At 44.5% G+C, this 72,089-nt stretch overlaps 1 protein-coding gene across 1 annotated transcript; it reads left to right on the plus strand.

Moving 5' to 3' along the window:
* The first annotated feature begins 3,066 nt into the window (after positions 1-3,066).
* Positions 3,067-37,284, plus strand: MFSD4B (major facilitator superfamily domain containing 4B). Its single transcript, XM_073627090.1, has 4 exons — positions 3,067-3,597; positions 19,598-19,766; positions 32,523-32,639; positions 33,531-37,284. The coding sequence occupies exons 1-4, from the start codon at positions 3,352-3,354 to the stop codon at positions 34,718-34,720; spliced, it is 1,722 nt and encodes a 573-aa protein (XP_073483191.1). The 5' UTR covers positions 3,067-3,351; the 3' UTR covers positions 34,721-37,284.
* The last annotated feature ends 34,805 nt before the right edge of the window (positions 37,285-72,089 follow it).

Genomic DNA, 72,089 nt, shown 5'->3' on the forward strand with positions numbered 1-72,089 from the left:
TCGGAAGCAATATGTAGGAAGGACAACGAGAGAGCTGCATGTCAGGGTCAGAGAACACATTAAAAACATCAAGAAAGGTTTTAACAAACACAGCGTGTCCAGGCATTTTAGAGATTACCACAATAGAGACCCGGCGCAGATGACCTTTTACGCAATAGATAAAATCAAGGGTCACTGGAGAGGCGAAAATAAAAAAATTAAGGTCTCACAAAACGAAACCAAGTGGATATTCTTATTAGATACCCTGCAGCCTATGGGCATGAACATTGACCTTGACCTCAACTGCTTCCTAACAAATTATTAATATTCATATCAAAATGGGAGACATAGAGCACCTATACTCTTGACACATAAACACTCTGACATCTAACTACCCCCTTTTTCCTTCTTCCCTATAAATGAGCAGAAAGTACCGCAATAGGATATAAACATGAAAAATAACCAATAGACCCAGTACACCCTCTAGTATATATATATATACACGCACGAATAGTATAATACAGATTTCGAAATTAACCCTTCTCCTCCCGTTTTATTCTTCCTGTCTTTCTTAAGCCATTTTATACCAGTATATATATATTTTTATACTGTCTTTTATAATATTTTTTATAATTTTTTACATATATCTTCTTCATATAGTCCATGTATGGGACATAGTATCCAGAAAGAAATGCTAAATATAAAAAAAAAAAAAAAAAAAAATCTAAGATTCCTTTCTCACGTACGCACTATAGAAGTAATTACTCTTAAAAATGAGGATATATAATGTATAAATGTGGACACCCTAAAAGATTAATATATACAACAAGCCCCCTTAAAAATAAAAATATGTTCCCCCTCTCTTCAGATACACAAAAAAATGCCATATAATATATGAGGTTAAGCTTTATTTATTTAATTAATTTTTTTCCAATTTTTTCCAATTTATTTTATTTATTTTAATTTAAGAACGATATGTATTTAGTAAGCTCTCATTTAAGTATTCCTCATGATCCTCTATGTGCTCCTCATGATTTTAATTTTAATTTTTATTTGTATTGATTTTTATGTATTCTTTATGTTTCTTCATGTATTTCTTATGGGTTTTAAATCATTTTGAATTTAGTATAATTTTTTGATTTTTAGCGTCATATAAAGCAAGCCGATTAATGTACAATAAACCTTTTATAGTGTGTGATAGATTTAACACCATATATCTGCAGCTGACACCAATAGGGAGATCTATTTACGGTCTCCATTGTCCACAAAAACACAGGCAAAATGGCCGCCGGACTATGCAATACAAACAATGGGGAGAATTGTTTACGGTCTCCATTGTCCACAAAAACATAGGCAAAATGGCCGCCGGTCTCCATTGTCCACAAAAACACAGGCAAAATGGCCGCCGGACTATGCAATACAAATATACAGAGACAGGTAACTTGAACTACTGTCTACAAATAGCTCAGGCAAAATGGCCACCAGTAGTCCCACTGCTATTAACACAGGAAGTCGGACTTCTGTCTGCAAAATATAAACAAAATGGCCGCGGACGAACTTCCGGTCCGCGGGAAAATGGATGCCAATTGAAAATTTAACAAGGGGACACCACACACACTATATAAGGATGGGAAGACACAACACAGGTCACGCTCCCGTAGACGTCCTAACGACGAAACGCGTAGGGCGTGGCCTAATCTGTGCTTCCCAAACATCACCTCCTGTACCAGCGCTGAAGGATATTTATGACGGTTTTGACGTTTTTACCATTTCGCTTGATTTTTACTGTAAAAGTGTGAGTACCCTTTCATTTTGTGTAATAAAACTTTTTTAAAGCAATTTTACGCTATGGGCACTCCCTCTCTCTTTATATATGATATACCACGATCCTGAGCCCGCCAGCGATCGCTGTACAGTGGCGATAAAACTGTAACTGCCTACTACCCCCGCAGGGGTGAAGTGATCTGGTGAGTGGCTGCACTTTCAGAGCAAAGAGATATTATAAGTGAAGGATTATCACCACAGCACAAGAATATGGCACAAGAGACTCACTAAAGAATTTTGAAGCACGTTTGCACTTTATCTTGTCACTGTTGCCTTTTGGATTGCACCAGCACATTTGCACTTTATCTTGTTATTGTAATTTTCCTTAGGAACAGACTTCCTACACCCCCTCCCCACCTCCCTATCTCACTCCCTTCTCCCTTCCCCCTTCCCCCCCCTTTTCCTTCCCCCCCCCTCCTTTCTTCCCTCCCTAGCAATATTACATATGTAAGCATTTAAGTTATGTCTATGTATCACCTATGATTGCACAATATTGTAGCAGAATATTTAATTGACACATGCACGGTATACTTGGGAATCCATATTGTTAATTTGTATTTAATATTTGATATATGCACGGTGCACCTAAGAATTTATTTTAATCTAGTAACCTATATGGAGGTAGGAAACTAAATAGGAACAGCGCCAAACCCTTCTATCATTTCTAATATACGAATTATCAGTCGGCTATGTCGTTTAGGCCTCATGTACACTGCTGCTGGTAAATGGATGTTTATGATGCTCCTGAACCCTCCTCAATGCTATCTTATCAGTACATGTACACAGGGTCGTTTATAGTCGTTTCTAGGCAGTTGTGTTTACAGGCTTTTTTTGGAACCCCCAAAAAAATGCGTTCAGAAGCCATGTTTAGAGGCATTCCAAACGTGGTAACTCGCGTTTAGCTGCATTTCGTTTACAGGCATTTTTGGCTATTTAAAAAAAAAAAAAAATTTCAAACACTTCTAGATGCAAACGTGGCACGTAAACGCGGCTAAACAGCCGTTTTTAGACGCTGGTTTCTAGCCGTCAAGTTCAATCTTTCAGGAGAGGTTGAACAACTTCCCCTGTACATGAAGCCTAAGCGCTAAAATGCAGAACAAGCCAAATAAATCCCCTAAATTTCAATGGCCCCTGTTCTCATATGAGCGTTCTGTCACCTGAGGCAAACTACCTGTCGCTCAGAAAAGTGCATGAGCTCTTTTTGTCAGATAACAAGCGGTTTTGGCCCCATAGACTCGATTTTGCCATGTCAGTCAGAAGTGGCAGCAACTCTGTGAGAGAAGGGTCAGTGACTTGCTATAAGGTGTGTGTCAGGAACCGCCAGGTGTACACTAGAGGCTACACTACATTAGAGGCCGCCAGCCGAGGACACACGAAAAACCGGGAAGAAGAAGACGATAGGGCCGCCTCTCCCCGCTCCTCCTCCTCCCAGGTGCACCCGGCCTGTCACTGCTCGGCTGCTACATCCGGGTTGTTCCCGGAGAAAGAAGGCCGGAGCCTGGGCTAGACATGAGGAGGAACTGATCTGCACCGCTTACTAGAGGGGACATGACGGGGAACTGCAAGAAGAAGAAACAGGTGCGCTTTGCACGGGCGGGAGACGACGAGGCCGGGGAGGAGGAAGAAGACACGCTGTTTGAGAAGCGCCCGGCCAGGCTGAGAGACGAGGGGCTGGAGGACGAGGGGGCAAGGAGCAGAGCCGAGGATGAAGTGCACCTGGTGTCCGGAGGGCAGCAATGCCGGGGGATACGCTGCTGTATCACCACCGTCATGTGCGCTGCCTTCCTGGGGCTGGTAAGAGGAAGTTTCTTCTTCATGTCTTCTATAGAGAACATTCCAGGGGCAGGATTTCTATAGTATACCTGTGGATTCTTCCCTCCACCTCATTCATGCCATGTCTCAGGCACCCCTCACAAGCTGCCAAGGAGCAGAATTGTGCCTGTTTGGCCCCGCACACTTCACACCTGAGCGATATAGAAACGTCACGCTTGTGATGTGTTATTTCTTAAAACGCGGGTAGCAGTCACGCAACAAACTTGCCAGGCATGGTCAGCTCAGTGTCGAAAAATGGAACTTGAGCTTCCTTGGCGTGCAACAGACAAGCCCATTCACGTCTATGGGCTGTCATGTGAAAAAAAAGTGACGGAAAACGCATTGTAGCATTCATTGTGATTGTTACCTTAAACTCAAAACGGGAAGCGCCGCTTGTTTTCTCCCCCCTCCGAAAGGTGCCAAATGTGGCAAAGGGGGGAAGAAAACAAGCGGGTAAGATTGCCGCACAATTGTGGCAATCTATGCAATTTCCTTACACCCCCTTCTGCCTTCTGGGAGACACAGAGGTCCCCGAAGACTGTGGGACCTTTCAGAAAAGTGCATGCGCAGTAGGAAACAGGCTGTGAAGCCGCAAGGCTTCACTGCCTGTTTCCCTAAGGGCCCGTTCACACTGGGGCGGTTTGCAGGCACTATTGCGCTAATAATAGCACCTGCAAACCGACCCGAAAGTGCCGCTGCTTTGTTTCCAGTGTGAAAGCCCCGAGGGTTTTCACACTGCAGCGGTGCGCTATCAGGACGGTAAAAAATAGTCCTGCTAGCAGCATCTTCGGAGCAGTGAAGGAGCGGAGTGTATACCGCTTCTTCACAGCTCCTGCCCATTGAAATCAATAGGACAGCGCGGCTATACCGCCGGCAAAGCGCCTCTGCCTCTGCAGAGGCGCTTTGCGGTGGTTTTTAACCCTTTCTCGGCCGCTAGTGGGGGGTAAAACTGCCCCGCTAGCGGCCGAATACCGACGGTAAAGCGCCGCTTACAATACCGCCGCCCCCGCCCCAGTGTGAAAGGGCCCTAAGCCCCCTTTCACACCGAGCTGTCCATAGCGTCGGCGGTAAAAAGCTGCTATTTTTAGTGGTGTTTTACCATCGGATTTGCGGCGCATTTTGGCCGCTAGCGGGGGGTAAAAGCACCCCGCTAGCGGCCGAAATGCGCCGCAAATCCGATAGTAAAACACCACTAAAAATAGCAGCGTTTTACCGCCGACGCTATGGACAGCTCGGTGTGAAAGGGGGCTTAGGGCCCTTTCACACTGGGGAGGCGGTATTGTAAGCGGCACTTTCACACCGAGCTGTCCATAGCGTCGGCAGTAAAACGCTGCTATTTTTAGTGGTGTTTTACCATCAGATTTGCGGCGCATTTCGGCCGCTAGCGGGGTGCTTTTACCCCCCCCGCTAGCGGCCGAGAAAGGGTTAAAACCGCCTGTAATGCGCCGCAATAGCGGTGTTTTTCCGGCAGTATCCCAGCGCTGCCCCATTGATTTCAATGGGGAGGAGCGGTAAACACACTGCTCCAAAGAAGCTGCTGGCAAGACTTTTCCTGACCTCCTGCCAGCGCACCGCTCCAGTCTGCAAAACGCCCTCGGTGTGAAAGGGGTCTTGGTGAAGATGCCAGCGCCTGCACCCACAGCCAATAGACAAATCGGTTAGGGGTGCCGACATCGTGGGATGCCTGGATAGGTAAGTGTCCAGATATTTAAAAGTCAGCAGCTACAGTATTTGTAGCTGTTGCCTTTTAATTTCAATTTCTTTTCCGGCTGGAACTTGGCTTTAACCACCTCAATACTGGGCACTTACTCCCTCTTCCTGCCCAGGCCATTTTTCAGCTTTCAGCGCTGTCACACTTTGAATAACAATTGCGTGGTCATGCTACACTGTAATCATGTGAAATTTTTATAATTTTCTTCAAACAAATAGAGCTTTCTTTTGGTGGTATTTAATCACTCCTGGGTTTTTCATTTTTTTCCCAAAAAAAAAGACCAAAAATTAAAAAAAAAAAAAAAAAAGTTTTACTTTGTCAGTAAATTTTGTAAATAAGTAATGTTTCTCCTTCACTGGTGGGCATTGATGGGCAGCACTGACTGCTGGCACTTGTGGGCACTGGTTGGCACTGATTGCTGGCAGTGGTGGGCAATTATTGCTGGCACTGGTGGGCACCTAATTGTAATCAGGCCACTGATTATCTGTGCCCTGATTACATACCTAGCTGTCTCCTGTGAGGAGATGCCGCTGATCGGCTCTCCTCTCCTCACACTCTGTCAGTGTGAGATGAGGAGCGCCGATTACCGGCATCTCGGTGTTTACATGTGACCGGCTGTGAATGGACACAGCCGATCGCATGGTACACAGATCGGGGTTGCGCCATGTCCTAGCAACACGGTGCGGCCACCGGGGGCACGCGAGAGCGATCGTTCTAGGAAGCCATCGTATGACGTCCACCCAAGTGGTTAAAGAGAAGGTCCAGCCCCCCCCAAAAAAAAAAATTAAGTCGGCAGCTACAAATCACGGTAAGGGAACCCGGCAGTGAACCCGGTTCCCTACTGCTCGTGCACAAAGTGTGCTTTCTAATTGATCCCGTGGCAGAAGAGGGGGCCGAACTCCCGAGAAACCGGGCCGCGGCCCCATCTCCCAGAAGTGGGGACCAGTACCTGTCAAAAACAGGTACCCCTCCCCCCTGAAAGGTGCCAAATGTGGCATCGGAGGGGGGAGGAGACGGATAAGCGGAAGTTCCACTTTTGAGTGGCACTCAGCTTTAAAGAATGTTTGGCTGGCAAACATTCAAGGGTATACCCTATACCGCAAGGATAGAGAGGGTAAAAAAGGGGGAGGGGTATGCCTATATATCAAGAATAATGTACAAGCGAATGTGAGAGATTACATCACTGAGGGAGCTAGAGAGGAGGTGGAATCCTTATGGGTAGAGCTCCAAAGGGATGAAGCTAAGGGGAAAATAATACTGGGAGTATGCTATAGGCCCCCTAACCTGAGGGAGGAAGTGGAGACGGATCTCCTATCACAAATTGGATTAGCAGCAAGGATGGGAAGTGTTATCATAATGGGGGGTTTTAATTATCCAGACATAGACTGGGCGGAGGGAACCACGCATTCATTTAAGGCTCGCCAGTTCCTTAATGTCTTGCAGGACAATTTTATGGGTCAGATGGTAGACGCACCAACTAGAAATAAAACATTACTGGATCTACTGATTACCAACAATACAGACCTGATCACGGATGTGGAAATACGGGGCAATTTAGGTAACAGCGATCACAGGTCAATTAGTATAAATCACACAAATAGGGAACACAAAGACACTGAATTTCAAAAGAGCCAACTTCCCTAAACTACAAACCTTGCTAAAAGGCATAAATTGGGATAAAATATTAGGAACAAAGAATACGGAGGAGAGATGGGTTTGCTTTATGAGCATATTAAATAAGGGCATTAGCCAATGTATCCCATTGGGTAATAAATTTAAAAGAGCGAACAAAAATCCTGGATGGCTTAACTCCAATGTAAAAATGCATATAAAAGCAAAGGAGAAGGTCTTCAAAAAATACAAGGTTGAGGGATCATCCTCAGCATTCAGACTTTATAAAGAATGCAACAAGAAATGTAAGGGTGCAATTAGGACGGCTAAGATAGAACATGAAAGACGCATAGCAGAGGAGAGCAAAAAAAAATCCCAAGAAATTCTTTAAGTATGTAAACAGTAAAAAAGTAAACAGTAAAAAAGGGAGGACAGACCATATTGGCCCCATAAAGAATGAGGAAGGACATCTGGTTACAAAGGATGGGGAGATGGCAAAGGTATTGAATTTATTCTTCTCCTCAGTCTTCACGAGTGAATCGGGGGGCTTCAGTAACCAAAACTGCAGTGTTTATCCTCATGACACAACACAGGAAGCACCTCCATGGTTAACAGAGGACAGAATTAAAATTAGACTTGAGAAACTTAACATTAATAAATCACCGGGACCAGATGGCTTGCATCCGAGGGTACTTAGGGAACTCAGTCAAGTGATTGCCAGACCGTTCCTAATTTTTACAGACAGTCTACTGACTGGAATGGTACCAGCAGAGAAAAGCCAATGTAGCACCAATATTTAAAAAGGGCCCAAAATACATCCCTGGGAATTACAGACCAGTTAGCCTAACATCAATAGTATGTAAACTCTTGGAGGGGATGATAAGGGATTATATACAAGATTTTAGTAATAAGAACAATATCATTAGCAGTAATCAGCATGGATTCATGAAGAATCGTTCTTGCCAAACCAATCTATTAACCTTCTATGAGGAGGTGAGTTGCCATCTAGATAAAGGAAGGCCCGTAGACGTGGTGTATCTGGATTTTGCAAAAGCATTTGACACAGTTCCCCATAAACCTTTACTGTACAAAATAAGGTCCCTTGGCATGGACCATAGGGTGAGTACATGGATTGAAAACTGGCTACAAGGGTGAGTTCAGAGGGTGGTGATAAATGGGGAGTACTCAGAATGGTCAAGGGTGAGTAGTGGGGTTCCCCAAGGTTCTGTGCTGGGACCAATCCTATTTAATTTGTTTATAAACGACCTGGAGGATGGGATAAACAGTTCAATCTCTGTATTTGCATACGATACTAAGCTAAGCAGGGCAATAACTTCTCCGCAGGATGTGGAAACCTTGCAAAAAGACCTGAACAAATTAATGGGGTGGGCGACTACATGGCAAATGAGGTTCAATGTAGAAAAATGTAAAATAATGCATTTGGGTGGCAAAAATATGAATGCAATCTATACACTGGGGGGAGAACCTCTGGGGGAATCTAGGATGGAAAAGGACCTGGAGGTCCTAGTAGATGATAGGCTCAGCAATGGCATGCAATGCCAAGCTGCTGCTAATAAAGCAAACAGAATATTGACATGCATTAAAAGGGGGATCAACGCAAGAGGTAAAACGATAATTCTCCCACTCTACAAGGCTTTGGTCCGGCCGCACCTGGAGTATGCTGTCCAGTTCTGGGCACCAGTCCTGAGGAAGGATGTACTGGAAATGGAGCGAGTACAACGAAGGGCAACAAAGCTAATAAAGGGTCTGGAGGATCTTATTTATGAGGAAAGGTTGCAAGCACTGAACGTATTCTCTCTGGAGAAGAGACGCTTGAGAGGGGATATGATTTCAATTTACAAATACTGTACTGGTGACCCCACAATAGGGATAAAACTTTAAGTTTAATAAGAGTTTAATAAGACTCGTGGCCACTCATTACAATTAGAAGAAAAGAGGTTTAACCTTAAACTATGTAGAGGGTTCTTTACTGTAAGAGCGGCAAGGATGTGGAATTCCCTTCCACAGGCGGTGGTCTCAGCGGGGAGCATTGATAGCTTCAAGAAACTATTAGATAATCACCTGAATGACCGCAACATACAGGGATATACAATGTAATACTGACACATAATCACACACATAGGTTGGACTTGTGTCTTTATTCAACCTCACCTACTATGTAACTATGTAAAGTATGGGCAAAAGAGTTTTTTTCATTTTGGATCTATTCCCGCCAGAGAAGTCTGTTAAAATGAATACAAAAGTGTTACTGTTACGATGGACAAATCGGAAACCTAACTGACACTTTTTAAAAAAAAAATTATATTGTTTATTTTTGCAAAACAAGGTAACATGTCCTATTAGGCATTGCCACAGGAATAAAAATTGAAGATCCAAAGGACATGTATAATATGTGCAAGCACACAAAACGCAACAACATACTATTAATGCACACTCCGTTAGGCGGTTGCAGCAACCTTAAGGGCATATACATAGACCTAAAGCATAAAATAACTTAAGAGGTAGGTTCCAGAGCCACTCCTGGACTGTCAAAGACAGAGTGGAAAAGTTGACAACAATGTGGCCTTTCTGGCCCCAAAGTTGAGGGAGGGGGGCCAAAATAGCCTCCATCAGACCTCCCCCAATAGGCCACCACCACAAGGGCCACACACAGAAATATTTAAGTGCTGAGAATGAGGATTTAGGATCATTTTTGAAAGGTGACCTCCCCTACCATAGTGAAACATTAGGTCAGTATGTCAATCCTATGTATAGGCTAAGAACCATACATTTAAAAGGAAGAAAAACATTGTAAAAATCCAAATAAGAACAAAAAGGAAAAGAAAATCAGGTACGTACCTACAATTTTCGCTGTTGACCCAATCGTTCACACCAATGTCCGCCGATGTGCTGTAAGGAAGGTGGTAAAGGGAAGCAGAGGAAAGCCTCTCCCATGCTGAGAAAAGACTCTAGCTCACTGCTGCCGAGAACGCATTTACTGGAGGGGAGGGTTCCGCCAGTTTCAGAAGTGCCAAATCCAGACTAGAGGAAACCAACCTTGGGTCGTAAACATGATCTAGCCATGTTGCTCATATGCTGGTGAAGCGGTCGCGTTTACCCTTGCAAGTTGCTGTCAAGTCTCATCTGCATCCCTGATATCATTCACCTCATGTATCCACTCCTCCCGGCTGGGAACTTATGTGTGCTTCCATTAAATTGGCAGGAAACGCTTAGCTGCATTCAGAAGATGAGGTAATACCCTTTTTTTTTTATACTGACTAATCGGCAAAGGAGGGATATGAAAGAAAAAAATTTACCGGCTCAGGGGAATGTCTAAGACAAGGATATCTTGTATTTGGGCTTTAATGTCCTTTTCAAAAGGGTTCTATCACAGGGAATTCCCACCATCTATATGGCCGCAGCCTCGCCAGCATAGGTCAGAGGTAGAGGGGTATATTCGTGACCTGGTTGGCGGGCACTCTGTAACAGCATGATAGGATCTTGTAGTTTGTCTCTTTTATTTTAAAATCTTGTGAACTAGAATGAGTAAACTGATACAGGTGGGTCAGCTGAGCCTCAGAGAACACGAGCCCCAAGTTGCATTCCTATGCCCGGAGATACACAAGTTTGGCGTTAGGAGTGGCGGAACCTAACAGTTGATCTAGTTCAAAAGCCATATGGGGTATAGGTTCTTCAGCTATAAAAATACATTCAAAGGGCGTGATAGAGGATTTGTCTCTAATGGCACAGCCACGCTCCGCAAAAAAATAGTTGTTTAATGCCAGAAGTCCATAAGGAAACCACCACGCCAGGCTTTTAAAACCTCAAAGGTCAGCCGTTTACCATTCTCCATGAATTTGCCACAGCTGGCATTGCCATCGTCCGCTCATGGTCCAAAGAAAGCGATTTGTTCGCCAGGGGGAAACCACAGAAACCCCCCAAACGGAGCCAACGGGGACACAGGTGGGCCAGGTCCAACAACTTGTTAATCCAATCCCAAACTCTAATGCCCCGTACACACGGTCGGACTTTGTTCGGACATTCCGACAACAAAATCCTAGGTTTTTTTCCGACGGATGTTGGCTCAAACTTGTCTTGCATACACACGGTCACAAAGTTGTCGGAAAATCCGATCGTTCTAAACGCGGTGACGTAAAACACGTACGTCGGGACTATAAACGGGGCAGTGGCCAATAGCTTTCATCTCTTTATTTATTCTGAGCATGCGTGGCACTTTGTCCTTCGGATTTGTGTACACACGATCATAATTTCCGACAACGGATTTTGTTGTCGGAAAATTTTATCTCCTGCTCTCCAACTTTTGTGTGTCGGAAAATCCGATGGAAAATGTCCGATGGAGCCCACACACGGTCGGAATTTCTGACAACACGCTCCGATCGGACATTTTCCATTGGAAAATCCGACCGTGTGTACGGGGCATAAGAGCATGGGTCGTAAAGGGGGAGTGCTATCCGACAACCCCCTGTGTTACCGGGCCAACCACGCTAACTGACTCCTTTGGGGACCAGTGACACTAATACAGTGATCGGTGCTAAAAAACAAAATGCACTGTTACTGTACTAATGACATTGTCAGGGAAGGGTTTGGCATCAGGGGTGATCAAAGGGTAAAATGTGTTCCCTATGAGTGCTTTCTAACTGTGGGGGATGTGCTTTTACTAAAAGAAAACGGAAGATCTGTGTTTCTGTAAGCAAAAACACAAGATCTCCTCCATTTCCCCTCACTTTCCTTGTTTACATAGAAAGACCACTGTTCTGCCTCTCCTCACAAACGACCCGAATGATCGCGGGTGGCCGGCGTACATCGCATCCGCCGGACTTGCTGATTGGCTTCCGCTGTGTCCAATCACAGCGGGGCTCTGGTGGCGTGCCCTGAAGCCAAATAGGAAATCATGTACAGGTACGTGATTTTGCACTTAATGGCCACCCTGCAGCAGTATATGTACATGGGGCAGTCCTTAAGCGGCTAAGCTTGGTACACACTAGCGGTTTATTTTCGTTCAGCATGTTGAAGATCTCAGCAGGAGCTGCTGTACTAACTATGCAATGTTAGTACAGCAATCTCCCCTGCTGAGCTGTTGTGTTGTGACAGGGGGACCGCCCCCCTGCCAGGACACACAACGCTCAGTGCTCTCAGCCTTGCTTTGGAGCAGGCATCCCTAAATGGTGGCCCACGGTCCAAACAACCAATTACCAGCTTGCTGTTTCCATCCTCCATTCAGATCTGCTGTGCCTCCCGTCGTCCTCTCTGTCTAAGGTAGGGAAGATGCAATGTGGAAAGGGGGAGAGGCGCTGAGTACTGAAATGAAGAGATTGAGTACTCTAATGTGCTTGGGGGCTCAGTACTGTAATGTGTGGGGGGAGTTAAGGCTGAGTCCTGTAATGTCAGGAGGGGTGAGTACTGTAATGTGGGGGGCTTGAGGACTGTAATGTGGTGGAACTGAATACTGTATTGGTGGATGGAGGACAACAATGTGGGGGATATGAGTACTGTAATGAGGGGCTGAGGATAGTAATGTAGGTAAGCGGAGCACTGTAATGGGGGGGGGGGGTCGAGGACAGTAATGTGGGGGAGCTGAATACTGTATTGGGGGATGAAGGGCAATAATGTGGGGGATATGAGTACTGTAATGGGGGGGCTGGGGACAGTAGTGGGGGGGGGCTGAGGACAGTAACATGGGGGGGCTAAGTACAGTACTGTTGGAGGGTGTTTATGTCAAGGGGGTTTGAGAACACTACTGTGAAAGGGGGGATCTTGATGTGAAGGGACGGGAACTGTGATTTGCAGTGGACACTGTGGAACTGATGTAAGGATGGGATTGTGATATGGGGATCAGTTCAGATCTATGCATGCGCATTTGCTTGTGCATGTCACAGGTAGGTCAGGCCATTCATCTTAATGGGCTGCACTACCCATGAGAAATGCGGGGAAACAAGTCCCTGGCCCTTTTTTTTTTTTTTTTTTTTTTTTCTTTAAATTGTGCAGCACCAAGCTGCATGGTGTGCTAAAGTGTGGTGTGTTCCTCTGTGGGTCAGGAACATGTGCAATTTCGGCTTGCACAGGAGTCCTATGTGTCTTTGGCTCAGTTTCAGGGCCAAATTCAGGCAAAAATTTGACAAGGACAGACTTGTCCCTGAAACAAAGTACTGAAACGCACCGGACCCCCGCTGCGAGCCGCATCTGTCGTAGGTGTGAACCCAGCCTTAAGGTTAGTAGCGCCTCCAAAATGTGATATGAAATTAGATGTGTAATTTATGCCCCTAGAACACCTGAAGGTGCTCCTTGGATTTTGGGCCCCTCTATGCATCTAGACTGTGAAACAGTCACATACAGTGCCTTGCAAATGTATTATCCCCCTCGGCATTTCTCTTGTTTTGTTACATTACAGCCTTTAGTTCAATGTTTTTTTTTTAATCTGAATTATATGTGATGGATCAGAACACAATAGTCTAAGTTGGTGAAGTAAAATTAGAAAAATATATACATAAAACAATTTTTCAGAAATAAAAAACTGATCATTGGCATGTGTGTATGTATTCACCCCCTTTGTTATGAAGCCCATAAAAAGCTCTGGTGCAACCAATTACCTTCAGAAGTCACATAATTAGTGAAATGATGTCCACCTGTGTGCAATCTAAGTGTCACGTGATCTGTCATTACATATACACACCTTTTTGAAAGGCCCCAGAGGCTGCAACACCTAAAGCAAGAGGTTCCACTAACCAAACACTGCCATGAAGACGAAGGAACTCTCCAAGCAAGTAAGGGACAATGTTGTTGAGAAGTCAGGGTTAGGTTGAAAAAAAAAAAAAAAAAAACACAATCTTTGATGATCCCTAGGAGCACCATCAAATCTATTATAACCAAATGGAAAGAACATGGCACAACAGCAAACCTGCCAAGAGATGACCGCACACCAAAACTCATGGACCGGGCAAGGAGGGCATTAATCAGAGAGGTAGCACCTACCTAAGGTAATCCTGGAGAAGCTGCAGAGTTCCACAGCAGAGACTGGAGTATTTGTACAAAGGACGACATTAAGCCGAACGCTCCATAGAGTTGGGCTTTATGGCGGAGTGGGCAGAAGAAAGCCATTACTTTCAGCAAAAAACAAAATAGCATGTTTTGAGTTTGCAAAAAGGCATGTGGGAGACACCCAAAATGTATGGATATTGACTTTTTCTGTTATTTTGTCCTATTTGTTGTTTGCTTCACAAAAAAAAAAACATCTTCAAAGTTGTGGCCATGTTCTGTAAATTACATGATGCAAATCCTCAAACAATCCATGTTAATTCCAGGTTGTGAGGCAACAAAACACAAAAAATGCCAAGGGGGGTGAATACGTTTGCAAGGCACTGTATGTGGTATCTGCATACTTAAGAGGTGTAGAAAATGTGTTTTTGGAGTGTCATTTTAACCACTTCCATACCAGGCACTTTTCCCCTTACTGCCCAGGACAATTTTTAGCTTTCAGCGCTGTCGCACTTTGAACGACAATTGCGCGGTTATGCAGCACTGTACCCAAACTAATTTTTTTTGTCATTTTCTTCCCACAAATAGAGCTTTCTTTTGGTGGTATTTGATCACCTCTGCGTTTTTTAATTTGTGCGCTATAAATGAAAAAATCGTCAATTAAAAAAAAAAAACTGATGGGCACTGATAGGTGGCATTGGATAGGCAGCACTGATGAGCTACTGACGGGCATCACTGGCACTTTGGGGCACTGAGAGGCATTACTGATCGGCACTGTTGTGGGCACTGACAGGCATTTATTATGGGGACAGGCTGGCAGGTGTTGGGCACTGATTGGCACCTTTTGATGGGGGCTGTGCTGATTATCAGCACAGATGGTGCTGATAATCAGAGGCTGTCAGAGGCTTCACACCATGATCGGAGTTGCGGTGTGTCAGACTGACACACAGCACCTCTGATCGCCGTGCTACGCGCCCCCGCGGGCACGTGCCAGCTGTGATATCCTGATCACGTCATATGACGTCCGGTCAGGATATCACAACCACTTTGCCGCCGTCATTCTGCTATATGGCGGGCGGCGTGTGGTTAAGTATGCCTTTTGCTGTGTTAAAATGACAACTTTGTGGGAAAAAAATTTCTTAATTTTCAAAAAAATTGTGACAAACTACCTCTTATTAAATACCTTGGACTGTCGACTTTCTGGGGAAAAAAAAGGCAAATTTTTTGGGTGGTATTTGTACTATTCTGGCATTTAGGCAGTCAGTACATCAAGACTGATCAATTTTCAAATTATATATATATGCAGGAATTGATTTCATTCCCACTGTCAGTGTGAACCTGGGCTTAGTGTGACTGCTCTGAAATCTGAAAAATGACCTGGGCAGGACAGGTGGGAAAGTAGCCACTACATGGTTAAAGCTGGTAAAAGCTACAGACGCAACACGCCTTGGTCTTTTTCCAAATCTATGGAAACGCAACACAAGATCTATTGCTCTAGGGTTTAAACCTGAGCACCAAATAGAAATTTTAGTACTGAAAATGCAGGATGCGCTTGGCTGAAAACTGAAAATGACAGACAGTTTTTTTTAAATATATATATTATAATTTTTATATATAATTGTATTACATTTTTTAAATTTAATATCATAAATTTAAATGAATATGAATTTATTGTCGACCGTTATCGCCTTTAGTGCAAGAAAAATGTATCCCTTTAAATTCTATCTATGTCTTCACACTGGTCTGTTGCTCTTCCGCTGTAAAGTTAAAAATCTTGCTGCATTTGTGGTCAGTCGAAAAAAAAAAAAAACGCACTAAAAATGCACCTCCTTGTTGAAATGCATTGAAAAAGCAGCAATAATGCACCATGTTATGTTTTTGATGTGGTTTTTGATTCACATGACCTATGGAAAACACAATAAGCACAGTAAAAGCGTTTTGGGCACCATTATCGAACCCTTTTTTTTTTTTTTTTTTTTTTTTTTCTTTATCGGGAAAATGCCGAAAACACCATTTTTGGCTGATATGTTTTGGCTGCCGAAATTTCAGTGCATCTCTATTTTTGGAGACGAAGACGCGTGACTGCCGAGTGGATTTTTCTTCTGTAAAGGTGAACTTACCCCTTAACCACTTCTTCAGCCCCGGAAGATTTGGCTGTTCAATGACCAGCCCATTTTTTACGATACGACACTGCGTCGCTTTAACTGACAATTGCGTGGTCATGCGACGTTGTACCCAAACAAAATTGATGTCTTTTTTTTTCCCCCCTCAATTAGAGCTTTCTTTTGGTATTTGATCACTTCTGCGGTTTTTATTTATTGCGCTATAAACAAAAGAGTGACAATTTTGAAAAAAACACTATCTTTTGCTTTTTGTGAAAAAGAGGGGATAGGTATGGCGCTGCTCTTATTAAGAGGTGACCTACAACCTCTAAATACTTGAGGCGTGTGTGTCACGGGTGCGTTTAGTGCAAAAAGTGACACATCGCAGACAAGGAGGTACTTGGAGAACACAGGACAGGAAGTTTCCTCCCACTCCACAGGCTGCACAGTGGCTCATACTGTTAAGGTGAAATACCTCCTTGTGGGGTGAATAATAGCAGTGAGTGCGTTTCTTATGGGGCACTGTTTTCCAAGAAGCACAGAACAATTTGAAGGATCACATTGTCACTTTATTGGACTTTTTTTTTTTTTGTATACACCAGGGTTTAAGGACGGTATATGCATATTTCTGAACCCAGTTTCACAGCAACAATACACACGAGTCATATATGTTGGATTTTTTTGCACAGAAATGTCACTTTGAATTGCAGGTTTTGCACAGGATTGTGTTTATTTTATTTTCGTTTGAACATACCAGTATGTATTATTTATAAGCGGTTAGGAAGTTTACATAGGATTTTTTTTTGTGGATTTTTGTGAATATACAAATATTTATTTTCTGCACTTTTATTGTCACTTTTTGCACTAAATGCACCCGTGACACACACCCCTCAAGTATTTAGAGGTTGTAGGTCACCTCTTAATAAGAGCAGCGCCATACCTGACCCCTCTTTTTCACATTTCTTCTAGGTTCACCTTAGGATGAATTTATTGATAGAGGCTGCAGCTCCTCATTTTTCATTTTCACCATAAGCGCGGGGGTCTAATCATTTTTTAATCTTTTGCTATAATAAATATCCCCAATTAAAATTTTCCTCGGTTTAGGCCCATATGTATTCTACATATTTTTGGTAAAACACACACATACATTCATGCATACATATTTTTTTTTACTAGTAATGGCAGTGATCTGCGATATTGTGGCGGCCAAATTGGACACATTTTTGAGACCATTGACCATTTTATACAGCGATCAGTGCTATAAAAATGCACTGATTACTGTAAAAATGTCATTGGCATGGAAGGGGTTAACACTAGGGGGGAGATCAAGAGTTTAACTGTGTTCCCTAGGTGTGTTATAACTGTAGGGGGGATGGGACTGACTAGCGGAGGAGAGAGATCGGTATTCATACTTAGTATGAACACACGATCTCTCTCCTCTCCCCTGAGAGAACCGGTTTTCGCTCTGTAACGAGCGATTGCGGGTGCCTGGTGTTCAGCGCGCGCGCCGGGCACTCGCTTCGGCTCCGGGCACACGCTGCGGGCACGCATGCCCCTCCTACAGCATCTTAAAGGGCCGACGTACAGTTACCGCTGTTCGCCCAGGGGAGCCAACCTGCCGCAGTATAACTGTGGCGGCCGGTTGGGAACTGGTTAAAGTAACAAATTGCCTCTTATTTTTGAATACAGATATCCACCTGCTTATACATCTCAACTTAAATCCTGTGTAAAATAATGGCTCGGTCTCCCTTATCTTCATTTTGTAAGACTGGTGGCTGCTATGCCTGCTCCTTTCGTGAGCTACTGGTCATATAACCTTCCCTACGATGTTCGGTGACGTAATTCTGTTGCCACTCCCTATTATAGGAGGTTCTAGGCATCTCAGATTCCCGATGTGCCTTGCCCACTAACCTAGTGTAGTTTGATTGATAGGCTGAGCAGCGTGCAGTGATGTGGGTGTATTCAAAAGGCTTTGACTGGCAAAGTAAGGATCATGGGAAGTACTCGGCATGCAGTGAGGGCAACAAATAGTTCTGGGGGTCTCACACCTACCAGTCTAATGCCCTGTACACACGGTTGGACATTCCGACAACAAAATCTATGGATTTTTTCCGACAGATGTTGGCTCAAACTTGTCTTGCATACACAAGGTCACACAAAGTTGTCGGAAAATCCAATCGTTCTGAACGCGATGATGTAAAACACGTACAGCGGGACTATAAACAGGGCAGTAGCCAATAGCTTTCGTCTCTTTATTCTGAGCATGTGTGGCACTTTGTGCGTCGGATTTGTGTACACACGATCGGAATTTCCAACAACGGATTTTGTTGTCGGAAAATTTTATAGCAAGCTCTCAAACTTTGTGTATCGGAAATTCCGATGGAAAATGTGTGATGAAGCCCACACACGATCGGGATTTCCGACAACAAGGTTCTATCACACATTTTCCGTCGGAAAATCCGACCGTGTGTACAGGGCATTAGGCCCCTTTCACAGGAAAAACAGACAGGCGGATCAGAGTGGGCCACCCATTGACTTCTATGGGCAGACGGATATCAGCAGAGATGTGTCCTCTGACACCCGCCTGCCATCTGATCCGACAAGATCCGCTAAAAACAGGCGGATGGTGATATGTTCGCCATCCATCCAGCGTATCGGATGAAAACGGACAGGCTGTCCATTTTCATCCGATCTTGCCATAGAGAACAGTGGAGCTCTGACAGGTCCATCCCTGTACAGTGAGCAGAGACGGACCTGTCATCTGCCTGCTCAGCGGGGATCAATCTCCCGCTGAGCTGGCGGAGTATATCCAGCGGATCCGCTCCATGTGAAAAGAGCCTTAATTGCAATGAGAACTTTTAACGCTCTAAAAATGGAGCAACATTTCCACTGTTTGTAGCAGGTCATATATGATTGTGGCAATATAGTAACAAGTCAGTCCAAATAGACTTCTGTAATGTGCTTGGCAGAGAGTAATGCTGGTAGTCAAATTATTTAAAATCCACCATAAAGCTAAACTCTGGGATAAGTAAATATCATCTTAATACCAGGGTTATTTGTTTTCTTCCAGAATCTTAGTGTACTTTGTGTATTTCTTCCAGATCTATGCAGCAATCCAGTGTGATACATTGCCTCAGTGCAGAAGAATCCTGTAATAAAGACCAGTTACTACAGTTCTCTCTCCTTGTGCAGGGTGATTGGTCTTGTTTCTGCCCTCTCCTGTAGTTTTCTGTAGGCAGCCTGTACTGATTGGGGCATTCTGGGTCCCTCCCAAAGCTTTGCCCTCTGCATAGGTTAGGTACAGCACGGTGATAATGGCATTGCTACTTTTACACAGTAATATCATCTGGGTTTGCAAAGGCATTTGGTGCATACAATGTGGATTTATATTCTTTTGTGGCTATGGAAGAATGTAATTAAATTCATTTTTGTGCCCAGACTTCAGCTTTAGGGATATTTCAGTGTTAACCTGACTGTATATAGTTATAAAAAGAATAAGGATGAATGATAATGTTTGCACAGATTTCAGACAATTGACTTTTAATAAATTTATCTCTCCTTTTAGGGAATGGCAATTTCTGTCTTGGGGCCAACGTTCCCTGATCTGGCTGCTAATGTAGACAGCACTGTAGGAAACATTTCTTACATTTTTGTGGGACGCTCCATGGGGTATCTTGGAGGCTCCGTCTTGGGAGGTGTCCTCTTTGACCGTATGAATCAACACTTGCTGTTGGGTATGTATAAAATGTGTAACTCCGATTATGTATTTTATTGCTTTTTTTTTTTTTTTTTTTTTTTTTTTTTTTTAAAAGGAAGAAATTACTAAGTATATACAGTAAATGCTTACTCTGAATACAGTTGACTTTTTTTCATAGTATATTGCTGAGCTTACTTGGGCTCCGTTCACATTTCCTCTTTACGAATTGCGGGTGGAATCGCTGCGCTTCTGCCCACGATTCGCAATAGCGGCAAATTGCAGGATGCCCGTGAGTTCCCGTTGCGTTGCCCGTTGATTTTAATAGCACCCCAAGCGCGGCGCGACTTTGCCATGATTCGTCGGGCGACAGTCGTGGTAAAAACGTGCGAACAGAATGGCGGGACGCCCCTCGCCCAAAAGAAATACAGGAGCTTCTTATGGGCATCCTGCGATTCTATTTGCGTGCCTTTATTGTGATTGACGTCCCCATACGCGGAGATGTGAATGGAGCCTAATCTTTGAAATATATACTTTTTTCAAGGTTTTATCTGTATTTCTAAGATGATAGCTTGTGATCGAAAATACCATGACATCATTTACATGTCGCAAAGTAAAAGCTTGACCCAGATATTGAACAGTTGTCAGCTGTGTATCCTCTTCATGACGTCCCCTGGCAGCCCTTTAAAGCGGGAGGTCATTAAGACACTTTGCTAACCCCAAAATAATACTCACAGTTTGGGTGTAATATTTCTGCCTCTGTCTGTTTTCGTACTGAAGAAAAACTTAAAAAATGTGATGCTGGCTGTTTCCATCTTGCTTGTGGGCATGTGAAGCCCACAAGCATTGATTTCCTGGATGCGGTGAATGCTGTTCATTCACAGCTTGTTCACACGCATGATCATTGTTTCCCGCACTGAATCTTGGGAAGCCTGACACTAAGCTCCCAGGAGACAGTGCGGCGCCGGGGAAAGTCAATAAACACGCCTACTCCCATGGGAGGAGAGACAGGAAGTGCCACAATAAAGTACAATATAAAGGTAATTGCAGCGATTAAAAATTTTTTTCGTGCGGCATTTGAACATCTATGCAATTAACTGAAGGGGGTAAGAATAAGTTAAAAATTTGAGTGGAATCCCGCTTTAAGTGAGCCTAAATGGTGGGAGGTGCAGAGGCTTCCAATTCACTTGACCACTGTGATTAGAATTCACAGCGGTCACATGATCGGGAGCCTGTCCTGCTGGCTCCTGACTTGGACAATGACCAAGAGCTAAACAACAACAATAATCCAGCGCCAGTGATAGACTACCTAGAGAGCTAAAACAAGGCATGAGGTGTGTAACATATTTAGTTACCACACCATGTAATATAACATCTTATGTACATGTAACATGACTTGAAATTGAGGGAGGAGGGAAGTGGAAGAAACACCCGTGCAGCTGGTGTGAGCTCCTTATCAGCCAGCAGCGTTTTTTTCTCTCAGCATCGCCAGCTCCACCCTTCTGGTTTGACTATTTTACCATCAGTCCCCTTGTTTGGCACCATTTATTTATCATTGAATCAATTCCATCTTGAAGGGCCACAGGCCGATTAGGCAGATGTGAGTTCCATCAGCCTGCTGGCGTAATTATTTCTCCCCTGGTCGGCCTCCCATATTCATCACTGGATTCCGTGTAGTGACACCATCTACCACTGAGGATTTTCACCCTCGAGGAGACAGTCTTGAGAGTCAGCGGTCTGCTTCCACCAGCTGACACTCCGGCGGCTCTCCTGTGCTGACGTCATCATCTACCGCCACGGAGCCTTGGCGAGGCTTCTCTCCTCATGGCGGAGCATTGGCTCTTCCCACGCCACATCAACTACACCAGGGCTTGACAAATTTGCTTAGAATCTAGGAGCCAGCTGAAAAAGTTAGGAGCCAGTTTTTTTAAATCTTCTGCCCAGCGCCCAGAACTGCATGTCTGGGGCATCGGGCAGTAAGAATTGCTCATGCCTGAAGCCAAGCAAAAAAAACCCCCAAAATATTATAAAAAAAAAAAAAAATCAACTTTTTTGTTGTTTGTTTATAAGATTTTGCAAATAAGTTTTTTTTCCTCCTTCACTCATGTAATCTGATAGGCGGCACTGATGAGCACTGATGGGCTGCACTGATGAGGTGGCATTGAGGTTTGAACTGATGGGCACCAATAGGCAGCACTGAGGTGCCACGGATGGGAACTGACAGGTGGTACTGATAGGCAGCACTGAGGTGGCACTGACAGGTAGCACTAATGTGCACTGACAGGTGGCACTGAGGTGGCACTGATAGGCAGCACTGAGGTGGCACTAATAGGCAGCACTGAGGTGGCACTGACAGGCAGCACTAATGTGCACTGATAGGCAGCACTGACAGGTGGCACTGATGGGCAGCACTGAGGTGACAGTGATGGGCAGCACAAATGAGCACTGACATGGCACTGATGGGCAGCACTGAGGTGGCACTGAGGTGGCACTGATGGGCAGCACTGAGGTGGCACTGATGGGCAGCACTGAGGTGGCACTGACAGGTGGCACTGGGCAGCATTGAGGTGACACTTATGGGCAGCACTAATGGGCAGCACTGAGGTGGCACTAATGGGCAGCACTGAGGTGGCACTAATGGGCAACACTGAGGTGGCACTAATGGGCAGCACTGAGGTGGCACTAATGGGCAGCACAAATGAGCACTGAGGTGGCACTGATGGGCAGCACTGAGGTGGCACTGATGGGCAGCACTGAGGTGACACTGATGGGCAGCACTGAGGTGACACTGATGAGCAGCACCAATGAGCACTGAGATGGCACTGATGGGCAGCACTGAGGTGGTACTGATGAGCAGCACTGAGGTGGCACTGATGAGCAGCACTGACAGATGGCACTGAATGGAATTGATAGGCAGCACTGACAGGTGACACTGACAGGCAGAACAGAGATGGCACTGACAGAGGGCACTGAGGTGGCACTCCCCGTCCACAACGGCGGTAAGGAACGGGCGACTGATCATGCCCGCAACCTCATCCCCAGCTGTCAAACTGAGAAGATGATGTCGGAGGTAGGCCGGCAGTGAGAGCACGCCATGCTCATCACAGCACCGCCCACCAGAGGAGGGTGCTGGTACGCAGAAAGGAGCGCGTATCCCGCTCCAGCAGGCCGCAAAGCCGCGGCCTCAATTTTGGCCAGCCCAACCGAAGTCCGCGCACCCGCGGGGGGGGGGTGGGGGAGGCACTTTGCAGGTATACAGACCGCTGCTGCGGTGTAGCCCAGGCGCCAGGATGCAATTTCCAGTCGCCATTGCGACCTGGCGCCTGGGTTTTGTCGAGCCCTGAACTACACAGTTCGCTGGAGCCGTTGTGTCGTCTTGTATGGTACCAGACCCTATAGCCAGCGGGGAATTTGTGAGTCCCCTTGATTCCTTGCTTTGAGCGCCCCTTTCCGCTCTTACCACTTCATCCCATTGCCTTTTGTTGGGGCATACATTTGGATGGATCTCCCGTGCTTGTTTCCTGTTGTTAAAGGACTAACTGACTTTTATTTCAAGTGCACATTTATATGTTTTTAATTTAGTGCAATATAGTACTGTGTTACTGTGGGTTCAATTGTAATACTTCCTTACAACTTGGTTTTATAATTCACCAATTACAATTCACAATTTACAATTATAAATCATTATTGGTTTCATTAAACTACTCAGTTTTATTTTTGACTGTTGCAGTTTGTTTTTGTGATATCCAGAGCGCTGGACAGTTTTTTTTTCAAGAGCTGCTGGAGACAACTTTGCCAGTGTGCTGGAAGCGTGCGTGCTTTCAGCACACAGCCTCAAACCACTGTGGACACATGTGCGATGGCTAGGTTTTTTTCCTTTTTTCCTACTGCTATATGCATGTGGTCAGGAAGAGGATATTTACATTTGAACTGCTTATCTTTTTCTTTGCAGGGAAAAACATCTGCTTTACTTTACTTTTACATAGGGCCCCAACAGCAGCTCATATTTACCCCTCCTTCATTCCCCTGCAACTTCGTTCACCTCCCGGTAATGAAGAAAAATATTTGGTACTTCTGCCTATAGGGAGCATGTTACTCACTCCTTTTCTTCCATGTGACAGTGCTGCTGTAATGATTGGGACGATTGGCCATTCAGACACCCTCACATGGGGCAGACAGAGTCCTGAGCCCTGTGTAAGCTCCTTGTTGCATCTTTAAGCTTACACAGGGCTAAATCTGTTCGCTCAGAGTGGCAGGAGAACAACAGGTTCCTTTAATACCCAACTCCCCAGCAGCATATAATTAACTTCATTTCACTGATGCGCCGCTCAATTCACCTTCTGAGAGTGAATGTCACTGGCATAGCTTACACGGGATTGTGAATTCCTTTGTGATGAAACTCATTTGCCCAGTGCTGTCATGTGTCTGTGTAACATGCCTCTCCATACATGGTAACATTGGGAATTTTCTTTGGTTCCTGGCTTTAAACAGAGCATTTTTGGAGTAAAGCAAGGGTAAGTATAGCTATTGGGGATGGGGGGGGGGGGTAAAGCAACTCTGCATTGCCCTGAATTTGGCAAAACATGGGTTTTCTTCAAGGCAAACTAATAAACTTGCCCCTCTCTTCCAATACCACTGACCAAGGAAGTCCACTGAGATTTCAAGGAACCTTTTAGACATCTTGACTGTTGACTGCTGAGTTTTGCAGTTGGACAATAAAAACCTGGTTTTGCTCAACCACCCCTCAAAATGATATAATATATGAAAATCTATATACTTCAACTCGCTGGGCTTGCAGGAATCATCATTTTATTGTTTATCAAACATGTAAATAGTTAAAATTGGTACCATAACACACTATTGCACACACACCTAAAAACATTCATCCACCTCACTCGCAGAATAAGACACATCGTACCCATAATATATATGTATACTCACAAATTGTGTATATGAAGGTGAACCGAGGTACTAGACTGGTGATCCTACAGAGTGTCATGGGTTGGACCTATAAATCCCCAAAGTAATACTGTACATGGATTTAGAAAAAGGATGCTTGAACTAGTGTCCAGAGTAATTCTCCAAAAAAGTCCAGACTGTGTAATCTGAAAAGAGAATCCTTGACTGTGGTATACTGGTTCTATCTCCTGATAGACTCCTGAGAGATAGTGTTCCAGAGGAGAATCGGTCAATGGCTAAATATATATTTTGACTTCATTGGCAGGGAATCTGCCTGTGTAGGATAGCCATAGGAAGTATGAAAGTTCCTCCCTCACACTCCAGTAATTACAAGTTGCATAGAGTAAACGCATTCACACCAGCACTATGAAATTAGCTGCTAATATCCTGGTTGCTAAGCAAGCAAAGTCCATATAGTTCATTTAAATATTATTAGGCAGTCCATATAATAGTATTCATGCATAAATACTTATCAATTCCAGAAGCCTGTGGGAATCTTGGTCCAAAATCCAGTCAGAGGAATATTATCCTTTTGTCTTGGAGCATTATTTGATCCTTTTGTCTTGGAGCATTATTTGATCTCCCAAGCCACCAGTGATGGATAGTGAGGAGGTGGACAGACAAAATGGCCTGACCGGCTTTGCCGTACACAGGCTGGCTGCTTCAGAAGCAAATGGGGGCCAGAAAGGTCACCATGTGCTTAAATATAGTTTGAAAATGGTCGTCACACTGCCAAAACACGTGACGTTGCCACGCACGTGATTTCATTGTGCACGTGGCATCATGCATGTGATGTGGCAGCCATAATCCAGCACATCAGAGCATGCTGCGACCATCCTCAGCCCTAGCACCCTCTGACGTGCTGAATTATGGTCCAAAGTCAGCGCAGCCCTCTACCAGGAAATTCAAGAGCACTTCATGCTTCCCTCTGCTGATCTACTTTATGGAGATGCTGATTTCGTTTTCCAGCAGGACTTGTCATCTGTCCACACTGCCAAAAGTACTAATGCCTGGTTTAATGATCATGATATACCTGTGCTTGATTGGCCAGCAAACTCGCCTGACCTAAACCCCATAAAGAATCTGTGGGGTATTGTCAAGAGGAAGATAATAGACACCAGACCTAACAATTCAGTCGAGCTGAAGGCCGCTATCAAAGCAACCTGGGTTTCCATAACACCTCAGCAATGCCACAGGCTGATCACCTCCATGCCACGCCGCATTGATGCAATAATTGATGCAAAAGGAGCCCTGACAAAATATTGCGTGCATACTATACTGTAAATGGACATACTTTTCAGTAAGCCAACATTTCTGTATTAAAAATCTTTTTTTTTTGGTCTTGTGTAATAATCTAAATTTCCGAGATACTGAATTTTGGGTTTTCACTAGCTGTAAGCCATAATCCTCAAAATTAAAAGCAAGAAATGCTTGCAATAATAGGAGTTTCTCTTTTTGAATTGAATTACTGAAATAAATTTTAACTTTTTGATATTCTAATTTTTTGAGAAGCACCTGTATATTATGGGTACGATGTGTTTTTATTCTGCGCGTGAGGTGGAGTAATGTTTTTAGGTGTGCATACAATAGTGTGTTATGGCACTAATTTTAGGTATTTACATGTTGGATGTATACAATAAATTGATGATTCCTTCGAGCCCAGTAAGTTGACGTATATCATTTTTTCATATTATATAATTTTGAGAGGTGGTTGAGCAAAATCAGGTTTTAGTGAACTCTTTTGTCCATTTGCCCTTACTGTTGACTCCCACCATTTTGATTTACATTTTTGTATTTATGGAGAGGACAATGAGGGGGGTAGTGTTTGGAGGGTCCATTTTCAGTGTTCATAAGTTGCAGCCAAAAGTCGTATTGTTTCTGTGGGCACATTAAAGGTATTTTCTAGTTTTACTTTGATATTTTATTCTTCCCTTGAATGATTTCCTAAGATCGTAAGGGTTTTTTTTTATTATTTATTTATTTTTTTATATTTTGATGCTTTGGTTGGCCCACTACTTTCACATGGGGATATGGGGAAAGACTTCAACCGTGTGTAAGTTCCTCTAGTCAGAACTTACTTACACAAGGCTTTCTTTCCTCTGTTGGGAACTAGTGGCGAAGTGTGAACATAGGTGCCATAGGGTTTCTCATACCTGGTTGATTCAATACCAGAAGTCATGCGATGTGTGTACAGTGCATGCTTTTAGGTTAGTGTTGGGAAGCAAAAATGCACCACAAAAGAGCAGGTGGTGAGAAGCTGAAGGAAGAAGGTGGTTTTGCCAGCAAAATGTTTTCCCAGCCAATCCTTGCTAGCCAGTCAGACACAACTCTGTTCGCACAGCTTGGTGCTGCAGCTGACTTAAAGCAGAACTAAACCCTCCTATACATTACAGCCAAGAAAGCTGCCATCTTTGCCTCAGTTTGATTTGTATAGTGCTGCACATGTGATCAGCTATGACACCAGCCATTTGATGCCTTGACAGTTTGGTTGGAATCACAAGCGGCTGATACAGTTAGCCTTCACAGCATGCCTTGAATGTAACTATTTTGCTAAACAGTTGAAACGGAACTGAAGTTCCACTATAAGAAACAGCGAGCGGGCAGGCTTTTATTTCATCATGCATTGTCTCTTCTGCAATAAAATGCCCCTACCTGCACCTCACTGTCTTCTCAGGTGCTGTAAACTGAGCTGCACATGCAAAGCTGAGCTTACAGTGCTGGGCCGGTCTCTTGGATACTGGGTTGACTGGCTCCTGCGGAGATATGACATCATCCCCAGCCTGCCAATGAAGACGACCAAAAACCAGCACTCAGAAGAAGATGCCAGTATTGGCGAAGGACCATTGGATGAGTAAATATTCACCATTTTAGTTTTGCTTTAAATTGATGGGTTTAGTTCCGCTTTAAGCAGGAAATTTAAACAGACTCTTGGAATTCCAGTACAGCTGTAAAGTTTCTGTGGGCTCATTCACTAAAGAGTATCGCATGAGCTAATTGGATCACGTGACAACTTTTTTCCAATTCTTATGCGATATTCAAAATATTAATATACAGCATAAACTGACTCTAGAGTCAATTCACTAAACCATATAAATTAATAAATACATTCATTGAAAAGTCGTGGCCCAGCCATGCGTTAATCAAGGAATATATTGTGTATGTGTGATATCTATCTATCTATCTATCTATCTATCTATCTATCTATCTATCTATCTATCTATCTATCTATCTATCTATCGGGACGGAAAGTATTCAGACCCCCTTTTTCACTTTGTTATCATTTAAGTTCTTTTTTTTTTTCCTAATTAATACCCCATATTGACAGAAAAACATGGAATTGTTGACCTTTTTGGAGATTTATTAAAAAAGAAAAACTGAAATATCACATGGTCCTAAGTATTCAGACCCTTTGCTGTGACACTCATATATTTTACTCAGGTGCTGTCCATTTCTTCTGATGATCCTTGAGATGGTTCTATGCCTTCATTTCAGTTCAGCTGTGTTTGATTATACTGATTTGACTTGATTAGGAAAGCCACACACCTGTCTATATAAGACTTTACAGCTCACAGTGCATGTCAGAGCAAATGAGAATCATGAGGTCAAAGGAACTGCCTGAAGAGCTCAGAGACAGAATTGTGGCAAGGCACAGATCTGGTCAAGGTTACAAAAAAAATTTCTGCTGCACTTAAGGTTCCTAAGAGCACAGTGGCCCCCATAATCCTTAAATGGAAGACGTTTGGGGACGGCCAGAACCCTTCCTAGAGCTGGCCGTCTGGCCATGCTGAGCTATCGGGGGAGAAGAGCCTTGGTGAGAGAGATAAAGAAGAACCCAAAGATCACTGTGGCTGAGCTCCAGAGATGCAGTCGGGAGATGGGAGAAAGTTGTAGAAAGTCAACCATCACTGCAGCCCTCCACCAGTCAGTACTTTATGGCAGAGTTGCCCGACAGAAGCCTCTTCTCAGTGCAAGACACATGAAAGCCCGCATGGAGTTTGCTAAAAAAACACCTGAAGGACTCCAAGATGGTGAGAAATAAGATTCTTTGGTCTGATGAGACCAAGATAGAACTTTTTGGCCTTAATTCTAAGCGGTATGTGTGGAGAAAACCAGGCACTGCTCATTACCTGTCCAGTACAGTCCCAACAGTGAAGCATGGTGGTGGCAGCATCATGCTGTGGGGGTGTTTTTCAGCTGCAGGGACAGGACAACTGGTTGCAATCGAGGGAAAGATGAATGCGGCCTAGTACAGAGATATCCTGGATGAAAACCTTCTCCAGAGTGCTCAGGGCCTCAGACTGGGCCAAAGTTTACCTTCCAACAAGACAATGACCCTAAGCACACAGCTAAAATTAGGAAGGAGTGGCTTCACAACAATTCCGGGACTGTTCTTCAATGGCCCAGCCAGAGCCCTGACTTAAACCCAATTGAGCATCTCTGAAGAGACCTAAAATGGCTGTCCACCAACGTTTACCATCCAACCTGACAGAACTGGAGTGGATCTGCAAGGAGGAATGGCAGAGGATCCCCAAATCCAGGTGTGAAAAACTTGTTGCATCTTTCCCAAAAATACTCATGGCTGTATTAGATCAAAAGGGTGCTTCTACTAAATACTGAGCAAAGGGTCTGAATACTTAGGACCATGTGATATTTCAGTTTTTCTTTTTTAATAAATCTGCAAAAATGTCAACAATTCTGTGTTTTTCTGTCAATATCGGGTGCTGTGTGTACATTAATGAGGAAAAAAATGAACTTAAATCAGAGTGAAAAAAGTAAAGGGGGTCTTAATACTTTCTGTCCCCACTGTGTATGTGCGTATGTATGTATGTGTGTGTGTGTATGTATATGTATATGTGTGTGTATATATATATATATATATATATATATATATATATATATATATATATATATATATATATATATATATATATATATATATATTTTAATATTAAAAATAATATACGCCAGCATACTCTTAACAGATTTTGTACATTTACCCACTGACAAAGAAATGATCAGTCTTTAATTTTAATGGTAGGTTTATTTGAACAGTGAGAGACAGAAGAAACAACAAAAATATCCAGAAAAACACATTTCAAAAAAAGTTTTTTATAAATTGGATTTGCATTTTAATGAGTGAAATAAGAATTTGACCTCTTTGCAAAACATGACTTAGTACTTGGTGGCAAAACCCTTGTTGGCAATCTCAGAGGTCAGATGTTTCTTGTAGTTGGCTACCAGGTTTGCAAACATCTCATGAGGGATTTTTTTCCCACTCCTTTTTGCAGATCCTCTCCAAGTCATTAAGGTTTCGAGGCTGATGTTTGGCAACTTGAACCTTCAGCTCCCTCCACATATTTTCTATGGGATTAAGGTTGGGAGACTGGCTAGGCCACTCCAGGACCTTAATGTGTTTCTTCATGAGCCACTCCTTTGTTGTCTTGGCCGTGTGTTTTCAGTCATTGTCATGCTGGAATACCCATCCAAGACCCATTTTCAATGCCCTGGCTGAGGGAAGGAGGTTCTCGCCCAAGATTTGACGGTACGTGGCCCCATCCATCATCCCTTTGATGCGGTGAAGTTGTCCTGTCCCCTTAGCAGAAAAACACCCCCAAAGCATAATGTTTCCACCTCCATGTTTGACAGTGGGGATGGTGTTCTTGGGGTCATAGGCAGCATTCCTCCTCCTCCAAACAAAGCAAGTTGAGTTAAAGAAAAAGAGCTTGATTTTGGCCTCATCTGACCACAACACTTTCACCTAGTTCTCCTCTGAATCATTCAGATGTTCATTAGCAAACTTCAAACTGGCCTGTAGATGTGCTTTCTTGAACAGGGGGACCTTGCGGGTGCTGCAGGATTTCAGTCCATCATGGCGTAGTGTGTTACCAATTGTTTTCTTGGTGACTATGGTCCCAGCTGCCTAGAAATCATTGACCAGATTCTCCCGTGTAGTTCTGGGGTGATTCCTCACCGTGCTCATGATCATTGAAACTCCACGAGGTGAGATCCTGAATGGAGCCCCAGACTGAGGGAGATTGACAGTTATTTTGTGTTTCTTCCACTTGCGAATAATCGTACCTGCTGTTGTCACCCTCTCACCAAGCTGCTTGACAATGGTTTTGTAGCCCATTCCAGCCTTGTGTAGGTCTACATTCTTGTCCCTGACATCCTTGGACAGCTCTTTGCCATGGTGGAGAGATTGGAATCTGCTTCTGTCGATAGGTGTCTTTTATACAGGTAACATGCTGAGATTAGGAGCACTCCCTTTGAGAGAGTGCTTCTAATCTCAGCTTGTTACCTGTATAAAAGACACCTGGGAGCCAGAAATTTTGCTGATTGATAGGGGATCTAAAACTTATTTCGCTCATTAAAATGCAAATCAATTTATAACTTTTGTTGAAATGTGTTTTTCTGGATATTTTTGTTCTGTCTCTCACTGTTAAAATAAACCTACCATTATAATTTTAGACTGATAATTCCTATGTCAGTGGGCAAACATTCAAAATCAGCAGGGGGTCAAATACTTTTTTTTCCCCTCACTGTAGCAGGTGGCCGCCAACATCCTTAACAACTGGTAAATATCATAGTTGTTAAGGAGCGGGTGGCCACTGTGTCCTTTAACAAGCATGACTCACCTGCTGTCACCAAAGCCCACCCCCCCCCCCCCCTCCAATGTTGAGGGCACATGGTCTGGCTTGTTTAAGGAGTCCATTGGACTGGTAGGGATTTTGGGGAGACCCCTTGCCATTTTTTTTTTTTTTTTTTTTTCTTGAATGTTTGGTTCCCCCTAAAATCCACACCAGACCCAATGGCCCTGGTATGGATTTGGGAGGGACCCCATGCTGTTTTTTCTTTTTCCTCTTCCTTTTTTTTTTAATTATTAAATGTCGGCAAGCCTTTTGTTTTACGTTCTGCAGCTCAGCAGATGAGTCATGATTGTTAAGGACGCATGCCTGCGTTAAAATACCGTCAGCTTTCACTACAAAAATACCACATCATGTCATAAAATAGAGGTATTTTACAACATTTGTTAAAGCGGTAGATACTGCTTTATGAATTGAGCCCTGTAAGGCCCCATTCACACCTCAGGGTTTTGTAGCTTAAAGCTCCAGAACGCTGGAAGAGAAAAAAATCTATTGTTCTCTATGGAGATGGTTCACATCACCACTCCAAATCGCCTGAAGCCAAACGCCTGAAGCTTAAAGTTCTGGAGCTTTTTTTGTAGCTCAATTCGGGGAGATTTGGGCATTTTTTTCTGCTTTTTACATTGGTGACCTTTTGACTTGTACAAAATTGCGGCAAAATCATGTGACTTTCTGCCTGAAAATGATACGCTCAGGTGTGAATGCAGCCTGAGAGAGAGAGTAAAAAAAATAGATTATATTTGCATACATCTTTGATTATTTTGAGATATTGAAGGATCCAAGGTATTTTAAAAAAGTGGTACTTATTCTTAAATTCCTTACGGTCACATTTGCATGCAATGTTGAGCTCTAACGAGCAGGGCCCTCTGATCCCTCCTGTATTGATTTTGTATTGTGAGTGTACTGTGACTGTCTGCCCTCATGTTGTAAAGCGCTGCGCAAACTGTTGGCGCTATATAAATCCTGGTCATTAACATTGTAATGGTTTGCAGACTGACTAAAAAACAAAGTGCAATGTGTGAGCAAGACCCAACATTGAAACTAGAGCCGAAGAAACATACCTGTACATGCTTGTTATTGAATTATTTTTATTGTGAATCTGTCTTTTTTTTTTTTTTTTTTTTTTTTTTTTTTTTGTGAAAATGTTGAAATTTGTTAATGCTCAAGCTCTTTTTTTTTTTTTTCTTTAACAGGATTTTCCATGATGGCGACCTGTATAGGCCTTTTAGTTTTGCCTTGGTGTAAGAAGGCCATTCTTCTGACTGGAGCGATGTCTGTTGTGGGCATATCAATGGGATTCTTAGATACTGGTAACTTTATTCTCTTAACATTACAGAGGAATATCAAAAACATTATCAAGATGTTCATTAATATATATTTTTATTGTGTTGTTTAGAACAGTCCTTAACATAATCATGTATAACAAGTGGCTGCAAGTTGTTACAGGTTATTTCATTTGCAATTAATGCAGTGCAAATATATCTTAAGACAGCCTTTCTCAACATATTAATCCCTTAAATTTTCATATCTCAGGGAACCCTTACTAAAACAGGTGTAGGGGTCAATGAGAAGAAATGCCCCTTACATGTAGGATGAATACAATCTTCACAGTAGTGGTCAGCCTTACAACCACGGAAAAGATCATTGGCATCATGCTACTGGTTTTGCCGAGTGGTATTGGACCTGGACGTATAGGTCAATCGGCCACAACGCAAAGTACCCCTAGCACCCCCTGGAGAAAACTTGGTGTTCCACGCAACCCAGGTAGAAGTTAGCTTTCCTAAAGAGGGCAATGTACATTTCAAGAATTTTTAACAAACTTTGTTGCAGTTTCCTGCTATTTGATATTCTGAAGTAATAGCTGTTTGTGTCCATGTGCAATGTTAATGGGAGTGACTTTATAATTGTCAATCAGCTGCTGCACTTGCAGGGCTCTAATATATTTATATATATTATATATACTTTTTAACTATATAGTAATGTTCTGAAAATTACTATATAATGTTTGGCAGATTGCCTCCTAAAGAAAGCGTGAATGTGAACAGACACAAAGAAATTTTAATAATGTGTGTTTCTGTAAAAGGAACATGTGATATAGTGCATTATGTTGCATCAACTTTTTTTTTTTCCCCCCACCGTTTTGTTACTGAGATTGTGTTTTTGATGTATTCATTTCTAATTGTTTTCTTCTCCCATGTCAGGTGGAAATGTTGTCATTCTAAACACTTGGGGAGATGAAGCTGGACCCCATGTTCAGGCACTGCACTTCAGTTTTGCCCTGGGGGCTTCTCTGGCACCAATCTTGGCAAAATTAATTCCAGAAATTCTGCCCTTTGATAAGATCAATAAAACATCACAAGAAGTACTAAATATGCCTCTTGAAATTAAGAAGTCAATGCTGTCCTATATTGTTATTGCCACATACATTTTACTGGTCTCTATATTTTTATTTATCTTGTACTGTAAAAGTCCGTCCAATCGATCAGCCGCTAAGGGTTCAGAAGAAAAAGGAAGGACAGCCAAGTATCATAACGCTCTCATTTTTCTTCTTTGTTTGTTTTTCTTTTTCTATGTTGGGGCAGAAGTTGCCTATGGTTCATACATATTTACATACGCAATCACTATGGCAGAGATGGATCATGATAAGGCTGCAGGGCTGAACTCTATATTTTGGGGGGTGTTTGCTACAGTTCGAGGTTTTGCTATCTGCTTTGCGACATGTTTGTATCCTGGCACCATGCTGCTTCTTAGTGTGATTGGCTGCACTGTTTCATCTGTATGTTTAATGATCTTTTATAAAAAAGACATAGTCCTTTGGATTGGAACTGCACTGTATGGAGCATCAATGGCTACCACCTTTCCCAGTGGTTTCTCTTGGGCACAGCAGTACACGACTATAGGAAGCAAGTCGGCTTCCTTATTTGTGGTTGGAGCAGCACTTGGAGAAATGGCAATTCCTGCCTCTGTAGGATACCTTCAGGGAATGTTGCCCACTCTTCCAGTACTTATGTACACCATCTTGGCATCTTCTGCTGTGACAGCTGTCTTGTTTCCAGTCATGTACAAACTGGCCACTTCTTCGCAGGACAAGGTACGGTGGGGTGCAGTTGAAAGTGAAGACCGAAGGGCTTTACTTTCAAGTTCTGGCCTAGAGGAAGAAGAAGAGGAGGAGGATGCTCAGCAATGGAATGATGCAGATTTTGAAGCCATTGAAATGAATGACCGAAGTAAAAATTCTATTACTCTGATAACGGAGGATGCATCAGAGGTGACTTCCACTTCCAACAGCAACAACCAAACTTTCTCCAAGAATGGGACACTCGGCGATCAGGTGGTTGACAGGTCACCTTTAAAAAAACTGCTGAATGTGGACAGAGAAAAAAATGATTAAATTTGTATTGCAAATCGGTTTTATTATTTTTACCTGCTTAGCAGATAGGAACGCAAGTTGTCTACAATGATCTGGAAATGTTATATAATTGAAGGATAGAGGAAATCCAGACAGAAAGGAAAAGCCTTTTTCATTTACTTTTGTTGCCCGCCTTTAAACTGTTTGTGTGCTACTGTAAACTTCCTTGCTAAAGTTCAGCTATATAGATACTTTACCCCAAATATTTAAGTTCATCTAATTTTAAACCCAATTGATTTAAAAATTTACAGCTGGCTGCTAACTTCAAGCTTTTCAGTTGGGGTCAAAAAAAGCACATGTTCTGGCTTCACAAAGGCCAACTCCAACCAAAATGTTTTGTTTTATTTTGGATATAGTGTCGACGTTAGAGCCTCAGTAAGGACTATTGCTGCCTGTGTTATTGAGAAGATTTCAACTTTGCCTCCTCTCAGGGCAGAAAGTGATGGGTAATTTTCCAGTGGGGGACACAGACAAAATCAAAAGACTATTTTGTAGTACAGTGGGGATGGCTAAAAATTCCAAAACCTTTGTACCTTCCTGTTCCAATGACAGCTGCTCCCCCATGCCTTGTCCCAGTGGCACGGAGACCTAAATTGAGATAAATTCCCCCCCAAATCGGTAATGGACAGAAATAAAAATATGGCCAAACTCTTTCCCACTCTTGTAAAAAAAAAAAAAAAAAAAAACAGTTGTTAAACTGTCTCTCAAATTCCACATTTAATTTCAGTACACCTGATATATCTGTGGAGCAACAACTAGGTGTTCTGAATTCTGCCTAAGTTGCTTCTTATCCCTCATGACTTGAAGCCTAACGCAGGGGAGAAGAGACTGCATGGACTGGTTGAGCAGTACAGTGGAGCCCACGGAAGCGACGGATCAGGTAACTAATGCCTCGTTTCCACTGAGCGGATCGGTTCGGGTCGGTACAGTTTGAATGGCCGAGAATGGTCTAGTCTATTCTGGTGAGCATTTCCACTGCAAGTGGGACCACAAGGGGCCATACAGGGTTTAGAAAAAATGCCTCAGCATAGCACAGCAGAGGGTTTTCTGTCAGCTAATCAGTGGAATGTATCGTAGCTCCGCCCTAACCGAACCGTTCCATTTTCTATGGCCCCACATCTGAAGCAGGACCCTGAATGGAGCGGTACGGTTCGGTTGTATGGGTCACTTTCATAATGGAAACACCCAAAATAGCGTACCGAACCGATCCGCTCAGTGGAAATGAGGCATAATACTCCTTTACCTGGACCTCTAGACCTAAATGAGTAACTCTTGCAGTGCTGGTGCAGCTCCACTGCAAGAGAGATCTTCTATTCTTCCTGCTGTTCAGCTTTAGGTTAATATTGAAACTGCAGATAGAAAACACTATTAGGACTGCCAGTTAGCTTGCTCTATTCCTTCTCATTCACTGTGCAGAGGATTTGTTTTTGGCAGCTGAGTGTTTAATATGCACAAAGTGTGTGTGTGTGTGTGTGTGTGTGTATATTATAATTTAAAGTGTATCTACAGCATCCATTCCTTCTATGAAATCTTGTAAGCTAGATCAAAGTGGTTCTAAACTTAATTTTTTTTCCTTTGAAAATAACAAACATGTTATACTCTACCTGCTCTGTGAAATAGTTTTGCCCCGATCCTTCTCTTCTCGGGTCCCCTGCCACCACACCTAGCCCCCCCCCCCCCCCCTTCTGATTGCTCCCATAGCAAGCTGCTTACTATGGGGACAGTAGTGTGGGCTCACTCCTGAGCCTAGCTGTCTGCATCTATTGACACAGACAGTGAGACTCTGCTCCTTCATCATCGGCTGCGATTGACAGCGGCAGGAGCCAATGGCTTCCGCTGCTGTGTCTGAGACAATGAGGAGGGAGAGAGCCTCTGCTCTTGTGCATATTGCTGGATTGAGACTGAGCTCAGGTAAGTAGTATAAGGGCAATGCTTGGTGGGTGGGTGGGGGGGGACGACATGTAGAAGGCGTTTTACCTTAATGCATAAAATGCATCGGGTTAGTGGACGTTAAACCAATCTTTTTTTAGACTAGTGCCTAGAGCAGGTTTTTTGGACAGGTGTTCATAAGTACAGTTTTTTTTGTAATGCAAGCAAGGCAGTGTAGGGTTTTACTGAGACCATAATAATGTATACGCATGTGTGAAAACCCCAAAGTGTTCTTTACCAAAATTTGATCTAAAGCTAGTGTAGCTAAAGATTATAGATAAGTGATTCACTTTCACCCATCCAAACTACTCCTATTTCCTAAAGTGAACATCTGCAAACAGGAATATGGGAGTTCTCATTTGCTGACTTGGTTTTTAAAGGTACATGATCTGTGACCGTTATTCTCATGTGAAAACAAGGATTGTTTACTTTTGTCAGAACTGCAGTATTCAAATGTATATGGGAATAAGAACTGACAGTGATTCATGAAGAAGTGCACTTTTTTATGCAATTGCCTTTTACCTGACAAGTTTGTAAAAAAAAAAAAAAAGATAAACTACTGACTCCTATTTACTTTTTATTATTATTTTAAAATAAACCTTCCATGAGGGAAACATGGAGACTTGCATATCTGACCTGTCCTTCTAAAAATAGTTTGCCTGGCTGCTGACCTGTTGCTTCAATACTTTGAGTCACTGGCCTGGGACAAGTATGCAGATAAGGTCTTCTATCTTTTCTGATATTCCTGATGTTCTGAAATGTCATGAGACTATGAATGTACTGAATCCAGTGGGTCAGCATAACTGCCAGTCAAATGGCATTTTTAGGAATAAAATCATTAATGCTACCCCGATTTTTTTTTTTTTTTTTTTTTTTTTTTGCAAGCTTAATTTTTAAGAAATTTCACTCTGAAAATGCTTAAGACAAGAGAGAAGATGGTCTGCACATTTGAGCTGATATGGATTTTATTTGCTGTATTGCCCAGAGCTCCCTCTAGTAGCCCCTCTACCTTATCCTTCGAAACGGTAGGCTACAGTCAAGGGTACTTCCCCATCTCTTCAAAAAAAAAGCTACATACACACGTTTATTTTTACAGTCTTCAGTAACAACAGTAGTTAAAGAATCTGCTTTGAAAATGCAAATATTCTTTAAGCCGGGGGTCAGCAACCCTCTGAGACAGGTGACTGGTAGATCTCGGTCTGGGTTTGCTGACTTGCCATTCCAAAGCAACAAACAGTGCAGTGCAGAGGGACTACTTGTAAAGTTGGAGCTGTAGTAGGGAGCAAGAGCCTCATAAGCCGATGCCTCCTCTGTAGTGTCGGCTCCTGTCCCATGAGGAGTCATACCAACTGCACTCCATCTCTTATCCCGGCTAGTGGTCTCCAGCGTGGTGCCAGCAGCAGGAAAAAGGAGATCTTTAGGTCAGTCTGAAGCAATACACTAGGCATAATAGTTAGGGCTGTTTTCACACTGATGTGCTGCGGTTTACCCACACTGTGGGTGCAGTCCAGAGTACATTTGGCTTTCCTCTGGATTTTCTGTGCTTAGCCATAGACTTCTATTATATCTTGCTGTTTTATCACCCCCAACTTTACGTGTGAACGAGCCCTAAGGTGGCGCTGCTGAATGCAACTAAGGGTTCATTTAAGTGCTGCTCCTCTGAAAAGTGATCCGAGTGTGTGTTGATAGATGATGAAGTGGAAATATGTTTCCTTCTCACCACCTGATTTAAACCCATGATTGCCATGCAATGTAGGCGTTTGTGACACAGTAGTACTGCAATTAGGGGTTTAAATCAGGTGCGAGGGGGCGAGACTGCCCAGCGATCTTTGACTTCTCCCGTGTTGTTCAGGTAGCTCGCTACCTCTTTAAGATTGCTTACCCCTGCTTTAAGCATTATGTAACAGTTATTTGACAGCATCTTTTCTGCAGCTACTCAGTCCATACAGTGCAATGACAGGCTGGCGGTGACTAAAGCTGTTTGTGACGGGTTGTACACCCGGCAGTTACCTGCATTGATCGTGGTTGGACACAAAAAGACTGCATTCAGCCAAGATCATCTGTCCCTAACTGCAGGTAATTACTGGCTGTGGCTGCAGTCAGCCTGCCATTGTATTGTATGTGTTGAGTGGCCTCAGCTCACACCTGTCATTTCACCCCCAGGAATCCGCAGATTCTTGCTGCTGGAATTTGCAGGTTGTACTAATCGCCCATGTGAATGTAGCCTGAGATAGAATTAGTTATGTAAATTCAGCATATTATTTTTATAGACTGATTTGAGAAACGTGGGACCCTATCATGCACTGTACAAATGTTAAATTGGCTAAACCATTGAGTAATATTTTTTTATTTTTTTTTTTGAACATTAGTCAACATATAATAAATTTGCAATTTACAATTGACAAACAATTGTAGTGCTTATTACTGTTGTCGGAAATTCCGATCGCGTGTACACAAATCCGACGGACAAAGTGCCACGCATGCTCAGAATAAATAAAGAGATGAAAGCTATTGGCCACTGCCCCGTTTATAGTCCCGACGTACATGTTTTACGTCACCGCGTTCAGAATGATCGGATTTTCCGACAACTTTGTGTGACCGTGTGTATGCAGGACAAGTTTGAGCCAACATCCGTCAGAAAAAATCCTAGGATTTTGTTGTCGGAATGTCCGAACAAAGTCTGACCGTGTGTACGGGGCATAACAGTTACAATGCACTGCCTTGGCTACTCCATTTTGGTCCCAATTATGACATACCGAACATAATATGATGTCCAGTCTTTCTTGCACTCTTGAAATGTATTGACTTTTTTTACTGATAATTTCAGGGAACAGTTAATGCTATCACATTCTGGTTTTAATTAGGATTATTTAGTAAGGAGGTGCAGAGGGCTGTGGTAATGTGCAGGGTGTAATTTGGATGTCGCCATCTATTCAAAGCTGCCAGAATAATGAAAAATTATTACTGCTTGGTTACACTAGATTACTGTTTGCAGAAAGCCTTTTTCCTGAAAAGCATAAAGAGCTATTGTTGTGCTTCTTCCACATATATGTAGCCTTTAGGTGTTCATTTCATATCCAGAGAGCTGGGAATGATTAACCATAGATGTTTTTATTTGTGAGAGATCTGGATATGACAGATCTTGTTTTTGTAAAAAAAAAAAAAAAAAAAAAAACCTACTAGGGCCAACAATCAGCTGCAATAGTTGCATACTGGCAACTCTGGCTTAATTCCTTTATGCCATTAGCAACAGTTCACTGATTCTTATTGCAGTCACTGGTTGGTTGTTGTGCAATGGATGTCACTGTGATCCTTTTAGTAGTGTCACTTGTAGGGATGCACGGAAATTTCAGCCGCCGAAACATATCGGCCGAAAATGGTGTTTTGGGCACTTTGCCAAAAGAGAAATATTGCCGAAAAAGGGGTGGGGCCATCCCGCCGAGTGCCGCACATGTATTATCCCGGTGCGACCCTCAGAGTCTCCCCTCCCTCCTCCTCCTCTCTTCACTCCTATCATACACAGCCTACCAGTGCATGGTAATGCATGTCACGCTGTGTGTCAGAGCTAGATCTGAATCGCCGTGCAGCCTATGTAACGCTCTCCCGCCTCTTGTGATAGACTGCACTCTGATCCAATGCTAGGAATCGTTGTGCCCGGTGTCATAGGAGGCGGAGACATCGGCTGCACGGCGATTCAGATCCAGCTCTGACACCCAGCATGACATCGCATTACCAGGCACTGGTAGGCTGTACCTCATGGGAACTGGCAGGCTGCACATTATGGGCACAGGCACTGGTGAGGCTGCATGACGGGCACCGGCAGGCTGCTGCATCTGATGGGCACAGACACTTGTGAGGCTGCATGAAGGGCACAGGCAGGCTTGCTACATCTGACTGGGAGGCTGCATCTGACAGGCACTGGTGAAGCTGCATTTGATGGACACTGACTCCTGTACCACGTCTGCAGTCTCTGACCATCTCCTTTGCCACGTCTGCAGTCTCTGGCCGTCTCCTGTACCACGTCTGCAGTCTCTGGCCGTCTCCTGTACCACGTCTGCAGTCTCTGGCCGTCTCCTGTACCACGTCTGCAGTCTCTGGCCGTCTCCTGTACCACGTCTGCAGTCTCTGGCCGTCTCCTGTACCACGTCTGCAGTCTCTGACCGTCTCCTGTACCACGTCTGCAGTCTCTGACCATCTCCTGCATCATATGTGCTAGAGGTGTACCGCATGGAAATCTTGCTAATACTATTAGCAATGTGTTATATAAAAATGTATACATTTTATTTAAAATATATACAGTCATTTTCGGTATCGGTCGTTTTCGGCCTAGTGTATTTTTTTTCATTTTCGGTTTCGGCACCAAAAAACCCATTCAGTGCACCCCTAGTCACCTGTAGATGTCCTACCAGTTTTAAATTTTTTCAATAAACCTGTAACATACTGTAGCGCAAAATATGATGAATAACCTGGTATAACTGGACAGACTATAGCCAATATATGACTCGAATCTTCAGGGGAATGCTCTTTTATTGTCCAGTAAGGAATAGAAGTATATGGTAGTTTTCAGATGTGTGGGTTCTATGCAGCTACCTACAGAAGGTGGATGCTGGCATACAGAAAAAGTTGTAGGCCAGCCCAATATAACCCCACCTTTATTCTCCATGTCTGTTTTTTGCTATTGTTTTAGTGGGGTGGATGTTTTTTTCCTCAGCTCTGCTTAGGACATTTGTCTTAGTAGGTTAGATGCTTTTTTCCTTTGCTCTGCTGAGAACATTTCTAGATGTATTTTGGCATTTATCTACTTTTTTTTTTTTACTTTAATCAAAATACTGTGCTGCTTGAGCTGGTCTATATACAGCAGCTATCCACATCACCAGTCCTAAACATAAGCTTGAAAGCTGTACCTAGGTCTGACTGGACCGAAGAATGTGACATTTGGGCACCGGGCTCTGCTTGTGGGGCTTTCTGGACCTTGTGCCCCATGTCTGCCGCAGAATGCTCTCCAAGTCCAGAAAAGCTGGCAAACACTGGTGTGACCTGAAGACTTGGATGCTGAGTAAGTCCATGGTTGGGGCAAAGCTACTGAAATGTGACCTTTTGGGCACTGGGCCCTGCTTTATGGCCCTTTCCAGATGTGCAAATTCTATGTCAGTTAGGTGCAGAACACTCTCCAGCTCTAAGGTTCACTCAGTCTCTATTGTCTCCCGCTGATGCAGATATCTTGGCAAGTGGTATCTGCATTAGAAGTTCTACATTGGAAACTTTTGTGTACTGCTCAGTTGCAGTGATACAATTTTTGGTGTATATCATTTTTGTGAAAATCTACCTCAGGAAATACAATGGTATCCCAGTATGCTGCACTCTGCATTGTGGTGCCTTCCAGACCTGTGTCTATTAGCCAAAAAGCACTCTCATTATCTTAACTAAGGTACAGTATATCCAGTCTGGTATAATAATTTGAAAAGGAAGGGAGGGGAGAAAAGAGCAAGAGCTACTCCAGTTGGGCCTTGCCTTCCCAAAATAGGTTGGTGGACTGTAGCGGTACCCAATTAAACCCAAAATTTATTGAGATACAATAATAAAATGTATAAACACAATATACAAGTCAACTTAGGAGTTGTTGCAGCAAAAAATTGTACAGAACACATATAATAAATACAGCCCACATGTGTATTGAAGGCACATTGATGTATTAGCGGACGTTTGGCCTCAACAGTTTCGCAGCAGTAGCCGCTTCTTCAGGAGACGTCCATACATAACATCTAAGAAGACAAATAATTATAATTAAATTCAAAAAGTTAAGTTAAAATGCGATGTAACATTGGAGTAGTTATACAATGTATGCACACACTCGCCAGTGACTGCCCCACAAGGATGAGGAGCGACAAAGCTGAGGTGCCCGTTAGGGCGTTCCCCCTGGGGGGGGGGCATGGGGGGCTGATTGGGACGGACTACTCTATAGAGATAACGATTAGTTCATAAATTAATTGGTGGTGTAAACATACACCACCCAAGTGCAGGGAGAGGAAAATGAAAAGGAGAGGGGAGGAAAGAGAGAAAGAATGGGAGGAGAAAAAAAGAGAGAGAGGAAAGGGGGGAAAAAGAAAGGGGGGGAGAAGGGGAAAGGGAGAAAGAGAGGAAAAAAGGGGGGGGGGGGGAGTGGGGCTGGAAAGGGGGAATGAGAAAAAAGTGGAGGGGGGGAGAAAGAAGGAATGGTCAGGGACTGTAGATAGGAAACCACCAAGAGTTGCCCCGGGAGTGGTGCGTGATCCAATAATTGTAATTAGTGGTACCCACCGATTTAAGAGGTAAATAGCATTTTAATACTGACACCCAGGAGAGAAAGCAACGTCTAGCACTATCTTAAGGATATCTGTAGGATAAAATAGCATAGAAACAGAGATCATTAAGTGGAATCAAAGCTGAAAGGGGGAAGCACTGCAGGGACAAAGCCCAGGCAGTAGCTGCACAAGAAACCTCAGAGGGAGGAGGGAACAAGCAGTTCGTGGGGTTGGTGAGGGGAATTACACTTACAAGTCTGCTGGCAGAATGCATTCCTTGGTGTCGCCGTCCACAATACAGCAGCCAGGCGGCTGCTTTAAATACCCCCAAACCAGGATGGCGTCTCGGCGTGGACGCCGAAGAATCTGGTCCGCCCATCACCTAGTGCGCATGCGCAGAGTGCGCGCATAGCCCCAGCTTGGGACACCAGTCAGCGTCATCATGGGGAACAGGGGAAGAGACCGCCCATAGAGGGAGGCTCGTCCAAAGTTGGATAGGCGCATGTCCGCCGCCAGGAGAAAAATTACCTCAAGCCGTTCGCCATTCAGGTGGAGAGTGGTGCTGATTGAACGGAGATACATATCAGGGTAACGGAGTAAGGGATCGGTGTAGCCCGCTGGGGGAGAAGTAAAAAGACCCCTCCGCCAAGGGGGACACAGATGCTGACTCCGACATAAATATATCACAATTCGACAATATATTGTCGAATATATATGCAAAAAAAGAGAGAAAAAGAAACCTCAATATGGAAATAACATTAACAATGATCACAATGCGAGATTTAAAATAATGCGAGATTTAAAATAATGCAAGATTTAAAATAAAGGCCCCAGATTGAAACAGGTAGACTCGTATGGGGGGACCCAAACAAGTAATGAAAAGCAAAAAATTATAAAAAATGTTTGTAAGTGTGTGCCTCGTTGAGGCCTGGAGGCGTGAGGGCGTTGAGCCATTCAATCCACAAGGACTCGTGCCTTAGGATTCTACGGTCCCAATCGCCTCCTCTAGGATCCTCAGGGATTACATCTAAAACGAAAAATTGAACGCATTCAGAATTAAATCTATGGTGAATGCTAATGTGTCGGCCCACTGTAGTGAGCTTACCATTGGTAGAGGCATACAAGTGGTCCCCCAGTCTCTGCCGCAGTTCCCTGATGGTTTTACCAACATAGAAGGCCTTGCAGGCACAGACCATCAAATAGATAACCCCTCTAGTGCCACAATTGGCGGGGTACAAAGGTCTCGCCATTAGGAAGGACAAATTGTTGTCCTTCCTGGATCCACGGGCAATGTGGACATTCTCCACATTTAAATGTACCTCGCAGGTTCATTGGTGCAGATGGGAGAGCTGTATAGTGACTGCGATTGAACTTGTCCCTGAGGGAAGTAGCCCTTCTAAAGACCAATTCTGGAGTGGACCTAATATATTTATGTAAAATGTGATGATCAGTAAGTGCCAATGCTGGGATAATAGGTTACGCAGCTGACTGTGATGAACTGAGAACTTAGTGACGATTTTTACAGTTGAAGGTTGCTTGATACGTGGGGGCCATACAAGAGTTGTTGTCTATCTTGAGCAAAGGCTCTATTAAAGGCCTTTCTCAGATTAGTACGGCTGTAGCCCCGAGCCAAAAGACGTGTATGTAGGGCATCAGCTTGTAAGTGAAAATCCCCGTCCTCTGTGCAGTTCCATCTCAGTTTCAAGTACTGAGCATCTATGTACCTATGCCAACACAGTACATGGCTTAAGAATGGTTCTAAAGATTCATCTCCGAAAATGGTCCTTTCCCTCCGAAAATGGTCCTTTCCCAACCCCCCAGGTATAAGTTGGCGTAAGCCGGGGCACAGGCTGTGCCCATGGCTACTCCTTGGGTTTGTAGGTAAAGTTGATCCATGAAGGTAAAATAATTCCTAGTAAGGATAAACTCAAGAAGTTTCAAAATGAACCTGTTTAGTGGCCAGGTGTTATGGTCTTGTTCCATGAGAAAGGAGCCAGCCGTCCGGACGCCATGCTCGTGGGGGATGCTCGAGTAGAGAGCCTCGACATCGATGGCCACGAGGAGGGCGTCCGGAGGGACCTGGCCCCCTCAACCTGTCGCAGTAAATCTGTAGTGTCCCGGTTTAATTGGGTACCGCTATAGTCCACCAACCTATTTTGGGGAGGCAAGGCCCAATTGGAGTAGCCCTTGCTCTTTTCTCCCCTCCCTTCCTTTTCAATTTATCAATTTAGGATGATGGTACCTGGTAATTAAACACTGAATAACCCCTGTGGCAATTTCCCTCTATTCATAATAATTTGCAAAGTCTGACGTAAATTCTAACATGTCTCATTTGTACATTCAATGCTGTCATAGTGTCTCCGAGTATTTGTATTAAGCAGAGTGCTGTACTAATGGCAGAGAGCTGTTTCCAAGCCCAGAGTCGTGGCACAATTCTCGTGTTTCCAAATCTCTGAACACTGACTCCATCTGTAGATTTTTGCTTTGGTAACAAATTTTGACGTGTGACCTTATGCACTGGATACTGCTGAATTTGTTCACTATAACCTCCTATCCAGGCCTAGAATAGTGGCTCCTTTTATGAGTTTAACCCTGTCTTTCACTCATGTATTGAGCTAAGCTGTGTTGCAGAACATTGGTGGCCTATGGCTCACTCTACCTCGATCCTCTTTAGTTTGTGACTGTGCAAGGCCTTGCTTTCTATTTGGCTCTAGTTGTCTTTTAAAAGGACAGTCCTGTTACATCAGGTGACCCTGTCCCATGTTTTACTGTTAATTCTGGGGTGAATCACCAGTCTCCCCCATAGGAACTGAGGTCTGTAGTAATTTCTTAGTCCTCTATTTATATAGGTTCATCCTTGTCACCAACTTCACTACCTAAGCCCTTCTATCTGTGTTGGATCTACCAGGCGTCTTATCTTTACGTCTTGCTGACATTTTGTGCATGAATAATGAATTGGTCTTCATACAGATGTTCAGAACTTTCCACTGCTTCTTTGGCAGCACATACTTCTGACCATGTTTGCACTTAAAGGGATTGTAAAGTATTTTTTTTCATACCTATCTGCTCTGTGCAGTGGTTTTTCACAGAACAATCCCCGATCCTCCTCTTCTCAGGTCCCTCACTGGTGTTCTCTGCACCTTCTGCTTCCTATGGTGGCACACATGCAGGCTCAGTCCCAAGCCACGCTCTGTGTGTCCATTCCCCCGCTCCTTTGTCACTGGATTTTAGTGCCAGCAGCAGGAATCAATGGCTGCCGCTGCTCTGAGGCCAGTTAGGAGGGGGAGAGCAGAGCCACTGCTCTCAGGCACAGGGAAAGCTTGCTACACATGGGACAAAAACGGTTGGTTCAGCAGGAACCAGGTGACTTTCGGCCTGTGTGTTCTGCATAAGCCAATTTCTCAACTGGCTTCTGTCGAAGGGGCATGCTGGAAAACCAGCATCCCACCGGCACCTAATCAGCGCTGGCAGCCAATGGCTGGCTGTCCCCCTATCAGTACACAAAGGCACAGCGGGGGAGATTGCCACACTAACCTCGCTTGTGTTAGTATGGTGATCTCATTTTTTATTTCGTTCAGCCTGCTGGGTTGAACGAAAAAAACTTGGTGTGTACCCAACCTAAGTATTTGGGGGGGGCGGGAGCTGACAATATGTTTTTTCCTTAATGCAGAGAATGCATAAGGTGAAAAAAACCTTCAGACTTTACAACCACTTTAAGTATGCCTGAAGCTTCAATCATTATTTAATTATTTCTGACTCCGATTCAGATTTCACTTCTGGTTCAGAACCTTCACAGCCTATTTCCTGTGGGATTTGTGTTTAACTGGGTCATTGATGAATCTGACTTGCTTAATGTTATATCTAATCTGGTTGACACTGTCCGCTAGGCCATGCCAGACTTCAACCTGCTGATCCAGACTACATGTCTATATTGCTGCAAAGACCTTTCCTGTATCTTCCTTTCTGGAAAATTTCCTGTGTGAAAACTGGTCTCTCCTCCAGTCAACCCTAATAGAGATCACCTTCATTAATAATGTGTTTGCTATTAGAGACTTCACCGATGCTCAGTTAGACGGTAAAATGGTTGTAAAGTCAGAAGGTTTTTTATCTTGATGCATTCTATGCATTAAGATAAACCTGTGTGCAGCAGCCCCCCTCAGCCCCTCTAATACTTACCAGAGACCATCTCGATCCAGTGATGTTGGAGTGTCTCAGCTGTCCAGGACTCTCCCTCCTCATTGGCTGAGACAGCAGCGTGGCGCCATTGGCTACCGCTGCTGTCAATCAAATTCAGTTAGCCAACCAGGAGAGAGAGAGGGGGCGGGCCGAACTGCGACTCTGTGTCTGAATGGACACAGCTGCTTGCTGTGGGGGCACTCAGCAGGAGGAAGGGGCCAGGAGTGATGGCCAGGGACCCAAGAAGAAGAGGATCTGGGGGGCGGGGATGTGACGTATGACGTCCGCACGGGGGAGGGACCTGAAGCCGGTGCCGGGGTGAGGGTTGGAGACGGGCTTCCCGATCGTTCCGGAGAAGCCGAGCGGGGTGAGAGCCCGCAGGATGCCCGGACGTGACCTCGTGAGCGGCCGCTTGTTCGCATGACCTCCACCCCCCCGCAGAGGTAGTAGCAATTTTAGCCTCAAGCAGAACCCCCTTAACCCTTCGAACGGCAGAGCGGAAACAGCAGAGAAGGGAAAGTGGTGGCTCCCGGAGCAAAACTTTGTGAAGAACCGGAGGAAAAAGACCATGTCAAGGCTATCCGCCCCCCCGGAGCTTGGAAGTAGGAGCCAGTAGAGGACGGCGGGAACTCCCGATCCTCGTCGGAGGGCTGGCGGACCGGACCTCGTCCCCTGCACTTCAAACATCGAGCGCCGCTATCCTCCAGGCTACCCCTTAGGCGGACGCTGAAAACAAGGCAAGCGCAGCAGGGGACAAACACGCCGGCGGTGTATGGAGAAGGAGGAAATAAAGGTATGATAAAGATATGCCTTGCTTTAATCAATATTAAGTGAGAACTGTGCAATCAATTATAAGGGAGAACTGTGCAATTTTGAGTCTGACTTTCAAGTAGAGCTTGGGCTGCCAGGAGGCTATTAGGGATCTGGACTGTTTTGCATATATATCTTTGTGCTCTCCCTTGTGCTCTCCCTTGATGAAGTTAAATGTGATTAAATCGAGGTCTTCCCTGTCCCTCCCCACTATTCTTATGTTATGGTATGTGTTATTACATATGAGCTAAACAAGCGCTGCGTAGCTTCTAAACTAAATCTCTATAACAATAGAGACAATAGAAATAACAAAGTGTGGACGGGAGCTCAATCTACTTCTAAATTTATGCGAACAGCGACAAAAAATCCATAAAACATATACAAAAGATCAGGACTGTTACACCTGTGCCCTGCAGGGCTCTGCTGAAATCATCTTTCTTTTGCTTTTGGGAGTCATATGGGACTGTGCTGCTGGCCCCTGTATTTTTTCTCTGCTAAGTTTTTGGTAGCACGCAGACAGCGTGGTGAAATCAGCAAGTAAACTCCAGGAATTAGGAAGAAGGGGTACTCACCTGGAGCGCAACAGCGGAGCTAGTTTTGGGAAAAGGAAAAAGGCCCGATATCCTGCGGGGGCTCCTACTCGAGCAAGAAAGGCTCTTGGTCCAAGGCACGGACTAAGAAGGAGAGCATAGTCCAGTGGAGCGGTAGGAAAATTCGGGGGGCGGAGGCTTAGAAATTCCAAGTAAACCACACATACCGACTACTAGGGGTAAAGAGCGAACAGGGGGTGGAAGTATGAGAGGCCGCTCATCAAGAGCAACAGAACCCCAGAACTCAAGGGAGAGTCTGAACACCAGTTCTATACAAAAATATCTAAAAGAAGCTAGCTTAAAAAGCCCTGGAATGGAGGCGAAACAAACAGGAGTGAAAGATAAGAAGAAAGACCAGCAGAGACAAAAGGGGGGACAGGGCGATAGGACCAGAGAAGATCAAGAGCTGGAAGGTGCGTCCTCCTGTAGCAGTGTGGAAGAGCAAAGAATAATGGCGCTTGTACCAAGTAAAACTGAAATGATTGACATGTTCGCTAAGCTAGAAAGTGTGATAAAAGCGGAAATTCTAAATGTTCGTGCCGACATGGGACATCTCTTGCGCAGAGTGGAGGATGCCGAAGAGGCGTCAGGAAAACACGCCAAAGAAATTTCCGACTTAAAAGAACAAGTCAGGAAAATGCAGAGTGAAAATCGCATGTTGGCTTTTAGAATAGAAGAACAGGAAAATCAAAGTCGTCGCCAAAACTTACGTATTAGATCTATCCCGGAGCAACAGAACGAGGATCTGGGGGAGAAGATGAGAAAGATATTCAACCCGATTTTGGGCAGGCATGAAGATGAGGCCCTGAGGATCGACAGGGTCCACAGAATGAGGAAGCCCCCAAATATAAAACAAGACATTCCCAGAGATGTAATTGTAAAGTTTCACTCGTACGAGGATAAAGAAAAAATATGGAAGAACTTAAAGGGGGCCCCCCCAATCAGTTTCGAAAGTAAAAACTTACAGATTTTTTCAGATCTTTCAGCAGGAACTTTGGCGCGGAGAAGACAGATGAGGCCAGTTCTAGACCAGCTCAGGAGGGCTAACCTGAAGTACAGCTGGGGGTTCCCAACATCCCTGATAGTCGTGAAGGATGGTAGATCGTACAGATTGAGATTTCAGGAAGAGATGCAGGACTTCTGTGACAGTCTGGGCATTCCCATCCCTGATATGTCATAAAGGGAGATACGGAGTACAGAGAGTGATCAGCTGGGGCGGGGGTTGGGGCGGGGGTTGGGGTGAGTGGAGGGGGGGTTGTTGTTTTTTTTTTTTTTTCCCCCAGCTGAAAATCTCTTCTGGAAGTACATAGGATGAGACTCTGAATTCAAGTTACTACAATGCAGGGATGGGGGATTAGGAGGGGGAGAGTTCTGCTTGTTGATATGATGCTTTTGCGGGATGGTGGGGGTCTGCCGAGGGGGCTGTCTTGCTTGGTCGGGGAGCAGGTTCTCCGCCCCTCCGGCCCACCCCCCTTATTTCCTGGGGGGGGCACTGGACGCCGGCGGTGGAGTCCCACCCCGAGGAAGGAGGCACACAGTATGGGATTGGGCAATTTCCCAACGAGTGGGCTCGGAGTCGGTTTTCAACTGAGGGGAGGCGGGGGGTTGGGGGTGGGGGGGAGGGGTGGGTGAAGGGGGGAGGGGTGTCGGGATGGGGAGGTGTTCCTGCAGGTTGGGCCCCAGGGAAGCAGGTGGTAGGGGGGATGGGCGTGATCGAGTGATATGCCAGAGCTCAAATTCATATCATACAATGTAAAAGGCTTAAACTCGCCTATAAAAAGACATAAAATATTGAGGGAACTTCAGCACCTGGGTGCCGACATAGTATTCCTTCAGGAGACCCACCTGACCCTGGATTCCAGAATTAGGCTTTTCTCTCCAGGGTTGCCTATATGGTTCTACGGGGACACGCCCATTAAAAGATCGAAGGGAGTTGCTATTGGGGGTTTTCGAAAGCCTCGAATTTCTCACTAGTAGATAGAATGACGGACCCTGAGGGTCGCTACATTTTATTGAAAGGTAAAATGGGGAATAGGATGTTTACCTTGGTGAATGTGTATTGCCCCAATAAAGATCCGACGGTGTTTTTGGGACAGTTGCTGACGGAGCTTATGGAGTTCAGGGAGGGTGAGGTCGTGCTGGCGGGGGACCTCAACTTCTGCCTAGATCCAGATCTGGATAGCACGTCCCGTGCCCAGGGGATAAAGAAGGCCTCAATCAGCACAATCGGGCGGAGGTTGTTTCGATGTCAGCTGATGGATGTATGGAGACTGCACCATGCCACAGAAAGAGATTTTACCTTCTTCTCCCCTGTGCACGGGACCTACTCCAGGTTGGATTATATTTTTGTGGACCCATAGCCTGTTGGATTGGGTGGAAGAAACCAGAATAGAAATCTTATCCCTTTCAGATCATTCTCCGGTCACGATGAAGGTGAAGATCCCAGAATGGCAACGACAACCCTTCTCGTGGAAGCTGAATGAATACATGTTCAAGGATCCAAAAGTAGTAGAAAGGGTTCAGGAGGAAGCGGACTTCTTCTTTAAATCGAACGATACTGGAGAAGTGTCCCCCTCTATTTTATGGGAAACACATAAAGCCTACATTAGAGGGATCCTCATTTCCTTGGGAGCAGGGTTAAAAAAAAAGAGAAAGGAAGAAAGGGCAAGGTTGATAGAGGAAATTTTCTCTCTGGAACAGGTACATAAAAAGTCCCAAGGGCAGAATCAGGATTGCTATCGCCAATTAGCTGCTAAAAGGGAAGAGTTGAGGGACTCGATGAAGCATGATGCCAAAAGAGCCCTTAATAAGATAACAAAGGATAACTACCTCTGGGCGAATAGGTTGAGCAAGCACCTGGCCGGATTAATAAGAAAAAAAAGGGGTTGGAACTTTATTGAAAAAATTCAAAATAAAAAAGGCGAGGCAGTAGTGACCAGTAGAGGCATGGCAGACGAGTTTAAAAAGTTTTATGCGGCTCTGTATTCTGTCGGTCAACATGGAGCGGAGGACCCCACTCGTATGAGTAGAGGCGAGGAATTCCTAAAGGGGGTGGGGTTAGTCGAGTTATCCGAGGAGGAGAGATCTATTTTGGATAGACCTATCGAGGAGGAAGAAATCTTTGCCGCCTTGAAAGGTTCCCCAAAGGGTAAGAGCCCAGGCCCAGATGGATTCACTACTATCTATCTAGAAAAACTAAAACATATCCTGGTACCTAGGCTGTGTCACTACTGGAACGAATTAGGTACCAACTGTGAAATGGAGAGGGAAGCCCTAGCCGCAACAATAACTTTAATATTAAAAGAGGGGAAGGACGCCAGGCTCTGTTCAAGCTACAGACCCATTTTGTTGCTGAACGCAGACGTTAAACTTTATGCGAAAGTGTTGGCCAATAGACTGAAGGGAAAATTGACCTCTCTGGTCCATCCAGACCAGGCAGGGTTTGTACCCGGGAGACAGAGCAGGGATAATGGGGTGCGAGCAGCGCTTCTGTTAGAAACCAGTAAACGGGGTGGGCCCCCAGTTCTATTTCTGTCGGTGGATGCCGAAAAAGCGTTCGACAGAGTAGACTGGGGGTTCATGATGAAAACCCTCGAAACCATGGGGATCGGCCCAAGGTTTATCTCGTGGGTCAAAATACTCTATAACAATCCCACGGCCTCCGTCAAGGTAAATGGGGCCCTTTCAAAGCCCTTTAACATGATAAATGGCACCAGACAGGGCTGCCCCCTCTCCCCTCTTTTGTTCGTTCTGACCCTCGAGCCTCTATTGGCCACTATTCGTAACAACCCAATTGTAGTGGAGTGAAGACAGGAATTGAGGAGCATAAACTCGCGGCATTTGCCGATGATGTTCTGTTCTTCATTACGAATCCCAGAATTACGCTCCCAAACTTGCTTCAGATTCTCAGAGGATACGGGGACATCTCTAATTTCAAAATAAATTTGAGGAAGTCAGAGATTTTAAATATTAGTTTGGGAAAACAAGAGGAGGCCCACCTAGCTGAAGTTTTCCCCTTTCCGTGGAAAAAGGAAATCAAGTACTTAGGGATAAAGTTAGCTAATACTCTCAAGAAATTGTATTTAAAAAAATTATATTCCATTGCTGGACGAGATCAGGCAGGAAACTAGAAGAATATCATCAAGGCCTCTATCTTGGTTTGGGCGTGTGAATGCGGTTAAAATTATATTGACACCTAAAATACTGTATAAATTTCAGTTGTTACCTATTCCTCTGCCCAAGTACTATTTTAGAGCCCTACGGAGCTCGATAGCGAAATTTGTCTGGGGTGGCAAAAAACCACGTATCTCTTATGCAATTCTAAGTAGGGGGAAAAAAAAAGGTGCACTTGCACTGCCTGATTTCAATAGGTATTATATATCAGTAGTTTTATCACGAGTTATTGATTGGTTTAAAAAGGGATCGGAGAAGAGATGGGTAAATATAGAACATTATTTGAGTAACACTAACTTAGGGCACATTTTGTGGAACCCACCCAAATATAGAGCACTAAGCAGCAACACGGCAGTCTTGACATATAACACTTTTAAATACTGGGACCTGATACACAACCAGAATAAATGGACATACAACTCACCACTGATCTACATGAAAAATATTATATTTTTTGAACCTGGGATGAGGGAGGTGGGGGGGAATTGGTTAAAAGACGACTGCACTCAACTAAAAAAATTTTTTGAGTAATGGGAGAATTCGCACGTTTGCCGAGTTAAGGAATGAATCGGGGTCATGGGTGATGGATGGCTGGAGGTTCCTCCAGCTCTCGCACTTCATAGACAAGCTACCGAAACCACTGAGAAGTGAAGATGAGTACAGACCGCTTGAATAGCTTTGTGTGAGGGAGCAAACAGGCGGTGCTATCGCTCAAATTTATAGGATCTTGGGATCAGAGACGGAACTGGAGGTACCTCCTTACATCAAAAGGTGGGAGCGGGAATTAGGGTCACAGTGTAGTAAAGCTCTGTCAGAAAAGATTTTGCAGTTGGTACACTACTCAGCACTGACACAAGAAGAATGGAAATTCACTATAAATGTCTTGCAAGATGGTACGCCACCCCAGACAGGTTAAGCAAAATTGATAGTACGAAATCAGACACCTGTTGGAGGGGGTGTGCTTGTTTGGGAACAATGGCTCATATGTGGTGGGAGTACCCCATCATTAAGACTTATTGAAAAAAAATCATATCATTGATTAAGGAGATCACTGAGGAAGAAATAGCAGAGGACTCGTGGGTATGTCTCTTTCATGGTACGACGATGTCGGTAAAGAGATACCGGTCCTCTTTGGTCCCTATAATGCTCGATGCGGCTAAAAGACAGATTGCCATGAAATGGCTGGAACTGTCAAACCCAAATATACGAGACTGGCTCCTTTACATAAACGAAATATATAATATTGAGTGTTTGGACGATGGGGGACTGGTACCGGACGAGGGGGAGGAACCGACGGGGAAATGGGCAGGTTGGCAAAAATTCAAAAGGTCCTGGAGCTACCTGGAGGTGATAATAAATACGGGATAAATGGCGGGAGATCAATTTGAGACTGGCGAGATTTAATTTAGAGGGGGGTTCCCTTGGTAGTCCTCTGCAGGATTGGGGGGAGGGAGGGGTTGGGGTGAGGGGATTGGGGATAATGACATTAATATGTGTTTTTTTTTTTATATGCAACTGGTAATGTCACCGGTTGGGTGTGATTTTGTATTGATAAAACAATAAATAAAGAATTAAAAAAAATATAAACAAGAAGAGGATCTGGGCTGCTCTCTGCAAAACCACTGCGCAGAGCAGGTAAGTATGAAAAGTTTGCTACTTTTAAGGAAAAGGAAAGGAGACTTTAGTAATCACTTTAACTACTAGTTTGAGTTATCTGGAACAACTCTCTGCTCTCTGCTCTCTTCTGGTGATGACTTTATTTGTAAAACCATGTTTTAATTGATCACATCTTTTAGCCCTGGTTCTCATTGCTGCGACTTATCATGCGACTTAAAGTTGCTTGACAAGCCAGAGCACATTCATTTGAATGGGTGCTGTCTTAATGCGAGTGAAGTCAGCAAAAAAAAAAGCTTCCTGCACTACTTTTCTGCAACTTGAGTGCCATAGACTGCAATGTTAAATCACAAAAGTCGCAAGCAAGTCACACAATCACAGCAGTGTGAACCAGCCTTAAAACAGATTCCTATAACTTAGCTCACAGTGCTTGAGTTTTACAGCTTCTGTAGTGTTTGCATGAAGCCCATCACTTCAGCTGTGCTGGTCTCTTAGCCTCTTTGTCCAACTAACCTTCCATGAGGTTAAGGTTTAGTTTATTCTAGGCATCAGCCTTTACCATCAAAACATTCTTGTTTTTCTGTTGACCACTTTTGCTGTTTGTCTTCTTCAACCTGTCTTTTTTTTTTTTTTTTTTTACTAATGGTAGTTGCGTAGCTATCCCTCATTTTGTCCCCCATTTTTTTCCCCTTGGTGGTGCTACCTGTCCTACTGTGGTAGCAAATTTTGTATGTGTATGTTATATTTATATTTATATATATATATATATATATATATATATATATATATATATATATACCAGTATGGTGGCCTGAATTTATGGGAGGAGTCCGGGGGGTATTTAAGCAGCCCACTCATCTGTGGTCTTTGTGGGTTCCTGTGCGCGATTTTTTTTTTTGTGTCACTAGGCCGACTCTTCCCAGCTCACTCGGTGTTCGTGAGTTGCGTGTCCGATCTTCCAGAGGCTTTTGGTTCTCCATTCATGGTTTTTCGTAGATCGAGTCTTGCTCAGCTTTCGCAGGTAGGATTCGTATATAATTCTTCATTTCACGTGTAGTCGTCGTTTCGTTAGGTCCCCCATGTCATCGAGGCCGCAACAGAACTTACCCGTCATTCATTAAGTCTCCATGCGCAGTCTCATTTAGTCTCAAACTGGTGGCACAGTTTTTTGAGCACAAACCCCGAGCCGTTTCATTCGTACATTCTTGTTCTTCGTTGTTAAACTCTACGAAGTCAGCCCGTTTCACTTAAATACTGTCTATCACTTCAGTTATTTTAGTTCGTATACCCCCTAGGCCGTTCCGAATCCAGTCACATCAGCGACTCACCGATTCATGTCGGCTTATTTTCAGTAATTTTATCTCTCTACATTCCATGCTCCACAGTCCGGTTCGCTGTCAGTTGCAATCGCGGCACACCGATTTGTGTGTCTGTCATGGCAAATCATTTCATTTGTTACATTTCGCATACCCTTCACTCCAATTTGAATTCAGTTGCATCTGTGACGTACCGATTCATGTCGGCTCGTGCTAGTCATTTCATCTTTTCCCATTCCATGTTCCTTAGTCCGGTTCGCCATCAGTCGCAATGTCGGCACACCAATTTGTGCCTCTGTCATGGCAATCAACTTCGTTCATTTCATATACCCCACAGTCCGATCCGAAAACAGTTGCTTCAACAGCACTCCAATTCGTGTCGGCTTCATTCGGTCTTTTCATTTCGTCTTCATTATATCCAATACTCCACACTGCGGTTCATTGTTAGTCGCAATTGCGACACCTCGATTTGTATCACTGTAACGTCAATCATTTCAGTGGTCTTGTTTCATATACTGTCTGTCATTTTTCTCCTCAGGGGCGGCACTCACTTTGTATTGGTTCATTCAGGCATTTTCTTTTCTTTTCATTCCACTCTATAATTCGGTTTGAGGCCGGTCGTTTCAGCAAAACAACGATTCGCTGTTCTCAGTCCGTTTTTGTTCAGGGTTTCAATTCGTTCAATCTATCTGTCGTTTGCCTTTCTGATAAAGTTTTCCCTTGCATTTTTTTGCAAGCATATCTGAAGTGGCACGATCCGGCCACTCATCTCCAGATGGCATATAATTGAGTCACTCACCGTTGTCCATCTGTCATTTCTCCTTTAGGTCAGTCGAGTTCAGGTAGTTCCATCCTGCACCAGGTTGGACGTTATTCCCCCAGGTTATATATATGGACTTCTATGTTGCCCTTACTATAGGTTTTGGTCGACTGAGCTTTCGACCTCAAACTAGGACTTCGCAACTAGGGCACAAGTCAGCCAGAGCCATGTCACAGGCCGGCAGCGAAGACCTCACATCTGCCCCTCTGTCACCCTCTCCGGTTTCAGAGAGCAGCAGCATGCAGTCCCTCAGAGGATGTACCTTCCCCAAGCTAACAGCTGAACTAAGGCGCAGGGGCGTGCCCTACCCCACTACAGCCAGGAAAGCCAAGCTCTTCAGGCTCCTCTTCCCATCGCCAGCGACAGCTCGGCCCAGCACCCAGCAGGCGTCTCTTTCGTCGATATCCTCGGCCATTTCTCAGCTTCATGCCATGGTGTCCTCTTTGTCCACCGCATTCACCGACATCCAAGCCAGAGTGACAGTCTTGGAAGGATGCCTGGCTGTGACCCTTCCTGACTCAGTCGCGGTCCTGATCCTGGCACCCTTTCCGGCAGGTATGACAGGGAGGAGTTCTACTATCTTCCCTGCGCATCTGGTCCCAGCCAGCATCAGGAAGGACATTTTGGATGGCAAGGACGTCAACCTAGCTTCTCTCCTCATTTCCGTCCATGACCTGGCTGAGAATAAATCGTACTCCTGGGGGGGACGTCTCAGTGGTCCTCAAGGCCAAAGACCCCAGGCTCAGCCGCAAACTGACCATTACAGAGTTTGCGTTGGCTTTTGGGATAGTGAGAGATGTTCTGTGCTCAACCACCCCCGGCAAGAGGGAAGAGCTAGAGTTGTATCTCCATACGGTGGTGGACCTGGGCTATAAATACGGGGGGTTTTCATTTTATGATTACCACTGTTCATTCTCAGCCAAAGCAGCAGCCAGGCTCACGCAGTTCCAAGCTGGCACAGATTGGTGTCTCATCAACACAGAGTTGTTCTGCTGCCACTTTGCCGGCCTACGCACCCCACTCTGCCCTATCTGTCAGTCCTCCACCCACAAAGCTAACTGGTGCACCAACACAGCAATTGGACGCCTAATCAATTTCCCCTCTACCTCTGGTACCGGTCAGGGCTTGCCTGCCCCAGCTCAGTCTCCCCAGGTGGGCAAGTTGGGACGTCCTATTCTGTCAGGGGGAGCATCCATCTACAATAACTTTAATTTCGGATCGTGTAACTACAGGTTAGTTTCTCCATATCTGTTTCTCAGGGCACATCTGAAAACCTTATGCCAGCTTAAGCAGCACAACACGTTCTGACTAAGCTGAGTGGACGTCCAATGGCTGGGGTTTTGCCTCACTTCACACCCCACTCCCTCACTGGCCTTTTTCCTCATCCAAGGATTCACAGCAGGGTTCCATACCGGCCTCATCACACTACCCCACTTGACTCAGGACTGCAGGAATCTCCCGGTCAGCGGCCATCGACGGACAAGCCATAGATCATCTATTACAAGCGGAACTGGACCGAGGGTTCATCATTGGCCTCTTCGCACAGTCTCCTTTCACCATCTGGAGAGTTAGCCCTTTTGGGCTTGTCAAGAGCAAGTTCTCAAATAAACTTTGGTTCATGTACGATTTTGTCTGCGCCTCATTCTTCCCACATCCCAAGTTTGAATTCCTTAATTCCTTCAGAGGAATTCTCCCTGAACTATGCTTGTTGATCTGGTGATTTTAGGCCATTATTAATTATAGGCACAGGCACCTGGCTCTCTATTGCTGACATATCAAATGCATTTAAGCTTCTGCCCATCGGAGCCGTCCCTCTGGTGTTGGCACGGCATTAAATGGAAAGAGTCATTACTTTGCCACTAAACTGACCTTCAGTTCCAAAAGCAGCCTGTGGATGACTTCCTGCTAATAGAACGGCCCGGCGTGCCCCCGGTAGACCTGGATAGGTTGAGAGTGGTGTTTGGTAATCTCAATGTGCCCATAGCAGAACACAAAGTGGAAGGGCCGGCACACTCTATCACCTTCCTCTGGGTCAACCTTGACACTCGCTCCATGCAGGCCAGCCTGCCCCCCGACCAACTGGTCCGTTCGGTTTTTCATGACTTTACCCGTGCACAGGGGTGTGCTAAAAAAACAGCTTCAATCCCTGTTAGGGATGCTCAACTTCGCAATGAGGATTATTCCCCAGGGGCAAACTTTAATTTCACGCCTCTTGGTCTTCCTCTCTCAGGCACAGGACCCCGATCAAATCCTTAGGCTAAATACAGCAGCATCTGTCAATGTGGGACGAGTTCCTTACCAATTGGAACGGCATATTCATGTTCATCCCGTCAGTGTCAGCTCTATCACCTCAGGTAGGAACGGATGCCGCAGCCTCCACAGGCTTCGCTGCAATTTTTGGCCATAATTGTTTTTCAGGGCACAACCCCCCCCCCCCCCCCAAATGACCCCATTTTGGTTTGGAGTTAATGTCTCCTGTGGCTATGATGTATCTACCTCCTTCATCAAGAACAATATCTTTGGGTTCAAATGAGAGGGAATTTTTAAAGGCAAGTGGGGCACCCCCTTTTTTGTGGTGCAGTGTGCAGGCCATATAGAGGTATGGATAGTCCTTGTGTGCACAGTATGGTGTGTTGTTGAGTTGGAAGTGCGTTTCTTGGACGCATAGGATGTCCACCTTTTGTTAGCTTCTTTCCATAAAGAAAACCGTTTGCTGGGTGGTTTAAACCTCTAGCATTAATTGAAAGGCATGTAATCATCATTGTAAGAGATGTGAGGTATTTCGTGGAGCTGGGTAGTAGGAGTACTCACTGCGACCGAAGGGCTCGATTCGTAGTGCTGCCGTACCATTGGAGAAGGACATCTTTGGCGAGTCATTTTCCACGGATGAGGTGAGGTTGTTTCGTACTAAGCTGTGTATATCACATGAAAAATAAGATGAACAGAGACTAAAAACAAAAAGAAAAGTCAACATGGGTATCATAAGAAATGGATCCTAAAATTGATCCTCGTGCAGATGTAACTGCTATTGATGTTATAGGGGTGAAGGAGAGATTCGAACTGTGAAACTCGACCCTGGAGATAAACTTGTGTGGCTGTGGGTTTCAGTTAGGAGCTTCCACCTGCATTTTTCTTATTTGAACGCTTGTAAGATACAACTTGCCATTCGTTTTGAATGAACGTGGGCCCTGCTGGATGTGATTGTGGGGTGGGCTGGTCATGGATGATATTCCAGCGCCTTAAAGCAGTGAGCCCTTCTTCTAAGGTAGATACCGAGACAGTGACCCCATTGTGAGTGATAGAAAGTGTGGCAGGGTACTTCCATTTATGGAGCATTTTGTGGTTCCTCAAGGCTTTTGTTATTGTCAGCAGGTTACAGCGACGTTGTAAAGTATGTCTGGAAAAATCTGGGAGCAGTCGGACGTTGGCATACTGCTGAGGGATATTTTCTGGCTTACGTGAGGCCTGTAGTACACGGTCTTTTATGTGGTAAAAATGTATTCTCAGTAAGACATCTCTGGGAATTTCATCAGGGAGGAAAGATGGTTTGGGGAACCTATGTATCCTGTCCACAAGAAGATCATGCGCTGATGCTTCTGGTACCAATGTGGAGAATAGGGTCTGGGCAAATTGCAGGAGCTGGGTAGAGGGAACATCTTCTGGGATACCCCTCAGCTTGAGGTTGTTCCTCCTGGACCTGTCCTCGAGGTCGGTCAGTTTGTCTTTTATCCATGTGATGTCCTCCCCCTGAGCTGTATGAGCCTCCACCATCACATTGTATGCTGAGGTATATTCCTCCATTTTGTTTTCCACCTGATGTACTCTGTGGCCTATCGCTTGCACTTCTCTCTGACACTCATTTATCCCCTGACCATATCTGCATGTAAGGAAGAGCGCAGGGACAGTAACATTTCTATCAGCAGAGTTTCTGATACAGGTCTGTCTGCTGTGGGGAATTCCTTAAAAGGATCCCCATCTTTACTGCTCTGGTGGTTGGAATTACTGTGAGGCCCGCTTACCTCCATGTCCGGATCAGTCTGCTGTCTGACTGGAGAGTGAGTCTCTCCGCGGCTTCGATTTGGCCGGACTTCTCGTAGAGGGGCTAGATGGGCCCAAGGAGGACTCACTGGGTGGGTTAGAGGAGCAGATAGTGGTGGATGGGAGTCCGTTTTTGCTGCTGCTCGGTCCGGGCCTCTGCTCCGCCTGATATCTAGTACTCCAGTGCCATTTTGTTGTAGACCACGAGCGGCGTAGTAGCTTGTCATCTTCTGCGGCTGCTGCGGGTTTTTGTGATGTCTGGGCATCCTCAACTTGTGCAGCGGGATCTCGCCGTTAGGATGGCAGTTTTTAAAGCCGTAAATGGCACCGGTGGGCTCTGATGGCTGTGGATTATCTCCTGTGGGCAAGCGGAGCTCCTAGGTTAAGCATCCATCTTGGAGCCTGGTCGCCACGCCCCCAAATTACCCCATTTTGGAAAGTAGACACCCCAAGCTATTTGCTGAGGCATGTTGAATCCATGGAATATTTTATATTTTGCCACAAGTTGCGGGAAAATTTAACTTTTTTTTTTTTGCACAAAGTTGTCACTAAATGATATATTGCTCAAACATGCCATTGGCATATGTGGAATTACACCCCAAAATACATTCTGCTGCTTCTCCTGAGTACGGGGATACTACATGTGTGGGCCTTTTTGGGAGCCTAGCCACTTACGGGGCCCTGAAAACGAAGCACCGCCTTCAGGATTTCTAAGGGCGTAAATTTTTGATTTCACTCCTCACTACCTATCATAGTTTTTAAGGCCATAAAATGCCAAGAAAGCACAAAACCCTCCCAAATGACCCCATTTTGGAAAGTAGACACCCCAGGCTATTTGCTGAGAGGCATGGTGAGTATTTTGCAGCTCTCATTTGTTTTTGAAAATGAAGAAAGCAAAATGTATTTTTTTTCTTTTTTTCAATTTTCAAAACTTTGTGACAAAAAGCGAGGTCTGCAAAATACTCACCATCCCTCTCAGCAAATAGCTTTGGGTGTCTACTTTCCAAAATTGGGTCATTTGGGGGGTTTTGTGCCATCTGGGCATTCCATGGCCTCTGAAACTGTGATCGGCAGTGAGGAGTGAAATCAGAAATTTACACCCTTAGAAAGCCTGAAGGCGGTGCTTGGTTTTGTTGCAATTACAAATGTTTAGGCATTCTCATGTTTATTTCTTTTGTTTGTATTGGTATGACACAAAAAAATGGAAAAGCAAAAAGCCAAATCTTACACATTCCAGGCAAAACTCCAAAATGGACTGGATAAAATTATTGGCACCTTCTCAAAGTTGTAAGAAATAATTGCATTCCAAGTTTGTGATGCTCCTGTAATTTGTAATCAAAGTCACCTGTATCCGGTAACACGTGCTGACAATATAGAAATCACACCGGCAACCAGTTAAAATGGTGAAAAATTAACTCAGCCTTTCTGTTGTGTGTCTCTGTGTGCCAAACGAAGAATGGAGAAGAGAAAGAGCAGCAAAGAATTTGTCTTGAGGATTTGAGATAAAAAAATGTAGAAAAGCATGGACAATCTCAAGGTAAAAAGTCCATCTCCAGAGATCCTAATGTTCCTGTGTTCACTGGGCGCACCATTATAAAAAAGTTTACAGCCCATGGCACTGTACCTAAGCTCCCTGGAAGTGGACGAAAGAGAAAAATTGATCAAAGATTGCAACAAAGGATTGTTGGAATGGTGGATAAAGAACCTTGACCACTTTCCAAATTCAAGCTGACCTTTAGTCACAGGGTACAACTGTGTCAGCTTGCACTGTACGTCTCCATCTGAATAAAAAGGGACAGTATGGTAGGAGACCCAGGAAGATCCCACTGCTACACAGAAACATAAAAAAGCCAGATTTAGAGTTTGCCAAAACTTAACTGAGGAAGATAAAATGCTTTTGGGAGTATGTGCTGTGGACAGACAAAACAAAATTTACAGCTTTTTGGTAAAGCCTGTCAGTCTAGTGTTTTCAGAAAAGAATGAGGCCTTCAAAGAAAAGAATACAGTCCCTACAGTAAAACATGATAGAGGTTCACTGATGTTTTGGGGTTGCTTTGCTGCTGCAGGCACTGAATGTCTTGACCGTGTGCATGGCATTATGAAATCTGAAGACAACCAAAGAATTCTGGGGTGCAATGTAGGGCCCAGTGTCAGAAAGTTGGGCCTCTGTCAGAGGTCAAGACAGTCTTACAGCAGGACAATGACCCAAAGCACACGTCAAAAAGCACCCAGAGATGGTTTAAGACAAAGTGCTGGAGCAGGGATCTCCAAGCTACGGCCCTCCAGCTGTTGAGGAACTACACATCCCATGAGGCATTGCAAAACTCTGACATTCACAGACCTGACTGGGCATGATGGGAATTGTATTTCCTGAACAACTGGAGGGCCGTAGTTTGAAGACCCCTGTGCTGGAGAGTACTGAACTGGCCAGCAATGAGTCCAGCTCTTAATCTCATAGAGCACCTGTAGAGAGATCTCAAAACAACAGTTGGTAGAAGGAACCCTTCCAATCTGAGAGACCTAGAGCAGTTGGTTAAAGAAGTGTTGTCCAAACCTAAACCTGCAGGCATCATTCTGGTATAACCACTCAAAGTCCAGCAACATACCAGTACGTTGCTGGTCCTTGTTGGGCATATATTATAATCTTTTTTTTTTTTTTTTTCATGCAGCCTGTGGGCTGATCGATGGGTATGCCCACCATTAGATTACCTCCCTTCATCCACCCACTTCTAATGATGGGCATACATGCACCATTTTGTTTTTAATGAAAGGAATTGATTAGGGGTGGATGGCGCTACCTTATCAGGGTACCTTGATTTATAATTTAATGAACCTCAAAAGAAACCAGGAACTATATAATAATAAATACACACCTTTATCCCTCATTAGGTAGTGGATCTAAATGTCCACCGTTACCTGAGTGGACTGTGCTAGCAGATCAGTCTCATGCCTACATGCAGGTATACACCATGTGATTAATCAACACAAATTAAATAGGTGACAATTGATAAAAAATCAATAGTGACAGCCAAACAAAATAAAGTTAAATAAAACACCACGGTACGAACTTATATTGATCCCCAAATGTGTCCAAATGTGCTTATAAGCAAAAAGGTGAATTTGAATAGTCCCAACATTAGACATATAGTGCAGTGTTGCACATTAGATAATATAAACTGATGGAAAAGTAATGAAAATTAATGAACAACTTAGTGGAAAAAAATTTTTGATGAAAAGAATATATATATAGTGTAAAAAATATAATAAAGTCCAATGGCAGGAAGTGAAAACGTCTGTAATCGGTGACTTTCGTGAAAACAGCTGATCAAATCCAGTGACTTGCGGTGCTCCCCCTCAAAGATCCCCACTCACCAGCTCCCTGCACCCCTGCAGGGGTAGTAGGCATGTAATGGTAGGCACCAGTAAGATGTGTATGGGTCATCAAGGTCCACCGCTCCAGCTGTGAGGTCTCCTTCAGTGTATCCCTGTTTTCTTTTGTCTTTCAACCTCTTTCTGACTCCTGGACTGAGACCTCCTGTTTCCTGGCTGGGGCTCCTCTGACCCCTGGATAAGACCTCCTGGCTGCTGGCTGGGGCACCTCTGACCCCTGGGTAAGACCTTCTGTCTCTTGGCTACAGGCTGGGGCACTTCTGACCCAGGGTAAAACTTCCTGCCATTGGACTTTATTATATTTTTTACACTATATATATATTCTTTTCATCAAAACATTTTTTCCACTAAGTTGTTCATTAATTTTCATTACTTTTCCATCAGTTTATATTATCTAATGTGCAACACTGCACTATATGTCTAATGTTGGGACTATTCAAATTCACCTTTTTGCTTATAAGCACATTTGGACACATTTGGGGATCAATATAAGTTCGTACCGTGGTGTTTTATTTAACTTTATTTTGTTTGGCTGTCACTATTGATTTTTTATCAATTGTCACCTATTTAATTTGTGTTGATTAATCACATGGTGTACACCTGCATGTAGGCATGAGACTGATCTGCTAGCACAGTCCACTCAGGTAACGGTGGACATTTAGATCCACTACCTAATGAGGGATAAAGGTGTGTATTTATTATTATATAGTTCCTGGTTTCTTTTGAGGTTCATTAAATTATAAATCAAGGTACCCTGATAAGGTAGCGCCATCCACCCCTAATCAATTCCTTTCATTATTTAACTCACTCCTTCGGGGGTAAGTGCAAGGGGGGGCTGCAAGCCTCTAGGTCCGTGAGCGCGGGAACCCCTCTCTGATTTTTACCATTTTGTTTTTAACTGTGGTGGTGAAATCACCTCCTTTAGCGCTGCAGCTTTATGTATCGTGGGAGCAAACGCTGTTGCTGTCAAGATAAATATATCCGCGCTGCAACTGAATAGCGTACCTGCTAAGAAAATGATGGTTAACAATAAAAAAAAGTAACATTACAGTATAACAGTAAGACATACCATACCTGCAAAGCAAATACAAAAAAAAATAGTAATAAATAAAACATTTTTTAACGCAGTCTGTGTCTAAAATAAATATGCCCAAGCATGGGGGCATCCGCCCCAAAAGTTAGGAGCAAATTGCTCCTCCACCCCTGCTGCCCCCATGCTTCGGCATATATGCTCTTTTTTTTCTGTGGTGGTGAAATCACCTCCTACAGTGCTGGAGTCATGGCTTTATGTATCGTGGGAGCAAACGCTGTTGCTGTCAAGATAAATAGATCTGCGCTGCAGCTGAATGGCATACCTGAAAACAAAAAAATGGTTAACAATAAAACAGAATAAACAGTAAAGTATAAAAAAATTACATACCTGAAAATCAAACATGATAAAACATAATAACAGTAAAACATTGCAGAATAGAATACAGTAATAAAGAGCAGAACGAGAGAGAGAGAGAACAATAAAACGACAACTATTTTTGTTTTTTTTATTTTTTTGTTTTTGTTTATTTTACACTTTTTTTTTTGTAACTGTAACGGTTCCAGGTTCGGGTCTCTCAAAATGCGATGGCATCTTGGGAGACCCTGTGAAAGTGTGTCCTAGTCTGTGCAGTGCTGTACCCTACGCTAACACTCCACTAGTGTATGGTAGCGTTCAAAACATTCACCAATGCAAATAATAGCAGGTGTCACGCCTATATCTGCACTTGCTACAGACACAACATCTTCTTGGGGGGCCGTTGGGTGGGGTACCAGGGAGGATATAAGGAAAATGCCTCTCATGCAGCCGGCTTACTGCATTTGGATTGGGAAGGTGAGGTGCAGCACCGTCTGGAAACAGAAGGGCTTTCAGATCTCTTACTGGAATTTAAGGAAGGATCCAGTCCGTCTTTAAGCTCTGTATAGCACATGAGCGTTCAGCAAAGCCAATTGAAATAAGTATACAGACACTTTTTTGTACCAGCGTCTGGCCTTACGGGCAACTAGGTACGGCATCAACAACTGGTCGTTGAGGTCCAACCCTCCCATATTAAGGTTATATTCGTGGACACATAGGGGTTTCTCCACAACACCAGTCGCCGTAGGAATTTGGACCGTCGTGCCTGTACGAAGGGAGGAAAGAATGAAAACATTCTTATTATCCCTCCACTTCACAGCGAGCAAGTTATTACATTTCAAGCAGGCTCTCTCCCACAGCCTAAGACGGGATTCTACAAGCTGCTGGAGAAGGCCCCGGCAATTAGATCGCACAGTGCCACATGCGCCAATCTGATGATCAAAAAAGTGGCATGCTTGTGTAATAATTGTCCACATACAAATGGTACCCCTTTCCGAATAAGGGTGACACCAAGTCCCACACAATCTTGCCAGCGCTCCTTATGTAATCTGGGCAGTTTGTCGGCTCTACGTGACTATCTCTTCCCTTGTAAACCATAAAACTACATGTATAGCCTGTGGCCCTGTCACAGAGCTTATACATCTTGACCCTGTATGTGGCATGCTTGCTGGGAAGATACTGTTTGAAAGACAAGCGGCCAGAAAACTTAATCAGGGACTCATCAACGCAGACAACTTGATGGGGAGTAAATAAGTCTGCAAAACGTTGGTTGAAGGGCTGAATTTTGTAGAGCCGATCGTATCCAGGGTCTCCACGAGGACGACAGAGTTCATTGTTGTTGAAATGCATGAACCGCAAGATTTGCTTGTATAATGCCCTGGCCATGGAGGCAGAGAACACGGGCATATGGTAAATTGGGTCAGTGGACCAATATGACTGCAACATACTCATTTTAACTATGCCCATGTCGAGGGATAGGCCCAGAAAGGTCTTATATTCAGAAACCGTAATTGGTTTCCAATCTCTGGCAAGGGAGGACTGGGGATTAGCGGCGATGGATTGACCAGCATACAAATTACTTTGGTCCACAATAAATCTATAGAGATCTTCTGTGAAAAACGGCGAATAAAAATCAAGTGACGTAAAATCAACTGTTTCCACCTGAATTCCGGGTTGGCCAGTGAATGGGGTAAGTATGGGTGCTGCAGAAGTGGTGGGTTCCCAATTAGGATTGGCGAATGCAGCAGGAAGGGCACTATGGGCTTGATGGGCCTGTCTTTGTTTTCTTGGTGGCAGCGGGACACTACTTGTGCTTGCCACCTCGCCAGCCTGAACTGCACTTATGGGACTCGACACATCACCACGTGTTACTGCAGTGCTGGTTTGACTACGACCAGGGTGTACTAGGCCGCTGGTGCTTGCCAGTTCGCCAGAAGGATGAGCGGCACTAGTACTTCTCTGCTCCATATGAGAGCCCTGCGGTTCTTGCACCTCAACAACAGCAGAAGAAGATCGGAGTCTGGTATGCCTGACCTTGGCAGAGACCACAACTCCGTCGTCAGAGCTATCTGTCATGAAGCCGCTGTCGGCTACAAGATCGTATTCTGAGCCTGAATCTGACATATGAGTGACTCCCTCTTCAATATCTGTCATGCTCAGAAACGTGTAGGCCTCTTCACTACTGTACCTTCGATTTGCCATTTTGGCCCTTAAATTTACTGGTACAGTAGTGAGACTCACAGGTAAAAAAGCTCCTAGGCTGTCAGCAACTGTATCAAACGCTACCAAAAAACTGTTAGCGATCGCAGGGATCAGGCCTGACTCTGCGAACGCTGCAGTTATGTGTTTAATATTTTGTAAGTGACAGTGATCGATCGATACTGCACTTGGGTGGGCTGGGCGGAGGGGCAAAATGCAGGTGCTAGCAGGTATCTGGGCTGATCCCACTAACACTGAGTTTTTGGGAACCCTAAACTGCTGGGGACGCTAGCATAGATCTGATCAGATCAGATATCGATATGTTCAGACACTATACCACTAAGGGAGGTGTATGCTGCATGCATGGGTGTTAGCGGTACTGGCACTAATCTGACGCTGCCTGGGGCGACGCAGACCCTAACTGACCCTAAGACCTAACTGTTATCACCCGCTGGGCGATCAGGGGGTTAAACCTTTATTGAGTAATAAACAGCGGGTTTAACCACTTGCCGACCGCCTAACAATGATATACGTCGGCAGAATGGCACGGGCAGGCAGAATCACGTACCTGTACGTGATCTGCCTCCCGCGGACGGGGGGGTCCAATTGGACCCCCCCCCCCCGGTGCCAGCGGCGGTCGGCATTTGTCTGGGAGCGTTGAGAGGTGAGGGGGAGGCCATCCGATCATGGCCCCCCCCTCGCGATTGCTCCCAGCCAATGGGAATCCTCCCCTGCCTGTGTGTAACACCCACGCACGCAGCATACGCCTCCCTTAGTGGTATAGTATCTGAACGGATCAATATCTGATCCGATCAGATCTATACTAGCGTCCCCAGCAGTTTAGGGTTCCCAAAAACGCAGTGTTAGCGGGATCAGCCCAGATACCTGCTAGCACCTGCATTTTGCCCCTCCGCCCGGCCCAGCCCAACCCACCCAAGTGCAGTATCGATCGATCACTGTCACTTACAAAACACTAAACGCATAACTGCAGCGTTCGCAGAGTCAGGCCTGATCCCTGTGATCGCTAACATTTTTTTTGGTAGCGTTTTGGTGAACTGGCAAGCACCAGCGGCCTAGTACACCCCGGTCATAGTCAAACCAGCACTGCAGTAACACTTGGTGACGTGGCGAGTCCCATAAGTGCAGTTCAAGCTGGTGAGGTGGCAAGCACAAGTAGTGTCCCGCTGCCACCAAAAAGAAAAAACAGGCCCGTCGTGCCCATAATGCCCTTCCTGCTGCATTCGCCAATCCTAATTGGGAACCCACCCCTTCTGCAGCGCCCGTACTTCCCCCATTCACATCCCCAACCAAATGCAGTCAGCTGCATGAGAGGCATTTTCTTTATGTCCTCCCGAGTACCCCTACCCAACGAACCCCCCCAAAAAGATGTTGTGTCTGCAGCAAGCGCGGATATAGGCGTGACCCCCTATTACTGTCCCTCCTGTCCTGACAATCCTGGTCTTTGCATTGGTGAATGTTTTGAACGCTACCATTCACTAGTTGAGTATTAGCGTAGGGTACAGCATTGCACAGACTAGGCACACTTTCACAGGGTCTCCCAAGATGCCATCGCATTTTGAGAGACCCGAACCTGGAACCGGTTACCGTTATAAAAGTTACAGTTACAAAAAAAAGTGTAAAAAAAAAAAAAACACATACAAAATATAAAATAAAAATAAATAGTTGTCGTTTTATTGTTCTCGCTCTCTCTATTCTCTCTATTGTGCTGCTCTTTTTTACTGTATTCTATTCTGCAATGTTTTATTGTTATTATGTTTTATCATGTTTGCTTTTCAGGTATGCAATTTTTTATACTTTACGTTTACTGTACTTTATTGTTAACCATTTTTTTGTCTTCAGGTACGCCATTTACGACTTTGAATGGTTATACCAGAATGATGCCTGCAGGTTTAGGTATCATCTTGGTATCATTCTTTTCAGCCAGCGGTCGGCTTTCATGTAAAAGCAATCCTAGCAGCTAATTAGCCTCTAGACTGCTTTTACAAGCAGTGGGAGGGAATGCCCCCCCCCCCCCCACCGTCTTCCGTGTTTTTCTCTGGCTCTCCTGTCTCAACAGGGAACCTGAGAATGCAGCCGGTGATTCAGCCAGCTGACCATAGAGCTGATCAGAGACCAGAGTGGCTCCAAACATCTCTATGGCCTAAGAAACAGGAAGCTACGAGCATTTTATGACTTAGATTTCGCCGGATGTAAACAGCGCCATTGGGAAATTGGGAAAGCATTTTATCACACCGATCTTGGTGTGGTCAGATGCTTTGAGGGCAGGAGGAGAAATCTAGGGTCTAATAGACCCCAATTTTTTCAAAAAAGAGTACCTGTCACTACCTATTGCTACGATAGGGGATATTTACATTCCCTGAGATAACAATAAAAATGATTAAAAAAAAAAAATGAAAGGAACAGTTTAAAAATAAGATAAAAAAGCAAAAAAATAATAAAGAAAAAAAAAAAAAAAAGCACCCCTGTCCCCCCCTGCTCTCACGCTAAGGCGAACGCAAGCGTCGGTCTGGCGTCAAATGTAAACAGCAATTGCACCATGCATGTGAGGTATTACCGCGAAGGTCAGATCGAGGGCAGTAATTTTAGCAGTAGACCTCCTCTGTAAATCTAAAGTGGTAACCTGTAAAAGCTTTTAAAGGCTTTTAAAAATGTATTTAGTTTGTCGCCACTGCACGTTTGTGCGCAATTTTAAAGCATGTCATGTTTGGTATCCATGTACTCAGCCTAAGATCATCTTTTTTATTTCATCAAACATTTGGGCAATATAGTGTGTTTTAGTGCATTAAAATTTAAAAAAGTGTGTTTTTTCCCCAAAAATGCGTTTGAAAAATCGCTGCGCAAATACTGTGTGAAAAAAAAAAATGAAACACCCACCATTTTAATTTGTAGGGCATTTGCTTTAAAAAAATATATAATGTGTGGGGGTTCAAAGTAATTTTCTTGCAAAAAAAAATAATTTTTTCATGTAATCAAAAATTGTCAGAAAGGGCTTTGTCTTCAAGTGGTTAGAAGAGTGGGTGATGTGTTGAAATTACACCCCAAAATACATTCTGTTGCTTCTCCTGAGTACGGGGATACCACATGTGTGGGACTTTTTGGGAGCCTAGCCGCGCACGGGACCCCGAAAACCAAGCACCGCCTTTAGGCTTTCTAAGGCCGTAAATTTTTGATTTCACTCTTCACTGCCTATCACAGTTTCGGAGGCCATGGAATGCCCAGGTGGCAAAAAAAAAACCCAAATTACCCCATTTTGGAAAGTAGACACCCCAAGCTATTTGCTGAGAGGTATAGTGAGTATTTTGCAGACCTCACTTTTTGTCACAAAGTTTTGAAAATTGAAAAAAGAAAAAAAAATTTTTTTTTCTTGTCTTTCTTTATTTTCAAAAACAAATGAGAGCTGCAAAATACTCACCATGCCTCTCAGCAAATAGCTTGGGGTGTCTGCTTTCCAAAATGGGGTCATTTGGGGGGGGGGTTGTGCCACCTGGGCATTCCATGGCCTCCGAATCTGTGATAGGCAGTGAAGAGTGAAATCAAAAATGTACGCCCTTAGAAATCCTGAAGGCAGTGATTGGTTTTCGGGGCCCTGTACACGGCTAGGCTCCCAAAAAGTCCCACACATGTGGAATCCACGTACTCAGGAGAAGTAGCTAAATGTATTTTGGGGTGCAATTCCACATATGCCCATCAGTGCGGCTGGTGAAGTTTTAGGATGGGGGGGCGCCAGACCCCGCCCTTCCTTTTTGACCCCTCCCACTTGGTGAAAATGGGCGTGGTTTCAGCTAAATAGTGGGCGTGGCTCTAAGGTGGTGTGGTTAGCGTCTGAGATAAACGAGGGATGGAGGGAGAGGGAGAGAGGGACAGCAGGCCTAGATCCTACACAACAAAAGAAAAGTGTATTCTACAAAGTTTAACAATCAGCAGATAAAGATACTCCAAACACCTGGTGTTAGCGCTTCAATCATCCCATCACCATGGTTGTTATGGTGTCAGGATGATTGAAGCTCATTATTACTATTATTACATTGTAATATAAAATGAAATCATTCAACTCACCATAATGCAGAATCAGTGGGAGCCCCGAGTGTGTCACTAGCCACGTCGCCTACAACCAGATGCCATCAGGTGTCCCCAGCAGTCCGTCCTTACATGCAGCCTCTGTCACATCAAATGCAGCCTCTGTCACATAAAATGCAGCCTCTGCCCCCCCCAAATGCAGCCTCTGTCCCCCCCCCCCCAAATGCAGCCTCTGTCCCCCCCCCAAATCCAAATGCAGCCTCTGCCCCCCCAAAATGCAGCCTCTGCCCCCCCCCCAAAATGCAGCCTCTGTCTCCCCCCCAAATCCAAATGCAGCCTCTGCCCCCCCCCCCCAAAATGCAGCCTCTGTCTCCCCCCCAAATCCAAATGCAGCCTCTGTCCCCTTACATCAGAGTTGCCATCAGTGTCCCCCCACAGCATGTGTCCCCATCAGAGCCCCCCACAGCATGTGTCCCCCACAGCAGGGTGTCTCCATCAGAGTCCCCCCACAGCAGGTGTCCCCATCAGAGCCCCCCACAGCAGGTGTCCCCATCAGAGTCCCCCCACAGCAGGTGTCCCCATCAGAGTCC

Source organism: Aquarana catesbeiana, linkage group LG04 (genome assembly GCF_042186555.1).
Source record: "Aquarana catesbeiana isolate 2022-GZ linkage group LG04, ASM4218655v1, whole genome shotgun sequence".
Taxonomy (NCBI): domain Eukaryota; kingdom Metazoa; phylum Chordata; class Amphibia; order Anura; family Ranidae; genus Aquarana; species Aquarana catesbeiana.

Coding starts and splice junctions, on each gene's coding strand:
- MFSD4B (XM_073627090.1), top strand. CDS start 3,352: ATGACGGGGAACTGCAAGAAGAAGAAACAGGTGCGCTTTGCACGGGCG. Junction 3,598..19,597: donor GCGCTGCCTTCCTGGGGCTG/GTAAGAGGAAGT, acceptor CTCTCCTTTTAG/GGAATGGCAATTTCTGTCTT. Junction 19,767..32,522: donor GAATCAACACTTGCTGTTGG/GTATGTATAAAA, acceptor TTTCTTTAACAG/GATTTTCCATGATGGCGACC.